Genomic DNA, 72,089 nt, shown 5'->3' on the forward strand with positions numbered 1-72,089 from the left:
TTCAGTTGGAAATTTCCAACCCTAAAATTTCTGAAAATTAAATATTTCCTAATTTATCCCCTAAATTACCAACAAATGTAGAAAATTTATTTAAAAATAGTAAAAAATTCTAAAAAACTCCCCTCACCCCCCTTGACCATTTTCCATTTATTTTTCACTTTAAAATATTATCACACATGGTACCCCTATTATTCAAAAAAAAAAACCAACAAACAAAAATTAACCATCCAACTCTCTATTTTATTTTCATACACTCCATTGTGGATATTTCCTCCATATTCATGTGCTATATATCTCGATTTCCTTCTTATTATTATTTTTATTATTTAAAAAAAAAACACAAACAAACCACAAACCAAAAAAAAAAAAAAAACAACAACAAAACACATCTACCACACATAATAACAGGTGTTGTCTTTGTTGTTTCGTTAGTGGTCTTTACTTTTCCTTTACTGGATTCACTTCTTTTGGGGGACTCTTCCGTGCGCATTTCTGCATTACATACACACCCCTTCCAGGTATTTATTTTATGTGCTTTATTTATTTTCATTTCCCCCTTAATCACACATTTATTGTTAAAATGAACTCTTTAATTCACCCACAGTTCCATGCGCATTCACGCTCAACACACACATACTTTTTAATTAAAATAAACTCGCCGTTCACTTAGCACGCACTACGTGCGCTACAGAGGCACTTTAATTTTTAATTAAAATGAACCAGCCGTCATAAGAGCACGCGCTGGCAAAAAAGCGCTCCACATCACCTTAATTTGTAATCAATGAACTTGCATTTAGAGACCCAGTCTGGGTATCGAAGTCCGGGATTCGACTTAATGCACCGTTTTCACCTAATAATTGGTAATTTAATTTATAAGAAGGAACCGCCATTTTTTTGCTAAGGTTTTTTACCTAATAACAATTCACCCATTCTTAATAATTTATTAAAATAAACCCTCCCCTCACTGCACTTAATTCCCCTTTTTAATGAACCGTTTCGTGGGATGGGTATGCGCAGTCATTAGAGTTGTTTTCCTGGTCCAGTCCTGGTTTATCACCGATGTAGTCTTGATATGTGTCGGATGTGCTGATGTTTTGGTTTACTGTCTTTGTTACGGTTACGGATACGGTATGCTGTTTTTTCTTTTCTTGCCTGATACGGGGTTCTGGGTGTTTGTCTGATGCATCGCATGAAGCTTTCGGTCGCATATGTCTCGAGGTCATGTCAAATTTTTTCTAGGTTGTGGTTTGCTTGGGGTTAGTTGGTCAAGTCACGTTTTATTGTTTTGGTTGTTCTCTTATCCTTGGATTTTTGTCTGTTGCTTTGCAGGCATTCTCCTTGATTGTCTGTGTTTGTGGTGTGTGTGTAACCATCTGAATGGCGCCTTCTCATGCTCCTCCCCCTATCCAGTACGTCCCATTAGTTAGTAGGGATTACTCTTCCCTACTTACTTTTGAGCCTCTCACGAAGGCGGGCCTTGCTGCTTTTGTGGCTACTTCTTTTCCCTTGCTTCCAGAGGATCCATCGTTATGTGATGAGTTTCTGGTCTCTTACAGCAAGAAGACAGGACTAGTCCAGGGCATTTCTATGACTTTGACACCGCGAGGCTTAGGGAAGGCTCTGTCTCTACCCTCCAAAGGTGAACCTTTTGTGACCACTCGTCAGCTTTTCTCTAATGAAGAGATTCTAAAGCTGTTGCAAAAGTAGACAAGGGAAATGCTGGATGTTAAGAAGGTGATCAACTCTTCAGGAGTTTCCTTTTCTACGATCACTGATCCCGTATGGAAGACGATCTGTCAGTTTCTCCAGGACAGGTTTATGCCTGCCAAAACGCCATCCCAGTACTTGTCCAAGGAGCTTTTTATAGCTTCCAGGATGGTGTTGAAAGGCGTTGCTATTGATTGGAGCACTTACCTCCTCACTAAAATGGATCAGCATTTCGTTAAAGTCACCAGGGGTAATGTTACCTATGTCACATATGGATCATATTTGTCTGCCTTCTTGACCTATTCAGGTTTACAGAAGACTGTGCCTCCACCTCCTCCATCAGATCCAGTATCTCCTCCTCCACCTTCAGAAGAGTCAGCACCCATTGACATAGAGGATGATGATTCTCCGCCTCCCCTGGTCATACAACGCAAATGCTTGAAGAGGGTAGCGGATAAAGCTCCTTCAGTACTTCCTTCAGTACTTATCCCTGCTACCTCTGGCAGTGAACTCCCTGGGTACCTCACTTGCAATAACCTGTTCCGAGCACATCGAGAAGGATCATTGGATATATCAGTTCCCTCCCTGAACAGTCTAGTCTCAGGAGATGTAATTCCTTTTCTCTATAAAGATATTCAGAGCTCCATTGAGTTGTCAGTGACAGCCTGTGTTCAACAGCTGTACACGTCTTTTTATGAAGAGCTCATGCAGTTTAAGGACCAGTTGCATAAGGCAACATCTGAGTTAGCTTCTGTTAAGGATACCCTAGCAGATTTTTTCAAGCAAATGGAACACCAAACCCAACTGGTTGCCACCCAAAGCGATGAGATCTCTTCTTTAAAGATCCAGTTACTAGAGGCTCAATCCCAGGTTACTAGCCTTTCAGAGGAGAAGGAGAGGATGTCCAGAGAAGCGCAGGAGTTCCAAGCTATCTTAGATGACAAACTTTCGGCTTTACAGATTGCTACTGACACAGTGGCCAACCAAGCCTCCCAAATCCAGCAGTTGCAAGATCAACTGGCGAAGTCCCGCTCTGTTCCTCCAAGCCCTAATGTTCCCTTGATTCCTTCTCTTTCACAACGGGACTTGGCTGCTCTTCAGAGACAAGCTACTTTGTGCCCTCTATTCCAAGATAAAGTGGAAAGATTGCAGTCCAGAATGGACTTATTATGGTCTACCTTTGAGCAGTTTCAGGAATATGTTCTACCAGACCATTCTTTCTTTGTCCACTACCACTTATAGAAGTTGGTTTTCTATATGAAGCTTTCCACGATGGATTTACCTCTTCCAGAGGATGGATGGAGTGGGGCTTGGTCTGCTAAGTTGTTGACAGAGGTCGTCAGGATGGTCTTTGAAGATTCTGTCACGCCAGATACCATGTTGATGTCCTACATGTATCTACGAGGAGACTTGTTAATTCCAGATGAGGTGGATATGGCATGGTATGTGGGGGATGTGGTATTACAGGCTGTTTTGTATGTCAATCATTTGGAGTTGCGCATAGCTGACATGTTCTAGAGTTATTCCTCCAAAGTGGCTGATTGTCATGATAATTCGTGGCATCCCATGATTGATTCTGTGGTCCTAAATCAAAGACAAAACACAGCTCCTACCTTTGCCCAGAGTACTAATCAACTGAGGATGGATCTCTTAGCCTATCTTGCAAAACATAATCCATTTGATGCTACCTTCTTTGATGCCTATCATAGACGATCTCTCTTGGGACCTTCTGTTCCTACCCTCCTCTATTACCAACAAATGGCTCACCGCTATGTTATATATCTTTCCCTTTGTCAATCTAATTCCACTACTATTTTACCCCTTCTTTTCCAACCTTCATCTTTCCCTCAAATTCCTATTTTTACATACTGCTCCTTTATTGAGGATAGGGTATTTTCCCCTTCTCCGCCCTGTCCTTCTCCCTCCATTCATGTACCCTCCACATTTCCTATTTATCAGTTAACACCCTTCCTTAGTGATTCCCTACCAATTTCTGCCACTCCTTCTTTAACCTTTTCTTCTTTTTATGATTTATCCTATCCCTCCCTTCATCCACTCTTCCTTATTCCACTACCCTCTCCTAACACTTCTATATCTCAACCACCTCAGTTGGTTAGTGAGTGTGATGGGTTTGATAATCAGATTTCTAGAAGACGGGGATGGAGTTCGGATGATTGCCTTACAGGACCTCAGATCAATTGGCCAGTAATTCCAGGAGAATGGACAGCTTCCAGTCAAGCTTATCAGAACTATGTTCATTTTGGTCAGCAGTATTCACAGTTTGCAGATCCTTCAGTGAGATTAACTGCTCACTTTGCTTGGTACCTGGCATATATGCATAGGCACTCTCATAATGATTCCAAGCCTATTCCAAAGTTGTGCATGAATGTCAATGTGAGCATTGATTCCCAGCAGCTGGATATATTGTATTTTCATGCCCTTGTTTGCCTAGCAGATACTTGGTCCTGTTGGAAATGATGTGCTGTCTCCAGTTTTTTCAAAATCCTCCCAAAAACTTTGTAGATGAATCCTTGTCTATGGATTGTTTCCGACAACATCAATCTTTCAAGAGGGATCATCTTCATTAATTCCTTTCCAATGTATGGTGGATGCTTTTTAATGAAAATCTCTCTTTTTGGAGGAGTCATTCAGATGGTTGTGTTGTATTAGTGTTTGTGTTGTGAGTTCATTTATGTTATACGAGCGTGGTGATTTCCTATTGGATTTCGTGTGCGAGCTACGTTTTGGAGAATTGTGGTGATGGAGTCGTGGATGGAGAATTGAAGTTGATGCTGATGAAGAAGAAGCAAACTCTTATATCCTTTACAAATTTGTTGTGATTTTTTTTAGTTTGATAAGAAGTGTTAATGTATAAACGGTTTTCCTTTCTTTGTATGTTTTATATCAGAAACAGGTTATAAGTTGGGGTCGTGGTGGATGGATTATTTTTTTGAAGATAATTGAAGATCAAAGTTGCGATTTTAAATGCACTTGTATTCCCTTTTTCCTGGGTCGCGAGGACGCTTCCTTATTAAGTGTGGGGATATGTTGAGTGTTGAAATGACTTGTTTTTTGGCTGATTTTTGTTGTTTTTGAGAGCTGAATGGTTGATTTTATGAGATGATTGATTGGTTTGGAAGTGGTTTGAGAGTGTTTTGGATGATATTGATTGGGTTTTGGAAGATCATGATATTTATTGGAGGTTCTGTGATGTTCTGATTGGTTCTGTATACCTTCTGTTTTGCTCTGTTTTGGTCTGTTTTGTTCTGATTGTCTTCTGTAAAGAGGCATGGAGTATTGATTGATGAAGATTGAGATATTGAGAAAGCTTATTGAATGGTTTGTGAGAGTTTGGAATGGTTTAAGAATGAGTTATGTGGTTTTGATGACCTTCTGTAACCTTCTGTAGGTCTTCTGTAGAGCTTTTGTCTCTATTCTGTTCTGTTCTGTTCTGTTCTGTTCTGTGACTGTTTTGTACGCTTCTGTATGTGTTCTGATGGATGAGAATGTAGCTTGGGAAAGTTTTCTAGCCTTGGAAAGAGGTGAATACAAGTGCAAAAGAGCTCGAAGAATTGGAAGAAGTAGCTGCTGAAGACTCAAGTGAAGACTAGAGTGAAGTGACAGTAGTGAGCTATGAAAGGACACTATAGTGGCTCTGGTGACTCTTCATATCATACATACCTCTTGGGAGGGGTATCCACGACCTAAGAGGGATTATTGAGAGTGATTTTGGGAGATTGTAGTGAGGATATGATGTATTATTGATGGAGAGAGAGAGAGAGAGAGAGTCAGAGATAGCCAATTCTACAAAAACAGAGTGATTGTATATGAGAGATTGAGAGAGAAGACTATGAAGATATTGAAGATGAATACTATGTGATGTATTTCCATTCAAAGATGGTGTATTACTTTGCTTTCTTTGTTCTATTGATGGATTTTGTGAAGATATTGAAGAATATGGTTGATTCTACTAAATCCGTGGGAGATCTACATAATGCTGCATGAAGAATTGCTGTGCCTGGTGTTCTTTTCTTCATTGTGATCATATGAAACATGATAAACAAGCTTGTTGGTGTTACAAGATAGATTTTCTTGCAAGAGAACTCCCTTTTCCTTGGTGTTCCTCTTGGGGCTCCATGATAATACACAAAGAAGCTTTTGCTTACACAAAGAGTAGCTAATAAAATAAAGTAAAAGAAAGGACAACTAAAAATAATAGAAGAATCTTTTTTTCTTTACTTTAGGGCATAGTTCATGAGAAAGGTTACTTTGGGCTATAGGTTAAATCTATTCCATTTCTTAAAGATGTTTCCATTAATACTTTGTATTATGGATATTGGACTTATTCTATCTAATGTTTCAGTGCTTTTCTCTTTTCAATAAAACTTAATACTTCATTGTATTTAGGAATTTAATTACTATTTTTTGCTTTCTAAGAGGTGACAATATACAAATTATAAGATCTCCATTTTCTCACTTATACATGTATAATGAATAATGAATTTTATTTTGGAGAAACTATGAATTTGTTAGTTGATCATGCAATTGTTGCACTTGGTAGAGTGCATGCATTACATCCAAATGAGACATGCCATGGAGAAACTCTTCAAGATAGACATATTTCAGTGGCTATTGATAAATGACTAAATGTAGTAGTATATTTGCCATTCCCAACAATTGATACAACAAAGGTTCATGAAGATATAGGGGATTTTGCAAAATGGGGAAAGAAAGGTGTAGTGGCTATTTCAAACTCACTAAAAATTCATGATGAAAGAGATGATTACAAATCAAACCATATTCTACCTTCTGAGGATATTGATGTGCTTAGCATTCATGAAAGTTAGAGAGAATGTAGAGTGATGATATGGACAGAAGGCAACATGGTGTGTGTTGGGATAAGGGTTACATTATTGGATTTTCCATATGATGTGATCAAATTTGAATTATGGGAGAAGAGGATGTTGGTGTGGTGGTAGATAAAGCCCTTCATCAAATCACAGGAACATATATAGGTGACAACTTGCACTGTGTCACTTTGAAAAATGGCCTATTAAACAAGTAACCTTTGATGATGGAGCACTGCTACTACTATTGGAGCTATATATACCTCAAACACCCCCACTAAAATAAAGGTCTCTAATTGTGGATGAAAAAGCCCTTGGGTAGAGACACGATAGAGAGAGAAGAGACACACCATATACACTCCCTAAGACTATATCATATTAATCACAATCTACATATATATATAAGTGAGACCTAGTCTAGATAGGGTGAGCTATACATAGCTTCAATATCCCCACTCAAACAAAGGTCTCTAGCTATGGATGAAAAAAACCTTGGGGAGCACAAGGGAAAAACCCGAGCTCCTATATACAAATGTTTAAACATAAAAAGATACATGGGTTCTAACTGAGTTACTACCTAGACATACTGCTATTAAATGTAAGTGGGTTTATAAGACTAAAACAAAAGAAGATGGAAAATTTGACAAATTCAAAGCAAGGCTAGTTGCCAAATATTTCTCACAAATTGTAGGAGTTGATTATCAAGAAACCTTCTCACCAGTTGTATTCGGGTCTTGTTAGTTTTTGCTATTGAGTTTGATTTGGAGGTTCACCAAATGGACGTGAAAACTACTTTTCTAAATGGAAATTTATAGGAAGAGATATAAATGAAGCAACCAGAGGGATTTGTAGTGAAATATAAGGAAAATCTTGCTTGTAGACTTCATCGGCCACTCTATGTTCTCAAACAATCTTCATGAGCTTGGTATCAAAAGATTGATCTCTTCCTTACAAAACAAGGTTTATCTCTTATTCTTAAGATCATCCTAACTTATATGTTAAGCATTGCAATGATAGTTTTGTTATTCTTGCTCTATATGTGGATGATACCATACTTGTTTCTAACAATCTCAACTTCCTTCAATAAGTAAAGAAGGTTTTATCTTTTGCATTTGACATGGTTGATCTTGGAGACATACACTAATGTCTTGTATTCAAATTCAATGCTATCGAGAAAATGATGTTTTATTACTGTGTCAAACAAAGTTCATTTTTGATGATATTATTCAAAAGTTTGGTTTGGGTTCTACACATCTTGCTAGTACTCATTGTCTTGTGAGCTCTACCAAAAACTCTCACTTTTTGTAGAATGATGGACAATTAGCATTACATCAACCTTATGCTAATCTTGTTGGATGTCTTCAAATTTTTGGCTTAAATTCTTGCCCAAAAATTTTTGTTGTAAATTTTCTTGGACAACATCTTAGTTCTCCATGCCTTAAACATTGGACTACAGCTAAAACGAGTTTTGAAGTATTTGAAAGGCACTAAAGATTTTGGATTGGTCGATTAGTGCCAACAAAACTGCGATTCTCTACATTCACTTCAACTTTTGGGTTATACAGATGCAGATTGGGTAAGCTTTCACTTATCTATGAGTTCTACAAGTGGCAATTTTTTCTTTATCAATGGTTCTCTTGTTTCTTGGACTAGCAAGAAACAACATTGTATTGATGCTTCCACTAGAGAGGCTGAATATGTAGCTATATCGTTAGCACGTCGAGAGTTAGTATGGCTTTGACAAGTTCTATCAAAGATTGGCCATCCCGCTCTCTCCACTAGCACACCACTTTGATGTGATAACCAAAATGCTATTAGTCTTGCTAAAGACTATGTTCAACATAACAAATCTAAACATATTGTAGTGCATTATCATTATGTTCCATATGAAGTAAAGAAAGGCCCGATCACGATTGAACATTTTCTAAGTGTTTAGATGGCTGCAGATATACTCATCAAAGGACTCAATGTAATATATCACATATATATTTTTTGAATTTCTCCTCCTCACGCGGCGGCACATCGTGCTAGAAGTGTAGAGGGTGGATAGAGGAGCCAGCACGCTCCTCGTTGGAACTTGCGCAGCTCCCTATAACATGCTGATAGACACGTCGAGGGGAGAGGATTCCCTCCCCTCCCCTATAAAATCTGTGGAAGGAGGCCGGGAGAGGGTAGGAACGAAGTCATCGTTCGTGTTGCTGCCGCCCTGCAAAAATCTGTGGAAGGAGGACGCCGCCTGATTGCTGTCGAGCTACCGCTGCCACCTGCCGTCGTGCGCCATCATCGCCACCTGCAAATTAACCCCCCCCCCCCCCCCCCGCCCCACGTGGCTCCTAACCCCCCACAGAAGCTTCAAGAAGCTTCTTGAAGATTCTAAGGGGTGGCTCCTCTAAGCCCCCTTCCTATACCCATATTGCTTCTACTTCAAGCCCCCTTCCTATACTCATATTCCTTTTACCCTTTCACCCCCCTCATAATCCTTTTTCCCTTTCACCCCCCATACTCCTTTTATCACACCCCCTAAGCCCCTTTTTATTTCCCCCGTGTCCCCATTATTCTTTCTTTTTTCTCCCCCTCACCCTTTCCCTCCCCGGGTTTTTTTTTTGAACCCTTAACCCCTTTCCGTAGAGCCACTAAACCCCAACCCGTGTTTAAGCCCCTCTCCCCTTGGCCTCAAAACCCATTAAGCCTCTCCGTGGTTTTAATAGGCCTTCCTCTTGAAGGGTTTTATAACCTATTTTTCCACCCTCCCCGGGATTTAAAAATCCTCTTCGTGGTTTTTCCCCATGAAATACCTTAAGATCCTATAAGCCCTTTTCATATTGCAAGCCCTTAATCCTTCCTTGTGGGCTTCCACAAGCCTCCTCCAAGTGGGTTTATACTCCCACCCGAGATTTAAGCACCCATTCCCTCGTAAGTTCCACAAAGAAGAAGAGTATTGAAGCGGTGGTGGAAATTCGAAAAGGAGAGTAAAAGCTGCCTTCACATCCAAAGGATTACAACTGAGATGCCGCCTAAGAAAGTCCAAGGAGTAGCTGCGGGAGGGTCATCTCCCGGTATCCATGTGGATATCTCACCCCAAAACCAGGTTTTTCCTTCTTGGTTTTATATCAGTTTTAATTTAATCATGCAAGATGAATTGTTTGGGATAAGATATATTTTGTCCTAGTTGTTTACGATGAAGGAGTTTAGTTTAATTGAGCATGAAAAAATGATAATATAATAAACATAGTTTCCTTCAAATAGCATCATGCTTTGAAATGAATTACGAGGAAGATTATGTACCTACTATATTAGTATATTTCAGTTAAATCTTGAAGGTATAAAAACTGCATCTTGCACCATTAAACCCTATTCTTTTTTGCAACGAATCATCATAGAAGGTGAAATTCATGAAAGGTTTCTTACGTTGCTTGAACTCTAGGAAGTTATCATTGCTAACTGCATATCTTAGCAAGGAAAAGATTGTTATTTGGCATGAGTTTCGTTTGCAAGGAAAAATGAAGATTAATTGAATTTACCTAACCTCAAAGCATTAAAGTTTAGGACTGAAAAATCAATTGTCACAAGGATAACAAATCGTGCCGAGATGATCTCAATATTACCTTCTAAAAAGATAACCAAATTAATGTAAACTTAGAAATACCTATGCTGCGAAATATGCCTTGGGAATGATTTAAAGACCAAGAAACATTTATACCTTAAACACTTGACTGCCTTCCCTGATTGTAGGGTCAATAAATTCGTAAATGTAAAAGAACTAGGGTTTGTCCTTGAGGTTCTTAAAAAGAGATCCTAGGTCTGACAAACGTCAGCTTAAAGAAACTAAAATGGATTGTCTCATCGTAAATTACGATGTAGGACTTGCGCAGCAAGTACGAAGTCATATGGTCTTGTGATTGATTCACAAGAAGGAAGGTTAAATATCCTCAGCAAGGATGGCAGATCCTTACGCAAGTTATCTTGCGAAAGGATGTATTCTTTGATATCCTTCTAAATAAGGAAGGTTAAAAACCGGAAACTAAAGTATCCAATGAACTTTAGGGTTGACCAAGTTGGGTTAATAGGGTACGCCCTAACCCAGAATATAAGGGATCTTGCCAGGTTGCAAGATACCCTGGAACGAGTGCTGATGCATTCGAAAGGAAAGAATCATTCCTTAGCAATTTGCCAACAACAAGATCAGTTAATGGAAATGTTTGTGCTTGCTAGAGATTTTAGAGCACTGTTTGATTTATGAATTACAAGTTAAATGAATATCTATACTTCAGGTTGAAGGCCTGAAGGGAGAGGCAGCTTTAGTTACCCCCGACTGCCTGCCTGACCCTAACCAAGGGGGTTGTTGACCGCGCCGGGAACGTGGACCAAACCCACCATGAGAGGTCTCTCCGTTGAGCTCTACTTGGAGCAGGAGGACACTTGGGTGCTAGGGGGGGCTCTGACCGTAAATCCCTCGCCTTCCGGGTCCTGCACAAGAGGCTAACGTGACTCGGGATTGGATCTCGAGGCCCGCATACTAGTCTACGAGCGAAAGCTTGGAATCGCAATCCCTATGGATTACTGGATAGCCTTCGGGCAGATTATGGACAAGCCTACAGGTGGAACTCCTTGTATTTCTAAGATAAATATAATAATATTTTAATAAAGAAATTGTTTGATATTGTTTTTCTATGTCACGTGATAAGATTACATGAAGGAACCAGTGCTTAACGAATTAATTAAAGAAGCTGATTGTTACATGTCCAAATTGATGTGTTAGATAATTACATAACTAAAACAAACCGAGGAAAGTGCGAAGGATGGGCCATGGGTCTGTCCTACGGTTGGGTGGTCCCGGTTAGCCGGAAACTTTTCTCAAAATCTCGAAGAACAGCGGGATGATCGTCAAAGGAAACAAATAACGAAAGCGATGACCTAGAGTTATGTCTTAACCGATTTATGCTGTTTTAGGGGAACGGAATGGGACTATGCCTTATGGCAAAGAGGTTGAGCTTTGCATCCCTCTCGTTTCCCATTCTCCTTGAACCAAGTGCAGCGTGAATCCGCTTCGAACCTGGCGTTTCTGCGTAAAGTAGTTCGTTTGGGTCCGACGCTAGTTGCTGTTAGGTAATGACCAATCAGGAAAACCCTAATTCCGGTCGATCCTAAGTGGGAATGGCCAGGATACTTCTGCTACGTGCTAGATGCGGGAAGACCTAGATCGCAAATCCGTAACATTCCATGGGAGTACCGGGCGGAGCTTTCTAGGCATCCTTTCCGATGGACTGCTAAGACGTGTCCTGGATGATACTAGTGGACATGTTACACAATGAGGCATGCATCACCCTACTATGCTCGGAACTTGGAGTTGTCTCAACTTCAATATTTGGGAATTAATCTACTATGAAATTGTAGTGTCATTGTACATATTCCTTGTAGGTACCATATACTTCACATATGCATATGCACCTCAGAGCTCTTAGTCATTTTTGTACATACATATTTAGTTTCACTCCACATGCATGGATTCACTTTACATGCACACAACAATCCTTCTTGATCATGTTTGTACATTTGTATATAGGAGCTCAGGTTTTTCCCTTTTCATCTTTGTTTGAGTGGGGGTATTGGAGCTATATATAACTCACCCTATCTAGACTAGGTCTCATCTATTAATATGTAGATTGTGATCAATATGATATAGTCTTTGGGAGTGTATATGGTGTGTCTTCTCTCTCTATCGCATCTGCACATATCTTCTCTCTCTACCTTTCAATAGCTACAATAGCATCATACATGCATTTTATCTCTACAAATGATTATGCAAAAAACCTGGAAGATACAAATGAAGATTATGTTTTTGCAAAAAAAAAAGTTTAGAAAATATCAAATTGTATGGTCAATAGAAAGCCTCAATTTTTTTTTTTCTAAAGATGCAAAATTGAGAACTTCTATGGAATCCATTACACAGGTTTCCACGATTGATTTTTTGCCAAGAAAAGTGTTGTCAATTTGTTGATAGAGAAGTAGAATAAGGAAATACAGCTTCATCTTCAATCGACAAGTGGCACGTGGAAGGGCATGGTATGAGACCCATGGAATCCCAAAGATTTCCTTTTACAGGTACAAAATGCAATTTAAGCATGGAGTGAGGAGGGCAATGCATGGAAATAGGGGGTTAATAAGAGCAGCTTGGGATCATAGAGAGATGGGAAGAGCCATCCTTAGAGACTTTGTCAAGAAGAATACAGAGCAAATGCCACATAAGAGAAGAACAATGCAAGATGAATCAAGGGAGACACAATTGGTCATCCCAGATGTTTACAAGAAGGTAGATATATCGGTAGAAGTAAATGCAACATTGAATGGTATTGGATGTAAGCAAATATTCTTGTCCACCTTCAATCGTATTTGGAACCTAAGCATGTAACCCTAGGAAAGACATGTGAGTTTTCCAAATTTAGTATTTTCTCAGAGATTAGCTAGCAATTTATAGCAACAAAGTGTCTTCAAGAGCAAGATGAGCTTCTCAGAAAGCATCAATGTCACATGCTACAAACAACAAAGTTGTGGAAACATATACTATAGTTGGCACTTGGCCTTAGCATTAGATCTAGAGAAGAACTTGTCCATCATACATGATAAGATGGATGAGCAAAGGACAGCTATCCCTAGGTTAAGGATTCAATCAAAAGAGACCAAAAGATCTACTCAACTACCAGTTTCTTTAATAGGCATGATTACATGTGGGCATGGAGAAGGCATATATGGAAATTTCTCACTTGATCTATGGCCTCACAATTCTAACTTCACAATTGCCTCATTGCCCTTATGCTTTAGAAACTTGGAGTAACTACACATGCATACAAATGATGATCTACAAGTAGATGAAATGCTTAGATCAACCTCTATGCTACTAAAAGCTCTCAAATAAAAAAAAGCACTGGACCACCATCAATGTGATGCACAAAATAAAGCATACATGGAAGATAATACACCACATGATGGCCACCATAGTTTCAAACGATTGCCAGAGAACTTGCTACTTTAGCTTGATAATTGTGAATGAGAAAATAAAAATCTCTATCTATTTGCATATCTATCGTTGCTTGTGTTATATAATCCAAGATACATGCTCAACTTTCTTATATACTTATATATATATGGCGAATATTATGTTGGCACAGAGGGAGAATAGTTGAGAGAAAAGAAAGATGTAGAGAGAGAGGTAGAGAAATTGGCAACACACTAGGGACTGGAAGATGGGCTAGTCCCCCCCCTTGTGGAGTTATATTATTGACAAGGAGCAAGCTCCTCCGTTACACATAAGCCAATTCTTACTTGTAGATCTTGGAAACAAGATCATGGTTCCTTTCACAGTATACAACAGGCTAACACTTGCACAACTTGGAAGTTGGCACCTTTTGATCCTTCTTGAGTCTCCTTCTCTCCTACACAATATGTGTCGGGCTCTCCTCTTGGCGCTTGATTTCAGCATAGCTTCCGCAGCACTTGCACCTTCTCTTTTCCTCTTGGAACTTGATTTTGACAGAGCTTCCACAGCACTTGCTCCTTCTGTTCTCCTCTTGGAACTTGATTTCAGCATAGCTTCCGCAGCACTTGATTTTAGTAGGGCTTTGGCAGCACTTGCACCTTCTCTTTTCCTCTTGGATACATGCAAAGTGATAATTCCTTCACCTCTCTCTTACACCCAAGGAGAGCCTCCTCTTTTATAGGCTTTCAAGAGCTTCTCTTCTTGGAGAGTGAGTTGAGTTGATCTTCATACAAGATATGGTTGTTTCACTCTACATCACTAATTTCTATATATCTCTTTGTGCGTTGTTTGGATGAAAAAGTGTCCAACACAAAAGTTGTAGATCTCGTTGTTCCAATAACCTTCGCGGCCCATTTTTAGAGATCGTTTTTCTATTGCAAGATATTTAAAAAATGGATTTTCCAAAAAATAGCTTTTTAAACAGTACTCTTAACTTGTGGTCCATGCAACTGCCTTGAGTCATAGATAAGGAGAGTTCATTAGATTGCCTTGGGCCTCAACCTTAAGATTGAATTCCACACAAAAGCTTGTGTCATTTTAGACCTTAGAAAGAGAAAATCACTTCTCTTCTCACTTCTACAGGATCACGTCTCTTGTCTTTCTTAGTGAGAGAATTCCCTCTCTTGTCTTTCTTAATGAAAGAAAATATCTTAAACCTTGACTTGTAGGGGAGAGGATAACCCCAAATGAATGCAATGCTCAGTACACAAGTAAACATTCCCAGGCGTCTCTAGATGCACACATAAATACATATACACAATGCTAATGCACTTCCTCTTCTTAGAACTCAATCTATCTTCATTTATGTGTAACTCCTTGGTTCTTGTGTACACTCTTGCACTTGGCAGACACTTCTTTCCCCCTTCACAACTTGTATTGTCTGTACCAAATATCCCTGTCACAGTGCTCTAATCACCCCATTAAGTGATGCACTAGGAATACTGGTCTCTAAATGGTCTCATGGCCATACTAGATTATCATCAACACTTAAAGAAAAGGGAGTCATTAATTTATTGACATGAATTTATTAAATAGAGAATGCGTAATAAGCAATCAATTTAGTGACATCCTTTGGCTTCTAAACATTTGACCTCAACTGTAGAGGGGATACATAGTCCTTAAGAAGATCTGGAAAGTCTTGTAGTTATCTCTCAATCATAAAGTGAGCATCCAATGGGGGATAATTATTAAATTTAACCAGATACTTCCGTAATACCTTACTTGACCTTAGAGTATTGCCCTAATGGTGTAAAATTCTTTCAGGCACAAGGAACTCTTCTGTTTCTTCTATGTCAGGTAAATCTTCCTTGATTGGTTCCATTGGAAGTTCTCCAATATAGGACATAGCAAACTTATATGAAAAGCATTATGAATGTTCCAATGACTTGGTAGATCCAAACAAAAAGTCATGTTGTTTATCTTATTTGCGATCTTGAAAAGGGCCATAATAGCAATTAGAAAGCTTAACCACTTTACCCTTTTAACCTTTCTGCTTCTTCAAGAGAGCCTTCTCAAATTTAAGAAGAACATACTGTCCCAACTTGAGATCTAACTTACGATGATTCTTATCTGCTTTGCATTTATGCTTCTCTTGTGTCCTTTAGATAAGAGCTTTTACTTGAGTGAAAATTGTATCAATGTCTCTAACAAAATCATCTAATGTAAAGATCTTGTCCTTTTTAAGAAGAATGGGTGGTAAATGAGGCTTACCATAAATGATATCAAAGGGTGCATTACCAATAGTGGAGTGCACCATATTATTGTATAAAAACTCTACTAAAGGCAAATACTTTTCCCATTCTCTTTGATTATGAAAGACATAGGATTTCAAAAGGTCCAAAATAGTAGAATTAGCACTTTCACTCTGCCCATCCATTTGAGGATGATAAGAGGATGAAAACTTTAACTTTTTCGTGAGGTTCTTGAGAAGAGAGCTTGCCAAAAGAGGCTGGTCATGTGGAGATCTCAATCACTTATAATGGACTTAGGCATGCCATGATGGTTGAAAATATGAGCAATGAATAGCTTAGCCATATGATCAAGTTTGTTTGTCTTTTGCACAGGTATAAAGTGAGCTTGCTTACTGAATCTATCAATGATAGTCCAAATTGCATCATTTCCTACTTGTGTGCGAGGAAGCTCCATGATAAAGTCCATGGCTATACTTTCCCAAGGCTCATTGGGAATAGGTAATGGCTTTAGTGGACCAGGTGGTTTCTGCCTGTCATACTTTACTTTTTGGCATATCTTGCACTCGCGGACATATCTTTCAATGTTAGCTCTAAGAGTGGGCCAAAAGAAATATATTTCCAATGCTTGAGTAGTAGCTAGAATACCCCTTTGTCCAGCATATAGAGATGCATGTGCTTCATCCATTACCTTGTGTCGCAATGGTAATGCTACACAAATGGCTTGATGATGATACAAATAACCATCTCGAATTGAGTAAGGTGTAATCGACTGACTTGAGTTAAGATGATCCCATATGGTTGAGAAGTCGGAATCAGTTGCATACATTTTGGGTAAATCCATGAACTCGTTATGGTAAACCGTTGTGATTGCATTCATTCGAGGTTGTCGTGATAGAGCATATGCTACCACATTCTTAGTTCCAAATGTGTGAAGGATTTGAAAATGAAACATAGATAAGAAATTTGCCCAGCGCATCTGTTTCTTTGAGAGCTTCTTCTGAGTGAGAAAGTATCTTAGACTTTGGTGATCTATTTTGCTAACAAAATCTGCACCAAGTAAATAGTGTTTCCATAGTTTAAGATCATGTACCATCGCCATAAGCTCTTTCTCATATATTGGAGCATGTAGCTCATGGTCCTTGAGGCGTCGGCTCTCAAATGCTACTGCATGATGCTCTTGGTTAAGCATAGCTCCAATGCAACCCCCAGAAGCATCCCAGTGGACTTCAAAACGTTTCTGAAGATCCGGAACTATAAGAATTGGTTTTTGAGTCACAAGAAACTTAATTCTTTTAAAGGCTTGTAGTTGCTTTGATCCCCATCAAAAAGGATTTCGCTTCTTAGTAAGGTCATATAGAGGAGATGCAACATACACAAAACCTCGTATGAACCTCCTATACTATGAACATAGGCCCAAGAAACTTCTAACTTCATGTACAGAAGTAGGTGTAGGCCATTTAACAATGGCTCGAATCTTCTCAGGATCCATTCTCACCAAATTTTGAGAAACAATATGGCCTAAGTAATGAGTTTCCAAAAGGAAAAATTCACTCTTCTTAGCATTGACCTGTAGTCTATGCTTGCGAAGCTCTTGAAAAACAATGGATATATGTTTTCTATGCTCTTCTTCAGATTGTGAAAATATTGGAATGTCATCAAAGAAGACACATATGAACTTTCAGTGAGGTCTGAAAATTCTCTCCATCATTCGATTGAATGTGGCGGGTGCATTAGTCAAACCAAATGGTCATGACTAAGAACTCGTATAGTCCAAATGTCATATGAAAAGCTTTCTTATGAACATCTTCAGGTGCTATCCATATCTGGTGATAGCCACTCTTGAGATCAATGTGACTAAAGATACTAGCCCCTTGTAACTTATCCAAGATATCATCTATCCTTGGGATATGAAAATGATTCTTGATTGTGATCTTGTTTAAAGATCTGTAGTCTATGCACATACGGAAAGAATCATCTTTCTTTTGAACAAGTAAGACTAGAGAGCAGTAAGGAGAAGAGCTAGGTTGAACTAACCCTTTTTCCACCAATTCGTTTACTTGAGTTAGGATCTCCTCTTGCTGACTTGCACTTACTTGGTAAGGTGGTTGGTTAGGTGGTGAACTTCTTGGGATAAGATCAATTGTGTGATCTTTTGGGTGCTTACTCTCCTAGGAGGTAATCACTCAAAAAAACTTCATATTGTTTGACAAAATCATGTCTAGCTTGATCAATTAAAGAGAGGGGTTCTTTTAAAGTCTGAGACTTACACGCATTAGTTGGTATTGTATGTTCATTAGAGGCACCAAGTGCCCTTGAATCATTAGTTTCTTTTGACTCTCTCACAAAAATCATGTATGCAGAAATAGCTTTCTTCATTTATTTAGAAATGCTAACATGACTAACCATTGGCACAATCTCCAGCATTAGCAATGCATACTATGTTTTGACCCTTCAATTGAAATGCAAGGGTCTTCTTAACAAAATCGGAAAGAGGTTTAATCTTGTAATGCCAAGGCATGCCTAAGATAACATCACAGTTACTTATGGGTGCAAGTAGAAAAGATTATTAGTCGCGGTAATCCCTAATTCTAAGATTCATCTTCCATTGAATAGGAGTAGAATTGGTTGCAAGTCCTTCAAATGCCGAACCTGATCCAATTGGTGTTCCCAATCGATCCGGTGGAATTTATAGCCTTTCAAGAGTATCTACTGACAAAAAATTATGTGTGGACCCTAGATCAAAGCGTATCAAAACTCGTTGATTGTTGAGTGTCCCCCAACCCTTTAAGAGTTGTCTTTTCTTCTCATTTGAATGAGTGTTAGCTTGCACGTTCGGGATTTGATGATGGCAGAGCAGCAGGATCTTTAACCATATTTACTTCCTTCCTTTTGTGAGGACAATCAGGCTTTATATACCCTAACTCACCACAAAGAAAGCACCTTCCTTCCTCTTTGTACTTTTGTATCTTAGAGAGTGAGAGATACTTGCACTTCTTCTTGTTACCCTCTGGCTTTGAATATTGGTTATGGGTAAAGGTAGGTCTTCTTTGATTATTCCTATCTCTTGGTTGATCATAGAGTTGCTCTTGTCTAGATCTATAAGGACTCATCTCCAACTTTTGAGATGTACCAGGTGTATGCAAACTTTCAGCTATGATGGTAGACTCCATCATGCGAGATAAGGTTTCATGTGGATACACCTTCATGGTTCTGTGTAAGTGAGGGAGTAGGCCAGCTTCAAACTTCCTTTTCTTCTCTTCATTGCTGATGTCCATGAAAGGAGTAACCTTGAGAAGAATAGTGACATTTTCATGCTCTTTCTGGCCTAGCCAATTCCACTCCTTCTTGACATCATTCTCAAAATCAAGAGGCAAGAACTGAGCATAAAACTTCTTCTTGAACTTTTTCCAAGTCATAGGTTTCCTTCCCTCCAAAATGAGAGTTAACCACCAAGTGCTAGTAGTGTCTTTTAAGTGCATGCCTACATGCCTGAGCTTGGACTTTTCTGAGAAATTACCAGCAGAGAAAGCAACTTCAAATTGCCTGACAAAGGCTAACGCCTTAGCAAGATCTCTCTTTCTGGAGTAAGAGTCAAACTTTATGTCCTTATCCCTAGACTTGAAAGTCTTAGTATTCTTAAGCTTGCTCCTCTTATGGTCCCTCTTTGTCCATTTACGGATTGCACAAGACTTAGAACCAAGAGAGTAGAAAATAGAAGATGATGATGAGGAGGAGGAACTTGAGTAATCAGGGGAGTAGCTGGTTGCTAAGGGACATGACTCCCTCCTTATCTGCCTCACTCGAGGTGAGGTCTTTTTACTCTTCTTGACCCGAGAATCCTTCTTCCTTCTAGGAAGCTTCTCAACAATTGGATGCTTTGCATCTTCACCATCAATTGATGCAATGGTGTTTCCTCCAGTATCACCATCTTTTGGAGGATTCGGTCCTTCATAAGTAGCTTCTTCCCTTGCCCTTAAGTTGTCAATCAATTGATGTACTTCAGGAATCTCCAACAAGCTATGATACTCTGTCAATTGAGCCTGTAATTGGTCACTTGTAGGTGCTTCATCAGTTGCCATCTTTAGCTTCTTCTTGCGAAGATCACCTTTACTTTGAGAAAAGCAAAGAGACCTGCTCTGATACCACTATTATAGAATCCGAGATACACGCTTGAATTTCTTAAATACTTAAAATATATATGGCAAATATTATGTTGGCACAGAGGGAGAATAGATGAGATAAAAGAAAGATGTAGAAAGAGAGGTATAGAAATTGGCAGCACATTAGGGACTGGAAGATGGGCCAGTCCCCCCCCCCCCCCCCCCCTTGTGGAGTTATATTATTGACAAGGAGTAAGCTCCTCCGTTCTTACTTGTAGATCTTGGAAACAAGATCATGGTTCCTTGCACGGTATACAACTGGCTAACACTTGCACAACTTGGAAGTTTGCACCTTTTGATCCTTCTTGAGTCTCCTTCTCTCCTACACAATATGTGTAGGGCTCTCCTCTTGGCACTTGATTTCAGCAGGGCTTCTGCAGCACTTGCACATTCTCTTCTCCTCTTGGAACTTGATTTTGGCAGAGCTTCCGTAGCACTTGCACCTTCTCTTCTCCTCTTGGAACTTGGTTTCAACAGAGCTTCCATAGCACTTGATTTTAGCAAAGCTTTCACAGCACTTGCACCTTGTCTTCTCCACTTGGATACATGCAAAGTGATACTTCCTTCACCTCTCTCTTACACCCAAGGAGAGCCTCCTCTTTTATAGGCTTTCAAGAGATTCTCTTCTTGGAGAGACAGTTGAGTTGATCTTCATACAAGATGTGGTTGTTTCACTCTACAGCACTAATTTCGAGATATCTCTTTGTGCATTATTTGGATGAAAAAACGTCCAATACGAAAGTTATAGATCTCGCTGTTTTCGATAATCTACACGACCCATTTTTAGAGATTGTTTTTATACTGTGAGATATTTTAAAAATGGATATTTCAAAAAATAACTTTTTAAATTGTACTCTTAACTTGTGGTCAATGCAACCACCTTGAGTCATAGATAAGGAGAGTTCTTTAGATTGCCTTGGGCCTCAACCTTAAAATTGAATTCCACACAAAATCTTGTGTCATTTTAGACCTTAGAAAGAGAAAATCACTTCTCTCCTCACTTCTAGAGGATCACATCTCTTGTCTTTCTTAGTGAGAGAATTCCCTCTCTCATCTTTCTTAATGGAAGAAAAGACCTTAAACCTTGACTTGTAGGGTAGAGGATGACCCCAAATGAATGCAATGCTCATTATACACAAGTAAACATTCCCAGACATCCTTGGATGCACACATAAATACATATACACTTCCTCTTCTTAGAACTCAATCTATCTTCATTTATGTGTAACTCCTTGGTTCTTGTGTACACTCTTATACTGGGCAGACACTTCTTTCCCCCTTCATAACTTGTATTGTTTGTACCAAATATCCCCATCACAGTGCTTTGATCACCCCATTAAGTGATGCACTAGGAATATTGGTCTCTAAATGGTCTCATGGCCATGCTAGATCATCATCAACACTTAAAGAAAAGGGAGTCATTAATTTATTGACATGAATTTATTAAATAGAGAATGTGTAATAAGCAATAAATTTAGTGAAAGCTTGTTGCATGAGGAATATTTAAGATGATCCAACTTGGGTTTCTCATGGTGGGTTATACACATGAAGACATTGATCCAATGCTCACAATTTTTTTAGAGAAGCTAAGGACGACAAGCATGACCTTCACTTTTCCTCATCTTATGCAACATTTTTAATCATGCTAGATGACAAGTCCTACACACTTCTTATTGACACATGTGCCCAACTTTCAAAGATACATTGTCAAGGGATACTTGTGTGATTCCGAAGATACACTTGTTGGTTACTCAAAAACTCTTCAATTTCAATTTATGTGAAAGGAGATACACCTCTCATGCAATACAAGATGCATACAAATTTTTAAAGAAGCTAATGATGAGCATGATCTTCACTTTTCCTCATCTTATGAAACATTTTCAATCATGCTAGATGAGAAGTCGTACATCTTTCTTATTGACACATGTGACTGCCTTTAAGAGTTACATTGAGGGATACTGTTGTGATTCTAAATATAGACTTGTTGGTTACTCAAAACCTCTTCAATTTCAGTTTTATGTGCAAGGAGATACACCTATTATGCAATACAAGATGCATCCAAAGTCCCCAAATTGGTTATCAAGAGAAGGTGGCATTGAATTATGGAAGAGAGACTTTGTAGAAGAGCCTACTCTTCAAAAGGGTGTTCCAATGTTGCTACCCATGTTCAAGTACATTAAGGATCATCAAGAAGTAGTAAGTGGAGTTAAAGATTATTTGAAGTATTAGGAGAGAGAGTCAAATGTACAAGGACATGAAGCAAAGTCCACAAAGTTCATAACACCCATGGTTGATTATTGGAAACACATGATCTATGCTCTTCAAACTCCAAATGTCCAAGAAGATATATTTTTCATAGATTTTTGGCCAAGAACCCAAAGTGATGTAACTTGTATAGATGTAGATAATGCATATGACTTTATTGGATTGGAAGAATTGAATGATGGCTATTGTGGTCCTCTCAGCAAAACGACCCAAACATGCATTTGAACCAATGCTTGATGTTAAGAAAGATGACTTTGTGCTTGTTAGACCTTTAGGTCCAATATATCCAATATGGCTTGGTGTTTCACAAAGTGAGATAGATACAAATAGAAACTCCAAAAACTTCAACAAGGTACGCATACAATATTAAGCACTAGTTTATAGTCGTCAAAATGTTACAAATGTAGAGGCATATGCTAATTGTTGGGATAAATATTGGATGTGAAATTAAAAAGATCCTGAATGATGGGAAACAGTAGATAGCATTATCTTCTCTTGGATGAAGAAAGGTGCATGAAGAAAGGTGCAAAATCTTCCAAAAATTTAAAATTTTCCCAAAGATTATATTGAAGGCCAAACAAAGTCTACAAGAATCCACCAATTGAAGATAAATCATAGTCTTGTCCACTTGCATCATAGTGAATAGTAAACTCTTTAGAAAAACCATGCAAATCCAAAATAGGAAATGAAATAAGTAATTCATTCAATTGATTAAAGTGCTAATCAGTTATGGAATTATAGAAGAAAGCTTCTTTCTTTGGTCTATCTATTGAAGGAGTTGCACTAATTGTATAGTGTTTAATGAAACTTTGACAAAATAAGATAAATCAAGAAATCCATGAGGAGAAGTGGTTTTTGTAGGCATTGGCCATTCTCTAATACATTTCTTTTCTTAGGATCAACCTTCATTCCTTCCTCACTAGCAAAATATATCCCAAGTATTCAACCTTAGTCTACATGAGTGAACAGTTGGTCTCCTTAGCAAATCGCCCGTGGTCCCTCAATACATCAAATACCTTTCTCATATGCATAATATGATTATTCAATTATTTGCTAAAAATGCAGATATTATCAAAGTATTAAAAAACAAAATTCAAGAGCAAAGGTTCCAATATTTTTTTCATAAGGCTTTGAAAGGTGGTTTTCTTCCATTTTTGATAGATTTGCATGCGAACGATGATTTGGGAGAATCATGTCAATTTTGGTACATGTTTCTTTATTGGAAAAATCCTATTCTGGATGCATGAAGCCTTTTTGGCAAAGAAAGCTAAACCAACAATCATCATCTTCTTCTTCTTATTTCAAAATTTGAGATTGAGACTGTGAATGTGATTGCGATCGAGATTGTGAGCTAGAGTAAGATTGAGAGTGAGATTGCAATTATTTTCATGTACATGAAATCAACTTGGGGGTGGTAAGAAGGTTTGAGCTCCATGTCGGAGTGCAAGTTCTAATTGTGCTATCAGATGCTCCATTATTTCCTTCAAATTATAATATAGATTTCTCTTTCTCTCTTTCTAGTTGCATCTCTCTATAAAAAATTGTATTGATTTTTACTACATTGTGACTAGTCATGTTGCAAAGAAGAACTGGAGCATGAAGTTGTTATGTAACTTTCTCTCAAGGGTCCAAGGTACCATTATGTAAAATGTAAAGTTATTTGGAGGAGTTCTAGTTCAAAATGGAATATAAAAAGTTGGGTCTTTCAACATGCAATATGGTTTGTCACATTTTGAAAGTAAAAAATATTTATTTGTGAAATTTTTTAAAGATCTTCTTTTGGGGACAAAAATTAATCAAACTTGCAAATATGACACTCTGGGACTTATGAATGTTGCACTTTTGAAAAAGAGATCTTGTATATTTCATCTTAGAGGATGAAAATAGTAGCTAGTAAAGTGAAGGGAGAGGAAGATCCCCCAATTTATAAGTTGGATCCACTAAAGAAACTAGGGTGGAGCCTACAAAGGCCATGGGATTAGGGGTGAAAAATGCATGCAATGTTTACCTTTGAAAATGGACTAGTCTAGGTTTACACTTTCCTAATCCCTTTCTTACAAGGCTGATTTTAAGTCCATATTCCCCCTAATGGAGTCATAGTGATCAAGAGCTTGTTTGATAAAGGAGACTTTCCTACAATCAATTCTGATAAGCCACTATACATTATTGTCTATTTGGAGAACTAAATGGTTGTATGCACACAATGCATACTCAATGGATATTCTGCCTTGAGAACTTCATCAAAACATGTAAGAAAATCATAAGTCAAAATGAAATGCTAGAAGATGACATGTTTGCTTGATTGCTATAGGAATCCTTATATACATCTTGGGATTTCTTGCTTGAGTGGATTGCTCCTTGCAAAATAATTCATGAGATTTGATACGTAAGCACATCTATTTATGATTAGATCTCATACCGCACTTAATCTCAAATTTTAACATTTCATTTTGCGGAAGAGTCCCTCTAGAGTATATTTATCTTGTATTTTGTAAAATCTTGTGCTGTTGTGGTTCACTTTCCAACCTGGAAATCTTATACATATATTTAGGTCTTTTGAATTTTGACTATTTGTAGATCCACTTTTGTTTGACAACTTTTTCTCTTTGTAGAACTATTCAATGGGAAAGAAAGATAGCACATCCAAAAGGGAGACCCAAACCATTGATAGAGTTAGTGGTGATTTTGTGTATCCACGTTATTAGGATTTTTATGATAGTTAAGGAAAAGGGATTGACAATGCTCTCTTATTTACTTTAAAGAGTGATATTGCATTTTTTCAACAAGATGGTGTCATAGAGAAGCTAACAGATGGATGTGTTGGGAAAGAGGGAATACCATGTCATCTTGTTAAGATCAAGGGAAAAAATGTAGTACACAAACTTGATCCTTTGTCATTTCACTTTGCACGTATTAAAGAGGATGAAGAATACTCTTTGAAAAAAATGGATTGGACTTTATTTGAGGAGGTAAAGGGAACATGAGATATTATAAGCATTTCAAGGTATCCAAAATAGTGAGCTACTTCCCTATCAAGAAGAGGGGATCGCCCCAACAAAAGAATAAAGCTCCAACATAAACAAACAGACTTGTGATCTTCTACTAACACCAAATCCCACAAGCTCAAAGTCAAAATCACCTCAACAAAGTTCCTTGTCACAAGAAGAAAATGATACACCAAATCCCACAAGCTCAAAGTCAAAATCACCTCAACAAAGTTCCTTGTCACAAGCTCTAGTTGTTAGTATGGCTACTAACACTAGTGAGAATGATGCCACTTTACCTTCCATGCTGGAAGCTACACCTATAAAGCCAATAAGTTCTCTTGAGGTCAAGGGAACTAGAAAGAACATTTTATTTTCTTGAGATAGTTAAGAAGAAGGGAAAGAAGGAATAATCTAGATTTCACATGTTTGAAACATTCTTCCCATTTGATCCAACAACACAATTTCCTATTCTTGTTGATAGGTGGTACGAGGCACCTTCTTTGTATGCTTATAGGTCACTATGTTGGGATTTTTTGGAGCAACTAACCATGATTTTCATAAAGAATCCCATGAATCTAGCAAGAACAACATATCTTATGCCTTTTGTACAAGACAACAATGAGGAGAGACCCACGCATCATGATGAGGTGGATGCTAATAAGTTGAACACTTATACTCATTGGATTATATCAAGGCTTCACTCAATTCATGCAGCAAATATATATATTCAAAGTAATACTACATGTTGTCTAGCAACCAAGCATTGATACAACATGAGAAATGCTAGAATATTAGTTGATTGTCCTATCAAAATGTGCATTGAGATTTCACGAACGACAAATATGGAATCACATAATGTTATGAAGAATGACCTGTATGTTAAGCAACTACTATATCATTAGTGTATGTCTATGCATGTACCTTAGGATAAGACACCCAAAAAAAGTTTCACTACACCTCCATATTATCTAACAAAGATGGAATCAACTTTGATCAGGCTTGTATATCTTTGATTGAATATTCACAATGACAAGAACATCGAGGACACACAAATTGGGAAATAGTTATGATCTCACAAGAGGACACACAATTAGAACAAATCGACCAAGCTTTACTTGCTTGAAGACATCCCTTTCCATGCTATATATGTAGCTGGATTCGTCGTGTTGCCAATTTCTCTCATCTCAAGTTTCCTAACTGACATTGTGTTTATTGCAATAGAAATGGTCACACTATAGATGATTGCTGGGCAAAACAATATGGTGAAGAACATGATATTACAAATAAACAACCATGTTTATCCAAAGATTATTCTCCTCGTAATGACTACTACAAAAAGAGTGATCATCCAACCCATCTAAGAGGCATTTTGATTCAGATCGTAATAGAGTGTATGGTCCTACACATGACAACACTATTGAAGAAGAAGATTGAGTGAGTTATTCTACCTCTCCGCAAAGGATACTTGAGGTTCGTGATGGATCTCTTTCTATTATTGATTTTGGTGCTATGGAAAACATGACCTATTTGTCCCAATGGTTGTATTGATGATGAACTTGGCGCACTAATCTTCATGTTGATCTTCCACTTGATAATGAGCATGGTAATTTTCATGTTCATGATACTGATATTCTTAAGAATGCTCTCCATATAGACTCTATCTCTTATAGTAATTCAATGTCATCTCCACAAAAGGAACAATGGTAGAAGGCCATGGAAGCTAAGTACGAATCTCTTCTCTCTAAAGGTACATGGGTTCTAACTAAGTTACTACCTCAATGTACTACTATTAAATGCAAGTGGGTTTATAAGACTAAAAAAAAAGTAGATGGAACATTTGAGAAATTCAAAGCAAGGCTATTTGTTGAAGGTTTCTCATAAATTTCAAGAGTTGATTATCAAGAGACTTTCTCACCTATTGTTCATATTACTAGTATTAGGGTCTTATTAGTTTTTACTATTGAGTTTGATTTAGAGGTTCACCAAATGGATGTGAAAACTACTTTTTTAATGAAAATGTAAAGGAAGAGATATACATGGAGCAACGAGAGGGATTTGTAGTCAAACATAAGGAAAATCTTACTTGCACACTTCATCAGGCACTCTATGGTCTCAAATAATCTTCATGAGCTTGGTATCAAAAGATTAATATCTTCCTTACAAAACAAGGTTTTATCTCTTGTTCTTTTGATCCCAACTTATATTTCAAGTGCTGCAATAATAGCTTTGTTATTCTAGCTCTATCATGTGGATGATACCATACTTGTTTTTAACAATCTCAACTTCCTTCGACAAGTAAAGATGGTTTTATCTTTTATGTTTAACATGGTGGATCACTCATATCTTGGTATTCAGATTCAATGCTATCAAGAAAAGGGTGTTTTAATATTGCATTAAACAAAGTTCATTGAAGATATTATTCACAATCTTGGTTTGGGTTTTGCATATCTTGCTAGTACTCCTTGTCTTGTGTGCTCTACCAAAAACTCTCGCTTTTCTGCAGAATGATGGACAATTAGCATTATATCAACCTTATGCTAATCTTATTAGGTATCTTCAATTTGTTGGCTTAAATTCTCGCCCTCACATTCTTTTTGTTGTAAATTTTCTTGGAAAACATCTTAGTTCTCCATGCATTAATCATTGGACGACATCAACTAAATGAGTTTTGAAGTATTTGAAAGGCACTAAAGATTTTGGGTTGGTTTATTGGCACTAAAAAAACTCTAATTATCTACATTCACTTCAATGTTTTGGTTATACAAATGCAGATTGGGAAATCTCTCACTTATCTATGCATTCTACAAGTGGAAGTTGTTTCTTTATCAATGGTTGTCTTATTTCTTGGACTAGCAACAAGAAACAATGATGTGTTCTTGTTTCCCACTACAAAGGCTAGTGAATATGTAGCTGTATCTTTAGCGGCTCCAGAGTTAGTATGGCTTCAACAAGTTCTATCAAATATTAGCCATTCTCCTCTCTCTAGCACACCACTTTGAAGTGATAACCAAAGTTCTATTAGTCTTTCTAAATACTATGTTCAACATAACAAGTCTAAACATATTGCAGTGCATTATCATTATGTTCAATATGAAGTAAAGAAAGGCATGATCATGATTGAACATTGTCCAAGTGATTAGATGATTGCAAATATATTCACCAAAGGACTCAATGAAGCATGCTTCACTCTGTCGCACTAGGAACTTGGATTTTTCTCAAATTCAATCTTTGGGAATTAATCTACCATAACATTATAGTGCCATAATACATACTCCTTGTAGATACCATACACTTCACATATGCACATACACCTCATACATCTTGGTCATCTTTGTACATACATATTTAGTTTCACTTCACATACATGGGTTCACTTTACATGAACACAATAAACTTTCTTGATCATGTTTGTACATTTTTATATAGGAGCTCGAGTTTTTTGCTTATACTCCCCAAGGGTTTTTTCATCCGTAGCTAGAGACCTTTTTTTAGGTGGGAGTGTTGGAGCTATATATAGCTCATCCTATCTAGACTAGGTCTCACCTATATATATGTAGATTGTTATCATTATGAAATAGTCTTTGGGAATGTATATGGTGTGTCTCTTCTTTCTCTCTCTCTCTCTCTCTCTCTCTCTCTCTCATCTCTACAGATCTTCTCTCTCTACATCTCATGAACACTACATATATTCTCTCTCTACATCTCAACAAGTAGAAGCAATGTTCAAGTCTTTGAAGTATATATGGGATCAATATGGAGATGTTTATTAGCATACCAAGACTATTCTCATAGGTGAAAGCCCTTACAAAGGATGTCCAAATCCTATTGAGAACTACACTTATCCAAAAACATTTGATATTGAGCGTGGAGACTCTATCTTAATCAAAGAACTTATGCCATACTTGACTCGCTTAAGCAAATGCCATGATACACGTGAAGTCATCAAGTTTGATCGATATGGACACGAGTTAGTTCAATATGGAGATGAATTGTATGCATAATTGAAGGTTTTCATTCATTGAAGAATGGACTAGAGTAGAGAATGATGATATTTTATCTTCATCATTAGCAGTGCACGAGACCATGATTGATAAAGACAGAATATATATTCAATCTTCAATCACTTCTTCTTGCTTTAAGAGATCATCTAATATACAAACATCATCAACAAATGTCTCACATCATCCATCTCTTACATTGAATAGCTCACAATTATCCAAGTTAAAGCAAACTCCTTTAGTCTCTACTTTGAATGATATGGAAGCAATGCAACTTGCTCATCACTTAGGATATCACAAACATTTCATAAATGGTAGTGCATCTAAATGTTTTATACAAAATCTACAAAAGTTGTATTTTTCTAATATACATGATTTACAAGGTAATGACTCTATATAGACTAATTTTGACTCCCATAATAAGTATATCCCTTATATTAAGGGCTTTTGCATGGCTATGAAATATATTCTTATTAGAGATTTAAAGTGTTTAATTATGTGGTTACCTTGGTGTTTTAAAACACCAGCAATATCAATGAGAGAATCTACTTAATGTTTTTTATTCTTTCAATAACACTAGTTAATTGTGTTGAAATTTCTTATAAAGTGGTTTAAGTCCAATTTTGTACTTTATATCTTAGCTAATAACAACTCAGTCTTAATTAATAATAAAATTTATGGCTATTTTTTGGAAACACAAGCCATTAGTTAAAGGTTGAATCTTTGGTCTGAAAAATTTATAAATTTCTAGCTTGGTATATAAATATTTATTTTATGATATGAAAGTTCATTCACCTATTCAAAGTGTTAAACTAGTTGACTTTGGCCAAAGCCAATATCCATCTTGTCTATATATTGTTAAGATAGATGGAACTTTTAAACAAAAGACATTTATATATGCATACACATACAAAAAACTCAAATGGGGTGATCAATTATTTAACACACTTCATGTGTCTGTTGGTTTAGACAGAAAAAGAACCATCAAATCATAGGTTATCCAAACTTATTACTATATGGTATGAGATCAAGTTCTTAAACCACACCTAGTTATAGTGGTGACTCTTTTAAGATCTTAGTTTATGAAACTTATACATGTCAATTTAAATGATGATATATCTAAAAGAAAAAACTCATATTATGATATCTTCAAATCCATAACATTATAAAATTTGGCTATGATAACATATCTTCATATAATGTTTAAGGCTCTTGTATTGTAAATTGTCTCTACACTCCAAACCTTTGTATTCTTACATCAAACTTGAAAATTTCTTAGGTATATCATAGCTAAGCCTCCTTGATGTTTCCACCACCATATAACATCACATTTTGTTTGTATGCTAGAAAAGATAGAGTGAAATTCAAATCTCCTAATAGCCACATAGCTTACACTTCATCACTTAAGCTCTCAAGATGTGTGATCTCACATTTGTAATATACAAAGTGCCTGTTAAAGACAAAAATAAAATTAAAAATATTGCTCTTTTTCATTTACAAAATTAAGACATTCGTTAAAAGTTGGACTTGGGAGGTTCCCAAAATATCTAATATGTTGTTAAATCTTGAAATTTTAAAAGATTCAAAATGTTGGCCTCAAAAAATTTGGGATGATGACACTAGTGATTTGGACTTTGATTTGAATTTGGAGGCAAAAAATAGCAATGAGGAAGATGAATCCAAGGATGAGAAGGACAAGAAGCCTAGCAAGCCCAAGTAGAAGGAAAATAGCAAGAAACCCTCCAAGGACTCTCAAAAAACGAGATCAAGAAGCTAGTGTACAAAATGCAATAATTCAGACCATATATATGTTTAATGTGGCCTGAATCAACGATGGTGTAGCATTTGTAATAAGGCCACTCACAATATGGACTACTTTTGATAAAATGGTAGATAACAAATGGCCCACCCTAGAGGATGGCAAGGTACTGGAGCATCCCAACACTCCCTGTCCAAGGGAATACCATACCAGCCAATCACGCTTAGTCACCCACAATAGCTTACACTTATTAGAAGTATTAGCAAACCAAGGATAGTTGTGGCATACATGGTAGGGGATTTTATATGCATGAAGAGCATTAGAGATCAAAGTGTCTAAAATCCTAGGCATATGATGCCTAAAGAAGGCATGGTAACGTCCAACATCCATGCTTAGAGGCAATATATTGGAAATGGAGGTGCTAATGGATCTGGATGTCAACATGGTAACCTAGTCCAAAAAAATTTACAAGAAAGGAGTATGGAAACCCATAGGCACTTCATGGATACAGTAAGAGAGAGTCTGCCATCAAGTGGTCAAATGGACCACAAGCAAACTTGATATGATGAAATATCATGCGCTCAGATGTTCAACCTAGAATATGGTCTAGAAACTCATGCAGGGCAAAGAGTCCTCCATATCAAAATGGTGGTCACGATAATAAAATATCGAGAAGAGTGAATGGAAGCTACACTCTAAAAAACTATCATAGTATAGCTAGCAACATGATGCACAAACCCCATCGGTTCAAGGAGTGAAACCAAGTGAACCAAGTGTGAAGGAAAATATGCACTCAAGTTCATGATGAGATCAACAAACCTAGAGAATGGCTATGGGCTTGAAGCTTGCAAAGCCTAAGCCATAGTACGAGACTATTTGGGAAGTACCAACCTCGAAGCAAGATAAAATCAAAGAAGAATCCGCAACCTAGTGGTGTCAGTGAAGTTTTATCCCTAAAGACAAGAACTCTACATACTATGAGGATTAATATGTAGTTTAAAAATTCGAAAGTCTCTCTCAAAATAGCACTAAACAACCATCTATATGTACATCTTGAAATTGATAAAGGTAAGTATCCAGAGGTTTATCTTGGTAAACAAAAGAGTAATAACTAAAAGTTCATTCCAAAAAGAAGCATGGTGAGACCTGGGAAGCTAATCCCTGAGTCACTAAGAGCTAGATGTTTGATTATGGTCCCACAAAAGTAGAAGGTGACAGGCCAAGAGTTGTGGCTATTCTACAATCATCCAAAGAATCAACTAGATAAGGACCAATTAATGTCACTATTTTGGTAAAATCCAAAACCTAGAATCTAAAATAGAAGATGAAGACATCAGAGACATTGCTAAATGTGAGATAATAGAAGTATTGAGACCACGGGGGATTCACTAGAAGTAATAAGGAGATGTCACCTGCGTGCAAGAAAATTTATGAAAATATCCCTTATCTACCCCCTATTTATGGGACCTTACCTTATAAAATGTACCTTCCCTTAAATAACCCCCTCCCTTACACTCATGTGGTACCATACGGTAAACCCTAGTGGACCCCCCAGGATTGAGACAATACAGAGTTTAAAGCTTGGACATAGAAATTCATAAGAGTAAAAGAGGACGAATTAGCTACAATATTTCCTAGTCTAGAGGAGACTAAACCAGTGGGAATCAATGTTCACATTGAGCTACGATTCCAAGAGCAACTAATCAGTTTATTGGAGAGTTCGAGGATATGTTCACTTAGGATATTAAAAAATGAAAGGATTGGATCCACCATTCTACCAACATGGCATTTTCTTAAAGCCAGATGCTATTCTACACCAAATTTAGAGATATGAGATAAATTTGCATGTAACTAATCAAGTCAATGAAGAACTGGACCAAGTATAATGAGTTGGCTTCATATCCCCGATAAATCAAGCTAACTAGATCTCACCAACTGTCATTGTCTTCATCAATATCGCTACCTCCCTCGGTATTGTTGCATGGTCCTTGGCCATGCTGGATGTGTGCTGTGGCAGGCCATGGTACCTCCTACGAACGACTTCGACTCCCTATGCATCAACAACGGCCTACATCGACCAACTCACTAAACCAAGTGTTTCTAGCCCTACCTATTATGTTTACTTATATATGTGTCATGTGTTAAGTGTGGGGGTGCAAGGGTGTGAGTCATGGTCAAGTGCTTGGCCCCTACTGATTAGACAAACCGATTTGTTCAAGTTTTAAGTGTGGGGATGCATCCTTGCTCGTCTTGTTTGCATATATTCATGAACACCCTACTCTTTGCTCCTTAAAAGAAATTATGCTTTATTTATGCCCTATTGAGGTCCCTTTCTTATCCATCTATCCTATTCTACTCCGTTTTCGAAGTCTTTCCTCGCCCATTTTTCCTTTTTTCTTATTTTGTTGATCTCCCATCTGAATGCATCCTACGTTCACGAAAATTGAAATTTGATCTTATAGCCCTATTTGTCCCTTTGAACTTAACACTTTTCTTTTTACTACCCTTTATTTTGAGTAATAGTTCCTCAATTATTAGTTTTTGAAGAATTTTATGAGAATTGGACGTGTTTTCATAGGAATGCATCTTCCTCACGTTAGAACTCCAATTTGACATGATATCCTTGATGTCCCCCTTCTCTCGGATAAATTTTCTTTTTGCACCTATCTGTTCGATGCACATATTGGTCGTTATTCATTTTTGCGTATTTGCGAGTTTTTTAAAATGTTTTTTTAATCTTTTTTCATGTGAACACGCTCTTTTCTAATTTTTGTTTCACTTTTCATATGCATTTCTATCATTTTTTTCCACGTGAATGCTCCAATTTCTCATCGAATCCATGTTTTGACTTGATGAGCATGTTTGTCTTCTCACTCTAATCATTTTTTCTTTTTTCACCATTTCCTTCTGACCAACGAGTTTTTTGTTATTAATTTTTAATTCCATTTTTGAGTGTATTTTTTTAATTTTTTCCATATGAACATCCATCTTGGCCGTCGGACGTGTCATTCGAGTTGTCCCCTTTGTTCCCCTTGTTGCCTACCCATTCCTCTTTCTTTTGACACATTCATCTAGTGTCCGAATTAATTTTTCCATGCATTTTTTAAAACAATCTAGTGTGTCCATGCGAACGCCCATTGTCCTTCACCTCGGGACGTGTGCCATCACATCTGACATGCCATGTCCACCATGTCAATGCCCCTCTCACCCTCGTCTACTTTCGGCATTGCAAGTTTTTGTATGGGGACGGGATGGAAGGGACTGACCATCCATGCTTGTTATTTATAAATTTAACAACACAACAAAAACACATATTTCAATTCATTTGAAAAAAAATCCCCCCCAACAACCTGCCCGATTGCTCTAGTCCGTTCCCCTCTCTCTTTCTCTCTTCTTCTTGGATCCCTCTTTCTTTATTTCTCTCTCTATCTTTTCACTCACTCTCTCTCCTCCCTCCCTTCTTCCCTTCCCCGCCATTCCCCTCCTATCTTCTCTCCCTCCCATCCTACCTACTTCTCTCTCCTCTTCTCCCCTTCCTCCCCTCCCGCCTTGCTTGACTGCCACCCATGCCATTTGAATGCCTCCCCCACCCTCCCCCTATCGCCTGCAGTCTATGTCCCCACCGCCAGTAACCCACACCGCTTTATAGTCCCCCGTTTCCCTCGTAACTCCGCCTCCTCCCATTGCTACTCGCCGCAATGCCACCATCACTCCCTTGCTAGCACCCATCAACCCGCTAGTCTCACCGCTTGTTGAACCACCTCCCGAGAGCCGCACCCATGGAGCCCTTGTTGCCCACACCTGATTGACCACATTTTCTTTGCTTTTTACTACACCCAACCACATTTAATAGTTAAAAAGTACTAGCTAATAACTTTTTTCACACACATCCACACTCAACACACACCAATTTAAATAAAATAAAATCAACCTACCATTCACTTTGCACACGCTTCATGCACTAGACATGCAAAATTTGTTAATTGGTAATAAAATAAACCAACAATCACTCTTGCATATGTTGCCATAGATGCACTACACACATAATCAATTGATAACAAAAGAATATGTAGTTAGAGACCCATGGAGTTGAGATCGAAGTTAGAGTTCATATAATGCATCATGAAACATAATAATTTTTCTTAAAGAGGATAAAATGGATTGTAGTTTTTATTTTAAGGTTAGTCATTTAATTAAAACTTCATCCATTACTAATAATTGGTAAAATCCACCTTCCACTAGATCTAGATTCATTCTCATTGCACATCTCTCATCTAATCAATGAATGTGGCATGTGGGATGAGGGGGACACAATTGATTGCTTAGTCCATGTGACAGGTTTCAGTTGTCTCTAAGGTGGTGTAGTTTGTGGTATTTCTTTTGCTTTGATAATTTCGTTGATATGGTTTGGGATATGCTATGTCTATTTATTTTTATTTTCTTACTAATACGTGGACTAGGGTGCCTATTTGTTGCATTTCATGAAGCTATGAGTCACACGTGTGGATAGGTCATGTCAAATTTTTTTCTAGGATGTGGCTTGCTTGGGGTGGTCTTCTGTGTTGTGGTGGATGAATTGATCCTCTTTCAATATCTTATTAGTTCTTTGTTTCATTACTTTGCAAGCCTCCTATGTGTCTATTTTTGGTGTGTGTTTTGTTTTTCTATTTGAATGGCACACCAAACTCCTTCCCTTATATCCGATATGTTTCGTTGGTTAATCGAGATTATTTTTGATTGACGACATTGGACCTTATTACTAAGGCTAGGCTCTCCCAGTTTGTGACTCTCTCATTGCCACTTATTCCTAATTATCGTACCCTATGTGATGAATTTTTAGCCTCATACAGCAAGCAATCTAGCTCTGTTGGTTGGGGAAGGCTTTGTCTCTTCTCTATCTGTGGGGGAACCTTTGTAACAACCTGCCAGCTCTTTTCCAATGTTGATATCTTGAAGCTCTTAGAGAGACAAACCAAAGAATTATTGGGTGCCAAACGTGTCATCACTACATTTGGGGCCTATGTCTCCATGATATTTAATCCTTTTTGGAAACAGATGTGTAAGTTCCTTTAGGATAGGTTTATGCCTGTGCCAAGACAGTCCAATTATATGTCCAAGGAGTTATTCACTACTTCTAGAATGGTGCTCACGGGCATAACTATAAACTGGAGTTCCTATTTCACGGCTAAAATGGATCAATATTTTATTAAGGTAACTAGGCATAATGTGACTAATGTCACATATGGCTCTCATTTGTATGTTTTTGTAACACACTCTACCCTTGGAAAATAAATTCCACCACCTCTTGAAAATCCTCCCATGGTTCCCCCTTCTTCTATTGAAGGTTCTGAACCAACTCTTGAAGATCATGACTCCCATTCTCCTATGATCATTCAGAGGAAGCACTTAAAGCGAGTAGCAAAAACAGTTCCTATTTTCGTTCCTCTAGTGCCGATCCCTACTATATCAAGCAGTACCCTTCATCCATGCCTCACAACTCTAAATTTGTTCAAGTCATACAAAGATGGTAGTTTGGATATACCAACTCCTTCTTCGCATTGCCTAGTTTTAGGAGATGTCGTACCTTTCCTCTATAAGAAAATTAAGAGTTTTATAGAGATCTTAGCTTATAGCTTTTGTTCAGCCATTGTATTCTTCTTTTCATGAGGAGATGCAATTGCACTCCAAGGACGAGTTACATAAGGTTACCACCGCTGAGCTTGCCTACTGTAAGGAAACTCTTTTCAAACTTTTCAGCCGGCAGATGAAGTCTTAAACTAAGTTTATAGAAGTCCAGAAGGTGGCAATCTCCTCTTTACAAGGTAATAAGGTTTTTTTCTCCTCTTTTTTGTGTTTTTTCTTCTACTCTATTTCTTAAATAATAAAATCTCAGACAACTAGTAGCCTAATAAAATCGAAGTGGAAATATGAGAGATCTAATGATTGACATGGAGATAGTAAACTTGGCTCACAATGGTGGAGCTATGCACATGAGCATGCATAATGAAGATCAAGTAGTGAGCTAAGACATGGAAATCCCATTGCCTTTTTGTTGATGAAGTGATGGTTGATGAAGAACTAAATTGTTGATGAAGAATTATATGTTAGTTGATAAACCAATTTGCAACTCCTCCACAAGAGGTAGATGACCATTGTAGGTTGTAGTGAATGGAGATCTTCATTGAAGAAATTGAGTACCTCATTGTGGATGGATATCAATTGCCTTTTTCTCTTTACTGAGGCACCAAGAGGATCTTATGTTCTTGATGTTGCCGAAGCTTTGAATCTTTAAAGAAAGCTTCTATTATTGAGGATATTCACTTGAAACCTTAAGATTTCATTGCGTTGATTTGTCACCTCATGTTTCCTACATTCACTTAGTGAAACTTTGAGACTGCCATGTAGTGGAAAAGATAGAAACAATAGATTACAATGGTAGTTTTTGCCATGGTATCCAAACCATAAGTTAGATCTTGTATCTTGTATCTTTCCCTCTCATAAGATAGAGCATTGTTCCAAAATGAAGAGGATATTTGGCTAGATGAATTTTAGATGTTATTAGTGCAATATATTGAGAAAAAAAATGAAGAATGTACAAGTTCATTACTGGGGTTAATTATACACAAAATTTAATGTTTTATTACTTTTGGAATCCACCACCTATGTAGAAAGTTGGATTGTACTATTTGGGCTAGATTCAAGTGTATTGTCTATACTTTGTTGCTAAGTCATTGTCATAAGATGACTAGAATCATGAGAAAGGTCAAGTCAATGAGAAAACCACTTGTGTAAGAATGTACTTGAGAAATTGCAATTCTACTCAAGTTCATCAAGTGTTGAGCAGTCATTGACTTTGGTCACAAAAGCATAAGAGCAATTAAGACCGTATGATTGCAATTTCTTATGATGGACTTAGCATATTTATCTTGAATGAAGAGGCTTTTGTCATAGATATATTCACTCTCTTCCCAAGTAGGATGCCATTTTTGGAAGCAACTTGTATCACCTCATCATCAAGCAAGGTCTAAATCAAAGAATTGGAGATAGCTTGCCATAAGTGGTGAATATAGTATCAAATTAGAGTAGGAATTCTCTTTTAGAGGAATTGAATTTCTTTGCCAAATAAGCAACCATGCTACTTAAGGGCTGACATGCTAGAAAATGACGGAGGTTGAAAGGAGGGTCAAGTTTAGTAGGGTTGCTACAGAAATGAGCTTGAAAGACCATATTAGAGAATTTGGAAAATTTCCAAGTTCTAGTTTCAAATAGGTGATAAATATTTGACCACGTGGCTAAATCTTGATTCATATTTGAAAGTAGGATTTGGGAAGATAGCTTATATCACATTTAGGCTAGACTCCACCTTTAAGTAAGACAAAAATATTTGACCATGTGGTCAAATAATAAAGATATTGGGGGCTCCCAAAGTGCGTGGAAGCTCCCGAATTCCCTAATATAGTGTGTTGAGCAACATCCACTAAAATATCATGGGGTTTAGCTAGCTCAACTTAAACTCATTATTGAGGTGGGTTAATAGAGACAACACTAGTTGTAGGCCTAGGATCTCGAGTTTCAAGCACATTGCCTTTAGTCATTGTGTTAAAATTAGTAGAAAGTTTATGTACATCACTCTGCAACACATTAAGTAATGAAGATGCATTCTGAATGGTGGTAGAAGAAAGGAAAATATGAGATTCTATGTGATTTATCCTTGGAATAAACTATTCATAGAAATCATGATGCATTCTAAATAAAGTAAAGACAAAGAAAAAAAAAAGACCCGTAGGTTATGGAGAAAAGAAATTTGGCTCTTGCCATAGTGATTTGGTCTTTTAGAAAAGGTGATAACACCCTCGAGAGTATAGAAAATAAAAGAAAAGAAAAGAGAAAACAAAACAAAGAGGAAAATAGGAGAGAAATAACAACAATAATAATAATATGCTATCATGGCAAAAAAGAATATGCAAAATGTGGTGTGTTGTTGAAAGCACAAGAAGTTCTTGATGAGCTTCTAGTTTGCAATGAAGTTACTGTGTTTGTACTAGTTGTAGGGTATGCTCAATAGGGACAACTTGAGGCAAAATGAAATGTTATGAATGAATGCCATAGTGCAAAGGTATTTGGTGCTAATGTAGTCACATTTGTTTGCGACTTGAATGCATGTGGTAACTTGGGCGTAGCTAACAGAAGGCAAACAATTTCATTAGTAGATTGCTACGGGCAATGCTTGCCCCACTACATTAGTAGTCATATATGTTGATTCCTAGTTCTTGCAAAAGCATAAGAAGTGCTTTAGCACCTTCCATTTTGAGATGTAGTATCTTAGAATGCACTAATCAATGGATATACCCACCATATTGATGGTGAGGAAGGAGTTGACTACTATGAATGCATATAATGCAAGGGCCTTTGTCCATGCATAGTCACCTTTGTTTGCATCTTGAAAGCTTGTGCCATAGTGGGAGTAGCTAGAAAAGCAAAACAAGTTCATAGTCAAGTTGCCACACTAGGGCTATTAGAGATAAATCCAATTTTTGGAAGTGCTTCGGTGGACATGTATACAAAGTGTAATATGCACTTGCATGCAATTACTACACTATGGTTTAGGCACTTCTAGGAGTCCTCTAGTGAGTATGATCCCATCATGTGGTTTGGTTCCTCACTTAATGTGGCTATCTCCTCCTCTATGAGAGGGAGGGAGGGAGAGGAGAAATTTATCCCACAAAAGTTTCCAAACACCAAGTCACAATATTGACTTGGATAGCCTTGGCCTTAGAGCCTCAATGAAGACTATTCAGACAAGTGAAAATACATAGGGATGACTCTCCTATAAGCATTATATCACCAAAGATTTAAAAAAAAATAGACTCGTATTTTGTGATCAATGTTGACTCATCCTTCATGCTCATGTGATGTTGCAAAGGGGATTGGCAACAAGAGAGAAGAGACATATGAGTGCCTTGAAGTGGAAGCCATATTGGAGGAATTTCTAAATCTCTTAGAGGGGATAACTAGTCCTTGCAAATATTAGAAGTGATTGCTTGGCTTGTGGTTCAGAGTTTGAATCAAATTTGGGACAACTTTACTATCATTTATGATATCAAAGATATTTCAGTAATGTAAAGTGATATTGCAATGATGCCTTTGATTGGATCCAATTTGGTACTGTGTCTTTGTGCGGAGAAATTCTAGCTCTTGTACAATTCTTGTGTTTTCTTAATGTTTGTAGTGTTGAATTATTCTATGCAAGAGTTTGTGTTTTACTATGCTTTGAACTATTACCAATTTTAGATTACGTTTGTAAATATTATCGAAGGAAAATAGAATGGTTGTCCCATGTACAAAGAAAAGATAATGTGAAATGGTAAGGGTGTCACCCACATAGTCATTGTTAACTTCTTGATCACCCAATCTTTGTGGTAGTAAAACTCAAAAATTGCTTAACTTTGATTTCAAGTGCCAAGTTCCCTTCTTAGAACTATGGCTTTTTTGGCAATTTTTGGAATTATTTTTAAGATTTCCTTTACAAAACAAGGAAATGGCTTACAAAAATAGTGGGAAACTCTTATGCAATTAATGTGGCACACATGCTAGGTATCTTGTTGACACAAAGCATGGAATTGGAACTGTGAAGGTGGGCATTTGAAACATTTGATGTTCACTCTCACATTTCAGAATTGTTGATTGCTTAGTGTCATGAAGTTTATCAGTGCTCTTGAAACCACTTGCTAGTGATTATCCACCATGTTTAACATAATTAATTCATATTCTAAATGGATCTAATAAGTTGTAAACTCGTGGCATTATTTGACTACGAAAGTTAGTAGAGGAAAAACCAAAAACATGGCTAAAAGGGCATAACATGCATGTCCTTTTCTATGCAAATTCTGAGTTATATTTGCAATGAAGGCTTTTGTGGTGTGACAAAATTGCCAAGATGATAAGAATTTTGAGATTGCTATGATGAATTTGGTTATTGAGGAGCTTTTGAGATAGTGACATGCTCTTGAAGTTATAAATGATGGCAAAGGAAGCTTGCATTCAGCATGATGTTGGTGAATATAATCCCTCTCTTTTCGGTAGTTGTCATAACTCATAGCTCTTCATGTTACAACTTCACAATATCAATGTCTATTTTAAGAAAACATCTACTAATGCAAGTAAATTCCATATTAAACCTAACAGTAAAGCACCAAGAGTATTCCTGTGAGAGATTATTTATGGCGTTATTCGTCACATGCAAAGTAAAATGGGAGTGTAACTACCACAATCTTGCTAAGGAGATTCTCAAGGAGAAATACCACCAATTATCCACCACAACTATGCCCTTAGGCCACTAATTTGTTATGCAAGAATGACGAAGATTAATCTAGGGTGATTATGGCCCCCACAGTCTCGCTAAGGGGGTTCTCAAGGAGAAAGACTAGCAATGGTCTACCACACCTACACCCTTAGCACACCAATTTGTTCAACATGAATGACCAAGATTCATCTTATGGCCCCCATTATGAAAGTTTTGTACACTTAGAGTTGTTTACAACGAAGGGGCTCAAAGTACTACACCCATGGGAGATTTCTCCCATGGTTGAGAGCATATTCAATGATTTATGGTGGAAAAGGTGATCTAAAGATCTCCATTTGATGATTTACATAAATCTATATGCTTGATCACTTATTTTAGTAGATGCATCTTAGCGTGTGGATTATGAAAGTTACAAGTTTTCACACTCATTAGGAAAAAAATGAACTCACAAATGGGCCCTTAAAAATAATATAGTTTAAGATGTGGGCCTTTTGGATTGTCCAATAGGAAGGCTAGATGTTGACATCCATGGAGGGTGAATCTTCTCTCTCCAAATCTTGGGTTTTCTATTTAAAAAAGGGGTAGTGGGGGATTAAAAAAAGGGAGAACGAATAGTACACAAAATTTGAGTTTCTCTCACCTTGTATTTCCCCCCTTTTTTTGGAGAATTTTCAATTTTGGTTTTTTTCCCTCTCACAAAATCAGTTTGACCCAAAAGTTGAGCAACAGACCACTTTCCCTCTCTTCTCTATACTCGTGAATTTTCGTCTCCATTGAAGCTCCCTGCTAAGAGTAATTAGAGGTTTGAGCGTTCTGCTTACCTCTGCACTTTCTTCTCCACGCAGCTCCAGATTTTGGGCAAAACACAGGTGCCCATCTCTCTTTGCATTTTCTCTTGTTTGCTATTTTTCAATAGGGTTTGATGTCATTTCTTATGGTTGTTGTTGTTTTATTGCAGAGGTTGTTTGGGGCAGGAGATAGAAGTGCTCGTCTCTCTCTCCTTTCTTTCCCCCCCTCTCTCTATGTGTTGTTTCTCTTTTATGTTGTGTTTTCAATAGAGTTTGATGTTGGTTCTAATTGTTGTTTTCTTGCATAGTTTATTTGGAGCAAGTGGCAAAGGTGTTAATCTCTCTCTCTGTTTGTTTTTTTTTTGTTGATATCTTTTCAATACAACACAATGTTAGTTCTAACCCTTGTTGTTGATGTGGTGAGTGATTCCTTTGTGTTGGATAATATGGATCTGTTGGAAGTCAATGGTTCAAAAATCCTCTGCTTTATTGGTCCTATGTGTCCATTTGGATCTCCATGCCAATTGGAAATGATCCATAAAACTCTTGTATCATATCATCCATATAATACACAATGTGTTGAATCTTAGAATATCTCAGGTGTCAATCCAATGTGCCTATTAAGATTTGCATGCCATGTGGCTGCTATCCTTGTAACAACTACTCTATAATACCCACATTTCACACAATGTATTGAGTCAAATCAAACTCCTCTTCATTATAATAAAATTTATTTTGGCAAAATTCTCTGAGTATTCTTGTGCTATTCTTTTCATTATATTTCATGTAAATGGTATGATTAAAGTGATGTCTTGAAATTAAATCTATACTTTGTGTTGATGTATATATCCACATGCATTTCGATATCGATGTTTATGTTTGTTTACAAAAGTGTAAACATCTCTTAATGCCATGTTGAATTGTATGGCATATTGGTGGTTACTAGACAGACTTAAAATGCTTATTATTTAGGGGTTAATACATACTTCTTTACATCTAATGCATAGGTTATAATGCCTGAGAGAAGAACAAGCATTCTCTCGATGGAAGTACGTAACATAAAAGATGAAGAAGGGAATTGGATCACTGATACATATCATTGCTCGTCTTGGGTACATATGCATCCAAGTATGAAGGGAGCTTTCAGGGTGAAAGCATCTACAATTGCAAATGTATCAAAGCACTTGAAGGGTAAAATTTTAGCTCTCAAACAAAGGAAAGTTGATTCTCACCTTGTAACAGAGGCGCTTCTACAACATGTATTCATGCAAAAACAAATACACATTGCGCCCACTGTTCCCTTTCAACAAAACATTGCAAACAGTAAGTATTTGCAACTCATTGAGAATGAGACTTTCATGATACCTATGTAACAACTTGTCTTGTATTTACAGAAGTATACCCTTCGGATTGCTGTGAGTGGCAAAATGTTGAGAGTTTCATTGGTTCTTTTAAGTGTTACCACCTCGAAATCGGTAGATTGCTCTTTGAGGGGCGTACAACTAAGCAACTTGCAGAGGACCTTGTTTTTCCTATGACTCCAAGTACATATTATAATCCCAAGGGGAGTCAAGAATATGGAACCCTTGAGTATATGCACATATCGCTCAATAGCATAGAATGCCATTGTGTAGTAGTGACATTTTGCACATGTGTAGCACAAAAATTGTAGTAGACATATTGAATTCTATGAAGCCAAGCACGAGCTCAAAGAATGTATATCTAAGCTGGTTCATATCAATTGCAATTTTTACACACATGTTCAAGGAATGTAAGGGTTTGAGACGTACCAAAAGCACATACATCATAAAAAATACATCAGAGGACTATGTAACAAGGATTCTAGGCAAAGCTTGGACATAAAAAATAACTCACAGTCTTGACACAGTGGAGTGTCGAGTCACAACAAGTGACATGGCTTTCAGGTAAAAAATTTCTCTCTTAGTTGACTATTATCTTACTTTGGGATGAATCGACTGACTTTCCTTTCCAATTATAGGTACTTTGTCGCATGACAAACTTTATACCTAGTGTTCAAGTATTGTAGATGGAGGATGCTCAAGGGTAAATGGTTGTGCCTTGATCAAGACATGCGTGAAAGTGCAACTGTGGATGTTACTGTGATTTGTGAGGGCCGTGAGCCCCAAGTGTTGCAAATGGAGGATGATTGGCCCTTGAGTATAATGCGCCAGGAAATTACAATGTTAATGTAGAAAACACATGTGAGCTTCTCTTTTAAACTAGATGGTAGGAAAATTTGAAGCCGAGCTGAGGATACTGTTATCAACAGAAAGTGTGTGGCTCCACATATTTTAGAAATTGTAGAGTCTCCCTAAAAATCCCAACATCATAAGTTGTAATATCCAACACTTGTAAATTTTTGGATTTTTTTTGCCAATAGAACATTGTGTCAGAGAGAGAACCAGGGAGAGAGAAAGAGGAGAGAGAAAGACTGCAGAGGAGAGAGAAAGACTGCAGGGAGAGAGAGAATAAGAGTGACGAGGAGAGAGAAAGACTAGAATTGGAGAGAGAAAGACAGGAAAGATGAAGAAGCCATGGAAGCTTAGAGCAAGAAGGGAGAGAAAGATTGTAAATGTATTGATTTGTCAAAAGATATGAAAAATTACAACTGATCTCCTTATATACCAATGTCAATGTGACATGGCATATTATCAACATTTTTAACTATTCCCAACTTCTTAAAATCCATCCCTTCCCAAAAGTTTTTGTCCTAAAAAACAAACCTAGAAACAAGCTAAAGAGGAGATGGATAGAACAGAGTACTATTCTGTACAACATTACAAGGGATAAAGCAAAAGATTACCTAATACTCAATAGTAGTACTAATCTATACAGGAGGTCAAAATCAGCCTGTAGCCTCCCGGATCAAAAGGAAAAGTTGTATCTTTGCCATGCATTGGATCAACTTTCATAAGATCAAAATCAAATACTGCTGGAAGCACGATCATCATGATGGTACTCACTAACGAAGTCTCCATTGCATGATGGTCCTCCAAATCCACATGCTGTCCATAATCTGCCTTCTTGAACTGAACTTCTTGTTGTTGAACTTCTTGTTGTGGACTCATACCAAAATGGTCTTCAAAAAGATGTTCTCCATCATTTACATCATAATATTCAAATAGCAAGATTATTTTGGCAGACTTTGCCCTACATGTGGCTTGGTGATTACAAGATAGTGGCTTAGCAAAATGATAGCATAAGCCCAAATCATGCAGTTCCCATATTGTATCACTAGTAAGGTGTCTAACACGTTTAGCTTTAGATAGCAATTTACACACCTGTCCATCACCATTGGTCAACTCTATGATAGTTTTGACATGCTGCTCATGCATAACAGATGGCTGTCCATGCTCATCATGTACAACAGATGGCTGTCCATGCTCATCATATACAACAGATGGCTGTCCATACTCATAACCATATTGCTCATGCTGTTCATACTGCATATGGTGATAATAGCCCTGCTGCACATCAGAGGGATAGTTTGGTTGAGCATATACATTTGCTTCTACTGATGTTTGCTGCTCATATACATAAGCATGTTGCCTTTGATCATTGATCCCACTGTATTGGTCATAATCACTTGCTTGCTGTTGATCAAAGCTAGAAGTGTACTGATAAGCATAACCATTTCTGTTACATCCATAAGAACTATTTTGCTGAAGAGATGGATGCTCATAAGCATAAGCATGTTGACCATAATAACCATTCTGCTGCCAAGGTTCAATGGGATGATACTCTGCATTATGATATGGTACATCATATTTATAAGCATTAACATGCTGTCCCAAAATTGGCTAATCAGGATTTCCAAGTACAAAACCTCCAAATTGAGACTAAAATCTTCCAACAGGTGGTTGAGAATTACCATGTAATCTTCCTGTTGGTAAAGTACCCCTGGAATTCTGAGTATGCAGTCCAAAAGCTTGATTATTAGCTCCATTCAAACTGCCCAAATAGTCATCATGCCTTTGTCAAGCTTTTCCTACTTCATACTGACTATTTGGAATACCTCTTCTTCCAATGATTCCATCTCCATGACCATTTTGGTTGGATGGCTGAAGTGGGACTGAAGGGTCACTATTTGAACAAGCCTTCTCATTAGCTTCTTTTGATGCCACTTGTAATTGTAAAAGTTTAGAGATTTGTGCCATGAGTAGGTCGTTGGACATTACCAACCTATCAATAGAAGCCTTGGTCTGATTAGTAGATTGAACCATCTGATCCATTCTTGACAGCATGGTCTCATGTCGCTCTCTATGCCTTAGTTCATGGGCACACAAAGTATCATTGAGTATACTAATTTCTCCTTGTTGTTGAAACTCTTCAGGGTTCTCTTGAAGTGTACTTTCCATCATGGAATCCCTGATTTGCTGTGCATAGTCCTCCTGGACCTTATTTTTGCCTTTATGTCCTGCCATACTAGTGCAGTCCTACAGTACCCCCTGTCAGTAAAACGGCTATAACTTTGGCTAGAAAACTCCGATTGCAAAACTTTTTTGTGCGAATCGAAGCTAACAATGCCCTCTTCGAGATGAGCTATAGCACGCTATAACAGGTTTAGGACAGAAAATTCTGTAATTGAATTTCAGAGTCTGAACTGTCCAGTCCTGCACCCTGTTTAGACCTGTAAGTGCCCTGTTTTGACCCTGTAATGCAAGAAAGTAACCTCAAATGGCTACCAAACCCTGCAAAGGGGTATATAGGACCTGTGGGTACCCTGTAGTACCTGCATCTGTGCTTCAGTATCAAAGGGTGTACCTGTATCCACCTGTAAATACCCTGTGGGTAACCTGTAAATGCCCTGTTTTACCCTGTTTTAATCCAGTAGGTACTTGAGTCATTGGAAAGTCTTCAATCTTCAATTCTCCACTCGTTGTACCTGTGTGAGGGATAAAACGGCAGGGCGGGCTCCCTACACGGGCTCAGAATCACTGGGAAGTGGGCAAAGTTCCCCCCGGGTCGGTTGGTTGCACCCCTTCGGGATCTTCGATAGTGAGGGAGGGTCACCTCTCTTTTGTCCCACTATCTCCCCTGGCATCCACCTTTTTCCTCGGTGGGAATATCAACATGGCAGAGGCTAGTGTGCTAAGCAATCAGCATGATATGCAATTGAAAAATATCCATTCAGCCTTTCATGAGATGCAATTGATTGAGATAAGAAAACTTGAGATGGGAGAAGGGTTTTACCTATGCAATTCAGTGACTCACTAATTGCTAGTACTTACCCTTTTACAATTTTCCAATTTAGGCAAAAGAGAATCAACCAATCAATTGGATTAGAGTAAACAAAAGCATCAATCAATGTATTCAGTCAATAAGATTCAAATGTTATGCTGAAATCTCAGATTGAGACCTTTAATTCACTGATTGAAGCTAATATGCATTAGGCAAGCATTGCATTCATGAGTAGGTGAATTCAAGCAAAGGTTGGCTGAGAATTTGATGAAAATGTTCAATTCTTTAATCTCTCAGTCAAATGGCTTAAGCTCAGCAATTGGATTAATGAGAGAGATTAAAAATTGAAGAGAAATACCTTGACATGGCTGAAAATAACTTGCCAAATGCTTGATAGGGCTCCCGGTTGTCCAATGTTAGCAAAATAATCCATGAGGCTTGCTTATCTGATGGTTGAGACCAATCTTGAAGCTTCAAATGCTTGAAATTGAAGCATTAAACCCGTTTCCCCCAAATTTTTGCTCCATAGAAGCTCTTGATCCTCAATCTTTAGCCATCCCGTGCTTAATCCTTGCAATTTGTTGAAGAATCCTTGCTGAAATGATTCCACGGGCCAAAAGGATGAAGAATCTTCAAGAAATTGTCAAGAAATGGAAGCTTGGGCTGAAGCTTTCATGGCTGCCCATGGACTGTTCACCTAGGGTTCAAGAGAGGCTGAGGATTCATGAATGGAGCTGAATCCTCCCTTGTTGCTGAAGATTTCTCTTGCCAAGGACCAAGGAGAGTGTCAAGAACTGGAGGTGAGGCAGGCTGAGCAAGGGCAGGGCTGGAATCAGCCCGAAAATTGCGCTGCAATTTTCGGGGTTGTTCCTGGCTTGAATGCTTGCTCAATCTTGAGCAAGCTGGTGCTCAACTTGAAGCTCATGCTGAATGGATTCTATTCCAGGTGATTGTTGGTCAGGAAGATCAGAGATAAGAAAGATATGAGCAGATCTTGGGGCTAAACCTCCATGGAACCTGCAGGAATTTCTAGGAAAGGGGAAAGAGAAACCCCTCTTTTCAAAGTAACCACATTTTGTTCTCAAACTAAGCCCGATTAACCATCCTTTATCCTAGTTACCTTCAATTTTGCATAAAATTTGGTGACGTCCAACCATTTAAGCCCTTATCCGCCATATCTGACCTTGGATATCTCCAGATGTAGTCATTTGCTAACTATAGTTGTCCTGCAGCACTCCACTAGTCACTGTCTTGTACCATTTTTGTCTGAAATTGGTTTTGAAATAGGAAAATAGGAGTGAAAATGGAAGAAAATAATGGATCAAAGACTGAAGCTCTGATACCACTTGTCAGAGAGAGAACCAGGGAGAGAGAAAGAGGAGAGAGAAAGACTGCAGGGAGAGAGAGAATAAGAGTGACGAGGAGAGAGAAAGACTAGAATTGGAGAGAGAAAGACAGGAAAGATGAAGAAGCCATGGAAGCTTAGAGCAAGGAGGGAGAGAAAGATTGTAAATGTATTGATTTGTCAAAAGATATGAAAAATTACAACTTATCTCCTTATATACCAATGTCAATGTGACATGGCATATTATCAACATTTTTAACTATTCCCAACTTCTTACACATTGTCTCTTACAAACTTGCAATATTTAAAAAATATGGTATTTATACAAAATCATACACTTGTTACACACTTTTCACATCAACACATTTACATATGCATGTAAACTTTACAAAGATGTAAGTAAAGCCATAACTAAATATCGTATGCGAACAATCCTTAATGGTTTAAAACTTAAGGTTTTTAAGGTAGAACTAGTTTAGTTCTTGTTTCATTGTTTCATTTCACACTTTCTCTCTTCATCTCTTTATATCCACCACATCCCTTCTACCTGCTACGATGGATGCTCGTGCACACTTTGATGAGTGAATCCACAAGACTATCTTTGCCAACCAGGATGACGAGATATTCCAGGTTTTCTCTAAGAACTTCAACCTTGAAAGTGTGCTCTCATCGCTGGATCCCCCCTTCAGGTTTTGGAAGACTTTGTGAGCACCATTGCTATATGCACATACTCCATCAAGGGATCCGACATGACTTGGGTGCCTCTGGAATAGCTTATGGTATTTCAGGCAGGAAAGAATCACCAAAAAGTGGTGAGTAGGTGTCTGGCCCATGTGGATCTTTCGCATAGAGTATGCACTGTTCCCATGGGAAGTGCACCACGTACATCACCTTTGGATCTTGTGGAGTGTGATTGCGCATTGGAAATTTACCTCCTTGCATTGGATACACCCCTAGAGGAGGAGAATGATGAAGATACAACTCCACAGGCTGTTTCTATCACATACACGGGAGAAGAACCGATTTAGAGCTCATTAATGTTGAAGAGGAACATCGAGTGGTGACAGAGCAAGGGTTGGCTCTCATGGTGTCATCTTCTTCAGAACAGCCACAAGTCAACAAACCCAACCTTGCATCCTTGACACCCGTTGAAGTAGATGGTGTACAATACTTACTTCTATCAGATGTACTGCAATACTTGGAAATGAAGGAAGAAGAGTTGTTTTCTATCCTAGTCAGGGATTCAATGGAATAGCTGATCGATTATGATTACACGGATGTGCATCCAACAATGGCAGAGATTGGAAGATATGATGGCACAAGCTTAGATACTGTGAGTGCGATCATAACAGCACAGGAGTATATAACCTTGGTTGAAGAAGATTACCTTGTGCCTGATGCTGAATTTGAAGCACTACAGCATGATTTGTTCGGACCAAGGCCCCATCTTCCTACCAAGGATTTTGTAGATTCCAAAAAGGTGCTAGAAAGTGGCCCGAAACGCCAGAATTCAGACAGGGCAGCTGCAGGCATCATTTTTGGCAAAGATTTCACCGGTGGACTCCAGGGGACCCGACGCACCCTACCATCAAGTTTCATCACTTTTTGATAACTCTAGGCTAGTCGCTAAATATATTGTTTGATTTTAATTTGTCATTCAGGACATACTGTATATAGATGACTTTGCATCAAGGCAAGGAGGAGCTCGATATGCGGACCGATACAAGGATTCAGCTCTTAAGGAGTATATCGGTAACCTTGTTATAGATTTGGTGGTTTTCTATAAGAAATCCTCACCAGGAGGGCAAGAAATAATTATAAAAATTCGAGCTTTGACCAAGTTTGGACCTTTTTGAGCGATAACTGTGACATCTAGCTTAGAGAAGGTGGTGCTAATCAAGCGGTCAAAGCTTCTTAATTTGTTTGATCAAACGCGGGGTGGAGCTATGTGTGTGCTTGCGACATTAGGCGACCTCGCTAAAGTGTCGGATCCGCTTCTTTTGGAGAAAGAGCTGAAGGGGGAGCGCATCATTTTTGAAGCAAAGAAAGAACTTATATTTTCATCAGAAGCTGGTCCCTCCTCTCCACCGAAGAAAAAGTCAAGGAACAATTGAGAGTTCTTGTTGGCTATCGAATTTTTGTATCTACCATCACTAACAACCATCACATGTATTTTTCTTGATGAATATAAGATACTTTACTTTGTCCCTATAAATAAATATTTATTAAATAAATATGTGGTTCCTATAAGTGTGACAATAATGTGTGGTACATGAATGACGCATTCGCATACGTTAACATGATTCAACGCGTAGTACTGCACTTGCGATTGTGTAAGTGTGACGATAATGTGTGGTATGTGAATGACGTATATGCATATATTAACATAATTCAATGTGTATTACTACTTTTGATGCGTTGGTACGTTAAACAAAAATTAAGAGTCATGTGTTTCAAGAAACAAAACAAAACAACTTTACTCAATTATTTGAATTCAGTACACATCGCACGAGATATTATGTATATATAAATAAATATTCCAATGTGGTAGAGTACAAATTTTTTTGGGCTTCCAAGATGTTATGGTGCTGTAACACCCATTACAAACCTTGCATCATTAATCTAGTAAACTATAGCGGGGTCCCCTAGCCGTGTCGAAGCCGAATGATAAAGTTCATACATGACTTCTTGAACAACTTTATGAAAAGAACTTTTTGGGATGAGAAGCTCGTATCCGCATTGGATTCTCCTTATCTCTCAAAGAGCAACAGTGCTCGGTTTCCATCTCCTCTTCTTCTGTGGTGGTCCTTGTGCTCTACGGGGAGCACCTGTTACTACACTTGAGGAGCCTCCACCTTGTGCTCCAGGTGGTGGGCTTTGGCGTGATGTCTTCCTGGGGCCAAAATGGCGACATGCTTGCTTGGTTTGTGCCATCCAAGGAGGGCAAGACAGAGAAGAGACAAAGGTTGGGGATGTGAAAATGGAGGAAGCAAAGAAATCAAGATGTGAAAATGAGAAGAAGAATGAACTTTTAACCCATTTAAACCCCAAAACTGGGTTAACGGAGCTTCATACATATTGTCCATCGTGTGATCGTAAATCCATAACCTTGTATGAATGCAACAAAACTTCACACGCGCACTCGTTGGGAAGCCAAGAGCCCAAATTATTATTATTATTTTTAAAAAGTACCTGCAGATGCCAGACTTCAGATCAGGGGTTTGCAAGCACTTTTTTTTCAAAAAAAAAGAGCTCTTGGCCACCCAACGAGTGCGCATGTGAAGTTTCGTCGCATTTCGATATATTTTAGTATTTTAAAAATTATCCCACACTAAAATTATGGATGGATTGATAATTGAGAAATCAACATTGCGACTACTAGCCCTTAGAAACTTCGCACCACATAAACTATACAGAGGCATTAGGAGTAAAGTCTACAACAAGAAATGGCAAATTTTTGCATGTTATTCCTATTGAAATTGACAGTGCTAACAAAAACTGTAAGTAAGAATTGAAAATATAGCGAAGATGCACAGTAAAAGTTGAGAGTGAAGGACAAGTGTAAAATTTTAATTCATATTTTAAGGGCTCATACAATAGTTTTGCACTGGAACATAGTCATATGTCCAATGCACGAGGATAACGCTATGCCAAAAAAGCTAACATTTCAAACTATGTTCATTCCATTGGAAGGAATACATCCTTCACTGCTTGAAGATTTCTTATAAGTTGCAAGTCCTTGGGAGTTACAGTGATGCACTTCGCATGTATTGCACAACGTTGAGCATAAGTCATCAAGTCAACTAAAAAGGCCTCTGTAGCATACTATAGAGCATGAAGACATTCTTTTGTGAAGCGATCAAGTCTATCCCAACCTTGTAACAAAAACCACCTCCTACTTTCTGTGCGGTAGAGGTCTTGCACAATCTCGTGAACAAGTCTTGAGAAGCTCGCCTTCAGAATGATGAGATCAAAAGAGCGTTGATACCTTCTAATTTCTCTCAAGGCCACTGTACTTGGCTTCCACTTGCATTTCTTATGGGGTGCTGAGGAGGACCCTTGTGATGGCGACTTGAGGAAGGTGGATTAGGTTGAGAAGGGGGTGCATCTGAGCTAGTAGATGCTCCAAGAGGCTGAACACGATATGGGGCTCTGAGCGGAAACAAATTTGCAACTACCTTAGACCTAGCCATCTTTCTTGCACAAGACATGTGAGAACTCAATGAATAAGATAGAAAGTGAAACCCTCTTTTATATAACCCTAAACGGTGAGACTCATTTACATAGATGCACACTCTCTCTTTCTCTCTTAAACTAGGAATTGCATTCACACTGACTCACATTATTCATCTTACTATCTTAGCTCTTTTCGAACCCATTTGTTGCCTTGTCGAAGCCTTGTTTCTAGCCACTTGGCATGGTTTTCTTTGGCACTTGAGACTTCATAACACACTCTTTTAGTGACACGACGTGATTCCATCATGTCTGTAGCCAATTCATTAGCAATATCATTTGCTCTCTTTTGTGAGAGTTTAGCTTCATCTGCTACTATAATCCTATACCACGAAGATAGCAATTGGATCATTGGATTGCTACCATTCACCCCTCCACCATGATTAGTTTTTTCTTTGATATGCACTACACGCTATCCAATGTGAATTTTCCATCCCTTGTGTGGACCAAATTCCAATGCTTTCCTTTTGTGCAAAGTATGGCCCATGTGCCTCAAGGATATGCTACAAAGACACATCACACATGAGTAAAACTATGCTCAATAGTTTATACAATTCATACAATTTTAAAATATTAACTTAGTATGCACCATGTAATGTCTGATAGAGCTTTTGCCCCATGCTTCCAACATGTTTTTGTAGAAGCTATGCACAGCATTGATAAATTCTTGCTTATCTTCATTATTAAACACCATCTTGCAAAGTAAGGGAGCCAATTTGTTAAGACTTATCCAAACCTTAGCTTTGGCCAATCTTGTTTTTCCTTCATTACTTCGATCAGGAACTGCAAAATGTAACTTTTTCCACCCATCGTAGACCTGCGGCCTACAAACCATGACATTCCCTTCCTCATTGATAGGTACTGAGAGAAACTTCCTAGCCTTTGCTCCTCCAAAGCAAGATTTTTTTGGCAAGTTACCAGATTTTCCTGATCTCTTCTCATCTTTTTCAATTGTCACTTGATGCTTGTGTAGCCCAATTTTTTTATAGCACTTGCTCCACATTCCTACACGTTGCAATGGCTTCTTTTTCTGGTTGCATCCTATAAGCAAAGAAAATGTATTCATATACAAGTTTCTCCATGATTCTGACAAAAGCATGCAATGAACAAATGTGAATACGATCCGAGGGAATGTTGAAGATGGGCTTCCAAGTGGGATCTTCTCTATTGCGCATCGGTGCAGCACTTGTCACCTTTCGCCAGTTCTTCTTTCCGTCCTTTCCTTCCACCCTCTCTATCAAGCAATATAGGCATGGATTCTTTGTATTTTCACCATTAGAGATTCCACACATGCATTTTAAAGTTTTCAAGTCTCCTACAAGATGCCATTCAACCAAGTATTGACCATACCCTTCAACCGAGAGCATCTCACCATGTTCCTGACGATCGATGATACTTGGAATGCTTGTGTGCATAAAGAATAGCTGCAACACCTCAAATGTTTCCTTAGGAACTTCAAATGCAGCGAGCCATCACACATGGTGCTGAGATTGAACACTAAAGTTCCATGGGTTGTTCTTGTCGAATTGTAAAGCTCTATTAATCAAAGTTACACTAACTCTTTCAAGCTTTACTCCTTTGACGACCTCACTTTCATCTAATTTTATAACAAAGTGCAATTTACCATTACATTGCTCAACAGACATATTGTAGTACATTACCATTGCCAACTGTACCTTGTTCAAATCTAAATAGTAATTATTGAGTTCGGTAAACTTCACCTCATATGCATTTTTGGTCCCAATCTTTAGTATTTCCACACATTGAACATGCATGGGATCTCCTATCAACTCCAAAACCTTTGTATTAAGTTGCCGTCGGCCCTCTATTAACTTTGAAGGTTGAGAAAGAGGCACGATTCTATTTCTCTTCAGCACACGACCAAACCCAACCTTCACACCTTTGAATATCTTTGAGTAAGTCGTTGTGCTAATGCCGGCCCTGTCACAAATAGAATGTGTATCCACAGTTGAGAACTCATTTGACACATCTTTTAATGTGCACTCAATCACCTTTTCCTTCACAACCTTAAACTTACGATTGCTCAAAGTGTTTTCCAGTGCACTTGCCTTCAACAATCTACTAATACACGATCCAACCTCACCCTCACCTAGGTTCTCTTTCTGAGCTACCTTACATGCTTTGATACGTCGCTTCCACTGGCCACTATTCACAATTAACTCATTGATTGGCTTCTTCTTTTGTTTGCACTCCTGTGTTAGCTTGCTATTGATCTTTCTCAAGTCTTCCAATTGTGTCTTTGCCTCCTCATATGAGATACCAATGTCATGGATAGTATCCTGCATTGAAATAATTTGATTGTTTTGTTGAATTATAGTGTCATTCAGTTGTACCACTTGTCCTATGAGGTGTTGTATATGAAGTTGATGTGCAACAATCACATCATGGTAATTTTTTATGGTTGCCTGGCAAGTTGTAAATACTTTGAATGCCTGATCATTGAGCCGCCTAGTATAACCAAGTAACCCATTTTCACCCTCGCACACATAGTTCAACAAATTTGTGATTCTTGAGAAAGTTGGAGGTCTATTGTATAAGGGGTCAATTGGGTAGATTCCCCCATCAACCCACATATCCATATGTTTCAATCCCATTTGCTTGTAACTCTACAAAACCTAAGGGTTGACACTGGTACGTTGGGTTCTTTTGAATAATGGGGCATATTCAATCTCTACCTCAATATGCAGCTCCTTCTTTCCTGTATTCATTTTACTATTAATAGAAACGGGGAGCCTACTTGGTTGTTACAAGAGGTAGAGTGGAGATGCATAGAGAGGCACACAAAGGTGCCAAGGGAAAGGAGGGTGTAAGTAATTCACTCTGTTAATGAAGGTTGCATAAACACAGAGAAGAGGTCACAATAGAGCCATGAGAGAGTATAGATATGGAGGGAAATAGCTCAGAGGGTAGGGATGTCCAAGACTTTTCGTATTTTAGATATTTTAGTAGCTTCAGTAGACAAAGAAAAATATGTAACAACAATATCTTTGCCTAAGAACTATTCTTAATATATCGGCAATGCATCAGAGTAGTCAAGGCTCAAACTTATTGTGAGTTTTCTTAGCATATCTACAATCACAAAAGAGAAGGTTCTTTGTAATTGTTTTTATAAAAAATAAAATAGCTTTTAAACCATTTTTTATTGGTTTAATTGATTGCATTCTTGGATTGGCCTCTTGAAGATAGATAGACTTGCACTAAGACAATATGATGCATCTAGATATTTTGAAGATGGGGTTACTTATACATCATACTTCTTCCCCTATTCCATGTGTGATGTCCTTGTCAAGAATACACATGGTGATGAAGCTATGAAATGCATTTGGGACATGCAGATTCATGCCTTTCCTAGATGCATTCAAGAAGCAAACAAGCAAGGCTTGCTAGAGGCAAGGACTAAGAAAAGAACATAATAAACTAATTTTGTGGTATACACACCTATACTATGATTCAGTCCTAGTGTAGTGGTAGATGCCAATACCATTTGGTAGCTATAGGCGCAATTAGTGGCTACTTGTACAATTATTGGCTAGCAATATAAGTGGTGATTATCACTTATATTGCTAACTTCTACTTGCACTAGTAGATACTACTTGGACTAGCTTTTACTAGTATAGTGGCTTCCAATTATGTTGGTTATAATGGTAGCTATCTTTGTGTTGTTATTAGTGTATTTGTATCCATGAATGCAAGTAGTAGTTGTCTTTGAGTTGAAAAATTAGCTATCGAGGCTACTGAGACTTATAGCTATCAATTGCAACGTAGCTATTAGTTACTTCCTAGCTATACAAATAGCTGGCAATATACTTGTACTTGTCACTACAAACTAATTACAACTAGTAGCTACGAGATAGCTACTAGTTAAACTAGTGGCAACCAATACACTTGTCTTTGTGCTCTCCTTGGAGCTCTTGCACAAAAGTTTTCTATTTTTGAACTACCTTATTGAGTGAGAATTAGGCCCATGACACTCTCATTAGGATAACTTTTAGCCTTTTGCCCATCTACAATGCCCTATGATCTTGTAAACTTTTCACAAATCTATGTGATGTTTGGTGAAACCCATGACATTCTCATTATGCTACCTTTTAGACTTTCCAAATGAGAAAGTGATGGTGAACTCCAATCAAGTTGTGCTAATGGGTTCAAAACAAAACCCATGCTTCCATCACTACATTCAATCTTTATGACCATTGTCAACCATGGAGAAATTTGAGCTGCAATAATTTGCCGGAATGTTGTGAACCTCTCTTTCTTGCTAGAAGCTTCCTCGAATCCATGTTTGCCATGATGCTCTTGATGAATGCTACCATTTAGACATCTTCTTCATGTATGGGAGTGTGCTTCCTTCAGATTATGAGACTGATAGAGAAGAGGATAGATGTTCTAAAGTGATGAGCTTATAGATAGAACCTTGGAGTGTAGCTGGTTAGACTAGACTAGGTTATGTGAGGCTAAGCATATGCTTGTGCCTAAGCATAAGGTTAATAGACTATGATACATTAGGTTAGGTTGACCATATGCTAGTTGACGCTAGTCATATATACTTACCCTATGCTAACCAAGGCCTAACATAGCCTACGTTTACCCTATGTTCCACCAATTCCTGTACCTTAAGCTATGCTTAGCCATGCCAATGCCTAGCCAATTGACAAATCATATTCCTAGTCCACGTCAATAATCTAGGCTGGGGACGTAGGCTGTGCATAGCCTGAACTAGGCTTCTCTATGCTTAGGCTTTACAAACACTATTAACGAGTGGATCTCAAACTTGGAAAAACATATTAACCTTTTTAATACTACAAGGAATATCTTATGTGCAAGGTATTGGTAGCATCATAAAGGATTCCAGTTGATTAGGTGTATGTTCACCTTTTATGTATCGCTACAACAACAATTAATCATATATATGTTATACAATCACATTTAACGTGTCATGGGAAGAATCACAAGATACAAAATATGAAAAAAAAACTTGGATTTGGAGGAGCTTAGCTTGACACCATGCATGATGCGCCACTTCACAACAAAATCCTCATGCTCGTGCCATAGAGTGAGTTCTAAACATGCCATTGAGGAATTAGCATTCATAATACCATTGCGGTAGCATGTCCTAATACCAGTACATAACACATGTTACATTAGCTATGTCATGTATGAGCACTTCAGCTACAATGTTTTCCTTATTTGTAGTTCAAGCCAGGTTTTGGCTTTAAAGTGTTAATGTACGGCCACAACTTTCTATGATTAGATGAAAAGCGATCTCCTTATTATATTGTATTGAAACTGTGAATCTTGTTGTGCTTTGTAAATGTGTGGCTTCGATTCACTGAATCAAACCTCTTCGCAAAACAATAGAGAGCAAGAGCGCGCTCGCTAGGAGGGCCACCAACTTCTCCGGGGTCGTAGTTTGGCGAAGGTGAGGATGATCGTTTCATCGGCATGGCAGTAGGCGACGGTGGCAGAGGCGGGGGAGCACCACGGAGGAAGGCGGCACCGCCACTCTCGCAAGCCCAGGTCCCTCACCAGCGACCTCATGAGGCCCGTCCCGGGACCCACCACGGGACCTTCACGATATTGGGCCCCGCGGGCGCCAATGCCTCCGTCACCTCCACGCGGAGGTTCTTCTGGTCCTCTCGCGGGTCCCGAGTCCCAGGAGGAGCGAGGGAAGCGCACGGAGAAGACAAGACGGTCCTCTCTCTCCTCCATTCGCACGTGCGTGTTCACGTTCACCGGCAGCTCCAGCACGTTGCACTCTCCCGGGTGCGGATAATGACGAGAGCTCATTCTAATCGTCATCTTCAGGGTCTTCCTATGATCATCATCCACATCCTCCCTTGCATCCTGATGCGCCACCTTGCAACGGTAGGGAAACAAAGAAGAGATGATGCTCTGCATCATATTATCTGAACGTTGCAGTACCGTCGGCGAAGTAGCACAGTTAGACATCTCTTCTCTATCTGCTGATACGTTATTCCTGTTATTTCCCAGCTCGCAAACATTTGTTATTATACAGGAAAACGCGGAAAGGAAAACACCTCGTCGGCCAAAGGCAAGAGACATCCATAATTTCACGCACGTTGGATATGCTGGTCAGAAAGTTATATTCCAATAACCCATATTGCATATATCGTCTGAAGAATGGTCCAAGTTGCGGTATTAATCCATATTTGTACAGCCACCCATCAACTTGATCGATGCGTTTGTGCATGCTCTTCCTTGCTTTTCTGGAGGGCGCTTTTCTGAAGGACACTTGCAGACTTTAGTTGTCTTCGTGTGCTTGCAATTATATTTTACTCGTGCCAGCCTCTTGCCACCGTGGAACCCTATCTGTATGTCTTCTTTCAGGAACTTGTATCTCTTGATGATACCTGCCACCTTGGTAGCAACATAGGTTCATACGCACATATTGACACGCAGAGGCACAAATTATATTTACACCACATATTTAGCTTGGTAGCAACGTATGTTAATACACACATGTTTACACACTCTCTCTCCAATATACTAGACAATATAACACACAAAATATACTAACACTAGTCATCATCGTGAGTAGTAGCAGCTCATATAACCTCATCATCCTTGTTCTCCTCATCACCGCCATCACTATCATCATCATCGTTATCATTCCCTTGGTCACTTGAATTAGTTCTTAGAGGACTTTCCCACAGTGTGTTTCGAGCAGGAACAATGATGGAAAAGGGAAACTTTATTGCATTCCCAATATGGGTTACCTAACACATCTTACATTGTATTCCGTCTCGAAACCTTTTCATATTAGGTGAAAGTTTGTGAACTTTCTTGTCATTTTTAGCACTTCCACCTTCTATCGCATGCCATCCTCCATTCTAAACCTATTTTAATACTCAAAAAGGGATATAAACCATGTTAGGAGAGAGAGCGACTTGGATTAGCAGGTGAAGTGAATGATGCAATACACTCGAGGAAGGTAAGCTCCAATCACTCAAAACCCTGGGGGATGATAGTTATAGTATGTTTTGGCACCCGTCATCAAACACTCCATGCACAACCTCCCTTATCCCATTTGTTTGAGTCCATGATGTTGATGTCGCAAACCAAACTCCAATTATGTAAGCACTGGATTGGTGTTTTGGCAAGTATGAGGATGCAAAGCCATATACTAATTGACGTAGTCCATCCATTTACCACACGTAACCCTCATTCTCCAAGGCTCATAGTAGGAAAGATATACAACCATAGTTGGAGAGAGGGCAATCAAGTCTCATCATCTATTATTCCCCATCTTTGCTTTTGATAGAAAGACTTATAAATAGAAACATTCTAATTGTCATTTGTATGTGTTTGATTTTTGCATTAGGGCATGTTTTCACCACACTTGTAACATCCTCTATATACGCATACATATACACATGTATATATGTACATAGTTTGGTAGTTGAGCTTAATTATATTCTTGGATTATGCCACATCAAACATCCATGTTTCTATTGACACTCTCAAAGCTACCAATGACCCACAATCTTTGGATTATATATTATCATCAATATTTTCATCTAAAATGTCTATCCCACATGACATAGCATTACACATTGTGTATTCTCTTAACATGAGTAATTAATTAGACAAGTATTCTATATAATCATTTTTATAAATCAGTAATAGTAAGCCAACTATTATATGCATTATAATTGATAAGCATCCTCGAGCATATTCCTAATCAATTGTTGTGATGTGTACTCTCTTTTATTTATCTACTCTCTCTACCTCTTGGTATAGACAATCCACATAAATGTCATTTGGCAATGATTTTAGATATGCACGGTATGAGAAATTGTGTCCATTGTGTACATGAAAGGCCACCATCTTCCTTTACATGTGTACTTCTATTTTCTCATACATTACCATCCATTAACTCATGACATCACTATTGTGACACAAAAGGTTTTCAATTTTCAATGTATCTCTTCATCCATTACATTTCTGCACCCTTTTCTTCTAGGCAGAAGGGATGCTAACTTTTCCTTCACCATTTCCTTTCAAGTACAAGGAATGTTGTCTTAAAGTCCACTTCATTGCTCCATATTGTTGCAAGGGAGGAATCCACTTAAGGAAGAAATCTCAAGATGTATATAAGTGATTCCTACACTAATAAAGTATTGAATGTATTATCTTCTAGCCTTGCATTTTGACTTATGAAATTCTTACATGTTTTCATTAAGTTCTCAAGAAAGAACATTGATTGAGCATGCATTATGCCAACACATAACCATATAGTTCTCCAAATGGATAATAATCGATAGTTGCTTATGAGAATTGATGGTAGGAAAGTCTCCTTCATCAAACAAACCCTTTTGATCACCATGATTCCATTAGGGAGAATATGGACTTAAAATAAGCCTCGTAAGAAAGGGATTAGGAAAGTGTAAACTTGGACTAGTCCATTTTCAAAGGTAAACATTGCATGCATTTTTGGCCCCCAATCCCATGGCCTTTGTTGGCTCCACCCTAGTTTATCTAGTGGATCCCATGTACGAAGTGGGGAATCTTTCTCTGCCTTCCCCTTACTAGCTACCATTTTCTTCCTCTAAGATGAAATTCACAAGACCTCTCTTTCAAAAGTACAACATTCATAAGTCCCAAAACATCATATTTGCAAGTTTAATTAATTTTTATTCGAAAGAAAAGATCCTTTCAATTATTCACAAATGAAGATATTTTAAAATTTCCAAAGGTGTGAAACCATATTGCATGTTGAAAGATCCAACCTTTTATATTCCAATCTAAACAACTTGACATTTTTCATAATGGTCCCTTGGACCCTTGAGACAAAGTTACATAACCACTTGGTACTCCAATACTTCTTTGCAACACCACTACTCAAAATCTGATAAAAATAATCACAATTTTTGATAGAGAGACACAAGTAGAAAGAGAAGTCGTAAAAAAACAAAGAAATAGTAGATGACACAATCAGGATTTATACTCAAATGCAGAGCTCGAACTTGTCGACCAACCCCGACCTGACTTTAAGTACATGAAAAGAATTGCAATCTCACTCTCACTCACAATCTCAATCACAATCATATTCACAATCTCAATCTCAGATTTTGGATGAAGAATATGATGGAGATTGTTGGCTTAGTTTTTGTTTTTGCCAAAATGACTTTATGCAACTACAATAGACTTTTTCCAATAGAGAATCCCAAACCAAAGTTGACACAATCCTCCCAAATCATCATTTGCATGCAAGCGTTCCAAAAATGGAAAGAAAGTACAAATAGCATGATACATTTTGAAATTATTTGATTTTTCATTTTCAAAGGACCATATCTCCAAAATGGTGAAGAATTGGACCGAGCTTGTGAGATGATAAAATATTCTTCTTGATCTCCATTTCGAACTCACTGAGAGGAATTTCGACCAAATTTTGCTTTGTTTGATCACAAATCAACTTATAAAATAGGTCTTACATCTAAGTTAAAAAAAACTTGGCCAAAAAATTGCCACCACCAAAAACTCTTAAAACACTTAAAATGGCCTAAAATTAATTTACAAACACTATCTACACACATGTAAGAGAAAGTTGAATTTGGATTTACTAAGGCATATCACATTCTCCCTGTGCCATGCTTGGATGGTTGCCTTCGAAATTGGGTTTTTCCCCTTGTCTACCAAAAGTAGTCTTTTCCATATTCAAAGGTGCCTAACCATAATATATGTTCAACTAAGATTTTTTCATGCTCTTCCTGTCCTTCTAGTCCTTTCAAACGAATATTAAACTTTAAAAATCAATCTACAGAATTTTCTCTCCTTGCCTACATTGTGTAATGGATCTACTTATTGCCATAAGACATCATATGAGGAAAGTGGATATTCTTGTTTGAATGGATGAGAAATCAAGTGTATGATATGATAAAGACACCTTAGGATAAGTATAGTCTAGATGGAAGATGAGCTTTCCACAATATTGTTTAGAGAAACGATAGATTTTGATTTTTGGGTTGATGGCTAGGAGAGATCACTATGTATAAATCCTAGATATCACGTGCGTTCATTGTATGTTTTATATATCCCTATGTAGCCTATTTTGTGATATTTATTTAACCCTTTTGTGACCTATTACCACAATTTATAAATCCCTTATTGTAAGTTTTTTTTTTCATGAAGAATTTAACAAATCCTTATGTAATAGATATAAAACACTAGTTTTATCATAGAATTAATCACAAACTGGCTTTTAAGAATTTATATATATATTTTTTACTAGTTTGAGTTATGATGAGACATCATAAAGTAGCTTCATGCTATATGACATCCAATGGTAAAATCTAGAGCTCTATGGATAAAATTAGGGTTTTAAGACAATTTCATATAGAACTTTAGATTTATAACTAGGGTATACATTTCATAACTTGGGGATATTTAGCAAAGGACATTCACATTAGTAGCTTTGTTGCCAAGTCTCACACATTTAGCATTGGCTAAAATTCACAAGATATGATGCATAATTACTAATAAGTTAGTTGCTCAAGCCCACTTTAAAATGATTAAGAAGTGAGTCTTATATGCCTTTAAACATGAGAATTGAAATAGAAATATATGAATACACATTTTGAGCATCCCACTACTATCCTAGGGCTCTCTTATATTACCATATTGATCTTAGCATTTTCATGTTGTTGCGATGGTAGTGGACTATAATATCAGTGTATCTATTGTATCTAACTCATTTTACATTATTGTGTCCATCATTCCTAAAAACCATATCAAGTATATATATAACACACCTGCATATAGATTCTAGAGAGAACAAGAGACATATACCTAAAACTTTTCTACCCGGTTGAAATCTTATCAAGTCATAACAAAAGACAAAGAATATGAACTTAATTTATAGTTTAAAAAGATAGCTATATTGGGCTGATATTGAAGGAAAAATTATATTTCCTTTCCATGGCCCCCAACTAGATTCCAAAAATATTTGCATGAAGATGTAACTAAAAGCATGATTTTTAGTGTTTACATCTATACAAAATTTATCTCATTTTCTTCCATAAAGTTGCTACAACTATACAAAAAATACTAAATATACAAAATTTTCCTCTAGCCATGTGCTCTACTTAGCATCTCAACATTGTCAAAGCTAGAGTTCATCTTTGTTTTTATATACATGGATGCATCACCATAATCCACTAGTCATGTTCCTGAAGAAGCAAACTTTAAAACACACGAGATTAACATAAAAGGGAAATGCCAAGAATGAGATGGATAAGAATTTTTTGGTCATTTTACATAGCAATAAATATTAAAAGAGAGAAAAATTAACATTTATTTACCTACTCTCAAGTGTCCTTTACAAATTCATTGAAGATCTTCCAATCATTTTCATCAAGTTCATGTTTATTATTGTTACAATCATATGTGAGATGTGCAAGAGTAATGATACTTTCAATGTCTACCATATTAACATAAGTCAAATCATATGTAAAACTCCTTGGACCCTTTGATTTTTGATACCATCCAAGTTGAACCTCCACCCATGATGGTTTATTTGAGAGGCTAAACCCTCTCTTGTACTCCACATAGGCACCACTAACTTTTCTTCTCATCTTTTGAACTCGTCCTAAGTACCAAACACTTCGAATTTTATTTTTTCTTGTACTTTTTGAAAAGCTTTCCTTTGATGACCTCATGATCTTTCCATTACTATTCTCTTCCTAAAAGAATACAACACAATCTAAACCAATGTGAAATAGGTTATCATTTGTTTGATTTTGATACTTCTCCTCCTTACTATACTATACTCCCTGTCGCACCTTGTAAGCCTATCCTTGGATAACATGGGATTGCCATTAAGTTGACTTACCAATGTAGACTTGAAAACAAAACTACTATTCTCAAGCTCCACTACTAGGTTCTTTGTCTTTTTCCTCATTCTTTTCATTCAACATAGAATCCAATACATGCCTTATCTCACTTGTACACATGTCCTCATCAGAATTTATTCCATCATCTACAAGAACTAAAGACTCCTCATTTGTGTCAAATTCTTGCAAACTTGAATTGGCATATGCCTCAATCAAGCCTTCAGACCAAGGCTCTAGCCACCACCACTTCTTATCCTCTTTACCTTTTGGCTTCATTTGCAAACCTTCACAAATCTGTTGAGCACTTTGTAACCCCCTTTTCAAGGCATTGATGATCTTTCCATCAGTGGAAACACATTCATAATCACCTAGATCTACTTCTTTCATGGTCTCTTTAAGACTTAACACTCTCCATTGACAAATATGCGAGATCTAGAGCATGGAAAATGCTGAAGCTATGGAGGTTGAAAGAGAAAGAAGAAACTCATGTAGACATTGACCTCAACAAAGACAAATTGTCACACAAGTGAATTAGGTTCAAGATTGAGACTTGGACATAGAAACACAATCTTGTGTATTGGCAGTGACAAGAGACTTTACTGGAAAGAAAAGAGTACTATCATTGCATTAGAAAAAGAGTGCAAGTACAATGCTTTATAGGAAATGGATGGTGGTACTTTCTTCTACTATGCATATGGGATTCTGTTCCTAAGCCCTCACTGCTTCTCACAAAGGGATTGAAGTAGGTGTGATTGCAAATATCTCAACACCCCTCCTCAGTCACAACCAGAAGTACAAAGCATATAGATGCTTTAGTGAAAGCAACACCTGCAAAGTGTGGGCACACCATAAAGATGACAAAACACCAGAGGCTATCGCAGAAAAGGATAAGTGTGGGTACCACAAACATGATGGACATCCAGAGGCTATAGCAGGGGCCTCACAAAGTGTACAGAGGCTATAGTACAAGGATAACTGAGGAGTTTACAAGTTTATGTTTTGAGGCATTAGGGCTAGGAAATAAAAAACTAAAAAAGTCTATATGAATAGAAAGACTGATGAGGTTTGTCCTTGTCCTGGTGGTCTTCTTCTTCTTCTTCTTCCTTTGCTCCATTTTCTTCTTCTTCTTTGACTGCAACTAGATAGGCCTTTTGGGACCTCTTTTTGGCATGGCAGAACTTCTTAGTGTTTTGCATAAGTCACAGAAGAGTTGATCCTTCTTGCCTTTGTACATGTTGGCAACATATAATTCATGTTCATCTCTAGAGGTAGTTGGTTCTTCCTTAGTTTTTAGCTTCTTTTCCTCCTCTAACAATGATGCCTGGATATCAACAAGTTCAGGTTTTGGCATATTAATTAGATTTGTTGATACATTATTATATTTAGGAGGCAAACTCTTAAGTAGAACACTGATGCAATCATCTTCTTCCATTTTAATGTTGATTCCTGCTAGTTGGGTTAGAAGTCCTTCCATGTAATTTAGATGCATGGCAAGTGATGTGCTGGACTTCATTTCAAGCCTGAAAAACTCTATCAGGAGACCATACTTTGATGATTTAGATTGTGCACTAAACAAAGTGTCAAGTCTCTTCCATGTATTCTGTGAGGTCTCACAGTTATTCACATGGTGGATATAACTGTCGTCTAGCTCCAGTTTGATAATGGTCTGAGCCTTATCATCATTCTTTTGCCAAGTGACAGCAAGATCCGCATCACAAGGCTTCTTTTCTTTTCCAGTGGTAATGGCCCAAAGTCCCTTATTCATCAGGATGAGTTTAATCCAAATCTACCAGGTATGAAACCCGACTCCTTTGAAACGAGCAGTTGGAGAGTCTTTGACCACATTAGACTTGCAGGAACAACATCAAATCAGGTTCATAATTATCAGATTTAAGTAGCACAAGAGATAATCTTGAGTGTGCTAACAAGCAAAAAGTGCCAAAAAACAGTAAGTGATCAGTATACTTGTGGAGCCAAATTCTTGGTAAATTCTCAATAGGTCTTCATTGGTCTTCTATTCCCCTCCTTGATTTTCTTGTTGAACTACTTGTTGGGAACTCAAAGTGACAGAACTTTGAGTAGGGTAAGAAGGATGGGAAGAATAAGATGTTTGATTTCTTCAAGACCTCAAAGGACCTTCAAGCACTTAAAAATTTTCTTCAATACCTCAAAGGATCTTCAAGCACTTACCCTCCTCAATGTTTTGTTTAGACCTCTAATTTGAAATAGATTAGAATGACAAGATGTTAGTTTTTCCCAATGGGAGTGAAGGAAGAAGTGGAGAATGAGCTTATAATAGAGTGGCTATGGTAGACTGTTTCTACGGTTTCAGACCTGTCTATATTTTTTATTGCAGTGAGTCACAGACGAAGGCATTTGCCACAACACTTGGTGGCCAAGAATCTTAAGGCATGGGCTACAATTGCCCTATGGTCAGTCGAGCGATTGCACCCTATAATTCCGCTGCCAGTTGTATGACCAAACAGGGTGCAGATTTGGACTGCAATGGAGAATGTCGCCAATGCCAAACTAATATGGCACCAATGTTGTGATATAAGGTAATAGGATGTTGTGCCCTGAGCAGAAGAACACATTCACAAAAGAAATCGTGATGTATTATGGCCTGCAGAGTGAGAACAAGAGGCTCCAAGCAAGGTAGGTTCCGCAGGAGGCTATGGCTGCCATGGAAGGTCACTTGGAGATATGGATAGAGATGAAGTTAGATACACACCCTGAGCTTGGGCTGAACTGGAGAGGGACTGAGAGAATATATAAGAAGCTTTTCCATGCCCAACTGGGCTCTAATACCATGACAAATATGCGGGATCTAGAGCATGGAAAATGCTGAAGCTATGGAGGTTGAAAGAGAAAGAAGAAACTCATGTAGACATTGACCTCAACAAAGACAAATTGTCACACAAGTGAATTAGGCTCTAAGATTGAGACTTGGACTAATAAACACAATCTTGTGTATTGACAGTGACAAGACACTTTATTGGAAAGAAAAGATTACTATCATTGCATTAGGAAAAGAGTGCAAGTACAATGCTTTATAGGAAATGAGTGGTGGTACTTTCTTCTATTGTGCATATGGAATTCTGGTCCTGAGCCCTCACTGCTTCTCACAAAGGGACCGAAGTAGGTGTGATTGCAAATATCTCAACATCCATATATGTTCTTGTTTCTTATGGGCTCGTGTAAATTTCACACCATCCTCCTTGCATTCAAAATGTGAAATCCTATTTAAGATCCTTATATTGTGGTATACACCTATACAATGACTGAGTGCTAGCGTAGTGGTAGATGCCAATACCATTGATAGCTAGTGGCGCAATTGGTGGCTACTTGTATAATTATTGGCTAACAATATAAGTGGTGATTATCACTTATATTGCTAACTCCCACTTGCAATGGTAGATACTAGTTGGTCTAGCTTTTACCAATATAGTGGCTTCCAATTATGTTGGTTATAGTGTTTACTATCTTTGTGTTGTTATTAGTGTATTTATATCCACCAATGCAGTAGTAGTTGGCTTTGAGTTACACTCCTAGCCATAAAAGAAATTGAGACTTATAGCAACATAATTGGTAGCTACTTCCTAATTACACAGATAGCTAGCAATATACTTCAACTTATTACAACCAACTAATTACAACATGTAGCTATAAGATAGCTACTAGTTAAACTAGTAGCTACCAATACAACTATCCTTATGCTTTTCTTGTGGCTATCAATCATATTAACACTAATAGGTATGTGGTAGCTACCTATAGAACTAAGGACTACCAGTACACTTGCACTTGTAGCCACCAATCATACTAATAATAGTAGCTACCAAGCAATATCATTATTATTGGTAGCTACTAGATAGCTAGCACTTGTACTAATAGCTATCAATGCTATCAATAATAGATGTACCCACTGCATGGTTTAGATTATGATATCAATGAATTCTAATAATGCTATCAGAATAGCCATACATTTATTATGGCTTCAAAATGCTCTAGTAACTATTAGTTAGCTACTGCTACAATAGCTAGCTTAAAAATATACCTACTACTATAAAAGAATCTCAACCCTATTATAGTTAAAGGTTACTAGCCAGTATCCTTGCTACAACAATAAGAAAAATTTTAATATGCACCTCACTTATTGCACTTGTTAATGAATGATTATTAAACAATATCAAAGACTTGATGAGCTAAGATATGTGTTGGTTGAACTAAGTTTAATGCACTCACTCTCCTAGCAAGGTGAGCAAAATAATACAGGTGGTTGCATGCCTGCAAAACAACATGAATATACTTAGGGCCTCATCATCGACCATTGCTAGTTTGCAGACATGACAAGTTGATGGTACACAAATAGATTCCATGACTCTAGCCGAAATCTTTGGATGCGGTACTTTTAGCAATATAAGTTTCTACCTTGCATTTGTAAAACAAATAACACATGGAAAACTTTCATACTTTAATTTCAAAGACTCTCTAAAGAGCACTCAAATGAGTAGTAGAGCCTCTATATTGGAATTTAATCTCAAGGGTCTCAATGCTCTCAAAATTCATGGTCACTCTACTTCTAAGTTCTTTGATTTTTGTACTACCTAAGGACCCAATGAATTAAAGATCTTGCACAAAAGTTTCCTATTTTTGAACTATCTTATCAAGCTAGAATTAGGCCCATAACACTCTCATTCAGATAACTTTTAGCCTTTTGCCCATCTACGCACCCTTTGATCTTGCTAACTTTTCATAGAGCTATGTGATGGTTTGTGAAACCCATGACACTGTCATTATGATAACTTTTAGACTTTTCAAATGAGAAAGTGATGTTGAACTCAAATCCAATCATGTTAATGGGTTCAAAAAAAAACCCCATGCTTCCATCACTACATTCAATCTTTATGGCCATTGTCAACCATGGAGAACTTTAAGGTGCAACAATTGAGTGGAATGTTACCCACCTCTCTCTTTTGATAGGGGCTTCCGTGAATCCATGTTTGCAATGATGCTCTTTATGAATGTTGAGCATTTTCCTTGGCCCATAAGATGCTCATAAAGAGATCCTCCACCAAATTCCTTTATCACCTCCATGTTGTAACTCCTAGGAGGTTTCTAGTAGGTTGATGTGAAAAAACACAAAATCTCCATGGGAATTCCTTCTTTACTAACTTACATTCTACTTTTTTTATCTATCATTGGCACCTAAACAAAGATGGTTATCCAATCAATATTGTGGACTTAATGGGCCTACTCTCTTGTCTCAGAGCAAAGAAAACTTGTTTTCTCAAAGGCAACTTGTGAAGGCTACCATTAGACATCTTCTTCGTGTAAGCGAGTATGCTCTCTTTAGATTATGAGGCTGATAGAGAAGAGAGTGAATGTTCTAAAGGTGTTGAGCTTATAGATAGAACCTTAGAGTGTAGGTTAGAGTAGACTAGGTTATGTGAGGCTAAGCATATGCATAGGCCTAAGAATAAGGTTAATAAACTATGATGCGTTGGGTTAGGTTGTTAGTCTAGGCTAGGCATATACTTACCCTATGCTTACTCTATGTTCTGCTGTTGAGATAATCTGCATGTATGCCGAGAAGACACCATGTCTTTGGCTGTGGAAGTAAATAAGAGTAGTAATGGATGGATAGATGTACACGATGTTAGAGAGATCCTTGAGGATTAACAATAGTAAGAGATTAGGCAGATTCTTGTATGAGAGCAGAGATGATGCTAGAGATAACATAGAGTAAACACCAATGAGATATGAAACAACACACATGCAAGAGATCAAATGCTCAAAGTATCCCAAAACCAATCCTTGATTAAGAAAACCTATTTACAATCAGTCTCCCCTTCAGCGTGTCCTATTTCACTATGTTATATCCAAAAACTTGCACTGAACACTAGCTTCTACTATGCCGTTTAGATAGAAAATCTGATGGTTCCATTGGCTCCAAAAGCAACTTTTTGTTTGTCTCTTCCTCATCAAGAGTGTTGTTTGCTACCTAAAAACTATGATCTCACACCACACGAATTCGAAAGCCCTTCTTTTTTTTGCATGAGATCTCCAAAATTGGTTGAGGGCAACTTTCTTTTTGCATGATACCCTATTCTAGAATTTTTTTGCACCTTTTGAGGATATTTACAAGAAATAAGGCTCTAGTCGACGAGCCTCCTACAGTCACCTAGACAACCCCATGGCCTTGCGACCAGGAGCATATAGACACTATAAATTGATTTATCCAAAGAATGCATTTGTAGATACTATCTCTAGATTGTAGTCCAATGTGATACCCTTCCTTACTCCAAGCACAAGGAGTATCCAAACATATCGATGGCTAGCACCTCATAACACATACAAAGGGAACACCCCCCAGCTTATCATTGTGGTCCCACTATGGCTCTCCTACACCCTAGGGATTAGCCTGAGGATGCGCCATCTCAATATATAGCATATGTGCAATATAGTCCTCTCTTTTATTAAAATGTTTCATGAGATAGGATAATCCTTACCAAATCTATCTCTAAAGAAAATGATAACACTAGGCCTACAACTCAAGGCATCCCAATAGGTGGTGTGTATGGGGAGCCAGTAATAAGTGGTAGTTTGGAACCTTGGCTATAAGGGATTTGTTATATCTAGTCTCTAATTGGGTGCTCCCTTGAAGCGGTGGATGTTGAATTAGGTTTATTAAAACCTCGATTATCAGCATGATGATTATCCAAGAAATCCCCATAATCTGAAAGATGCTTTGTTCATCTTGAATGGTTTAGTGGGATCTTTAGTCGGGCCGACTATTTTATCATTTTCCCCAAAAGTGACACCATGCTCAAGTTTGGGATACTATGGGGAAGCATCCATGGAGTGGCATTCATGAGTAATAATCCATGGGAGAATAATACATGCTTATGATCTAAAGATATATCTGATACTAGTGCATGATGTAGTTGGGTACCAAATGCAATTTCTAAGATCCATAAAGCATTGGATGAAATCTATGTATGTGGGAAACCATTTTTAGAGAGGAAGGTTCTATTGGGACCTATCTTTGGTTCTAGGAAAATGGTGGTAAATGAGAATAGACTTGCGAAAGTATCACCAAAAGGGAATGGGTTATATTTCTTGTTGCATAGAAAAGGACTCCCTAGACCACTCTATGAGCTGGTAGAAAGGGAGGTCAATGAAAATATTAGCATTCCTACACTGATAAAGATGGAAACATAAGAGATTAGAGACCTTAAGTTGTTTAGATTTGGTCAAGATTAATATGAATATCTAGAGAACCCAGTTTTGATTCCAAAGGAGAGAACTAAACTCCCTCCTCCTTATAGGGATCTTGTAGTGTTTTATGGGCAGTCACAGATCAGGATCCAACACTACATTTGAAAGAATATGGCCTA

Source organism: Lygodium microphyllum, chromosome 14, assembly GCF_053477565.2.
Source record: "Lygodium microphyllum isolate KBCC chromosome 14, Lygodium_microphyllum_v1.1.10, whole genome shotgun sequence".
In the NCBI taxonomy this organism is placed as follows: domain Eukaryota; kingdom Viridiplantae; phylum Streptophyta; class Polypodiopsida; order Schizaeales; family Lygodiaceae; genus Lygodium; species Lygodium microphyllum.